At 42.2% G+C, this 72,089-nt stretch overlaps 2 protein-coding genes across 2 annotated transcripts in view; one reads left to right on the top strand and one right to left on the bottom strand.

Annotated features, from left to right (window-relative positions):
• Positions 1 to 15,723: 15,723 nt before the first annotated feature.
• On the top strand, positions 15,724 to 46,638 carry CNMD (chondromodulin). The gene is made up of 7 exons (XM_007118757.4): positions 15,724 to 15,850; positions 16,270 to 16,410; positions 21,644 to 21,784; positions 29,793 to 29,906; positions 34,979 to 35,132; positions 39,463 to 39,632; positions 44,601 to 46,638. Exons 1-7 carry the CDS (start codon positions 15,779 to 15,781, stop codon positions 44,814 to 44,816), a joined length of 1,008 nt encoding a protein of 335 aa, XP_007118819.1. The 5' UTR covers positions 15,724 to 15,778; the 3' UTR covers positions 44,817 to 46,638.
• A 2,417-nt stretch (positions 46,639 to 49,055) lies between these two features.
• SUGT1 (SGT1 homolog, MIS12 kinetochore complex assembly cochaperone) overlaps positions 49,056 to 72,089 on the bottom strand; it is a 70,722-nt gene continuing 47,688 nt past the window's right edge. Inside the window, exons 12-13 of the mRNA XM_024126003.2 lie at positions 70,209 to 70,390; positions 49,056 to 60,666 (exon numbers count right to left, since the gene is read on the bottom strand). Coding sequence (XP_023981771.1) covers positions 60,565 to 60,666; positions 70,209 to 70,390 — 284 coding nt within the window. The 3' untranslated portion in view covers positions 49,056 to 60,564. The remainder of the gene's footprint in view (positions 60,667 to 70,208; positions 70,391 to 72,089) is intronic.

Genomic DNA, 72,089 nt, shown 5'->3' with positions numbered 1-72,089 from the left:
TTCAATTAAATGAGAAGTTAGGAGCCTCTCGATTGCTCACGTTTGTTTTTGGTACAGCTGCTCCCAGGAGAAACGGGATCTTCGCCATCTGTGAATCGGCAGTGACTCCCAACTTTACGTCGCAGCATATGTTAGCAGCAGTTTTCTGTTGCTCGTGCACTTGATATGCTCCTTGAAATCCCTACTTAAAACTCACTTCTCCTGTGCTTCCGTGTGTGTAAGCCCATCAGCTTGCTCCTGGGTCACTATCGTGTGTCTCCATTTAATTTAGCACCTACTACACGCCTGTTCCTCTCCATGCTCTCAACAACCTTCAGGGATAGGTCGTTTTTTAGAATTTATGTTATTGAAGTATAGTTGATTTACAATGTTGTGTTAATTTCTGCTGCACATCAGAGTGATTCAGTTTTACATATATATACATTCTTTTTCATATTCTCTTCCATTATGGTTTATCACAGGATATTTTTTTTCTTTCTTTTAAATTTATTGATTTATTTTTGGCTGCATCGGGTCTTTGTTGCTGCAATGCAGGCTTTCTCTAGTTGTGGCGAGCGGGGACTACTCTTTGTTGCGGTGCGTGGTCTTCTCATTGCGGTGGCTTCTCTTGTTGCGGAGCACAGGCTCTAGGCGTGGGTTTCAGTAGCTGTGGCTCGCGGACTCTAGAGTGCAGGCTCAGTAGCTGCGGCGCACGGTCTTGGTTGTTCCGCAGCATGTGGGATCTTCCCAGACCAGGGCTTGAACCCGTGTCCCCTGCATTGGCAGGCGGATTCTTAACCACTGCGCCACCAGGGAAGCCCCTATCACAGGATATTGAATATAGTTCCCTGTGCTATCCAGTAGGACCTTGTTGTTTATACATCCTATATAGAACAGTTTGCATCTGCTAACCCCAAACTCCCAATGCATCCTTCCCCCACCTCTCCTCACCCTTGGCAACCACAAGTCTTTTCTCTGTGATTCTGTTTCTGTTTCATAGATAGGTTCATTTGTGTCATATTTTAGATTCCACATATAAGTGATATCATATGGCATTTGTCTTTCTCTGTCTGATTTACTTCACTTAGTATGATAATCTCTAGGTCCAACCATGTTGCTGCAAATGGCATTATTTCATTCCTTTTTATGGCTGAGTAATATTCCATTGTATATATATATACCACATCTTCTTTATCTATTCATCTTTTGATGGATATTTAGGTTGCTTCCATGTTTTAGCTATTGTGAATAGTGCTGCTATGAACATAATGGTGCATGTATCTTCTTGAGTTATAGTTTTGTCTGGGTATACGCCCAGGAGTGGGATTGCTGGATCGTATGGCAACTCTATTTTTAGTTTTTTGAAGAACCTCCATACTGTTAACCATAGTGGCTGCACCAATTTACACTCCTTCAGGGATAAGTTTTGATGTCCCAGTTGTACAGATGAACAAAGGGAGGTTCAGAGAGATCAAAGTCATTCAGCCACAGTCACAAAGCTTGTCACTGGGAGAACTGGGATTTGCTCCCAGGGTTACCTGACCGCAGAGCCTGGCCTAGCCATTCCCAGTGTCCTGCTCCTTAGCGATGTACCACGTATGCCTGGAGCAGGAGAAGGCCTGTGAACAACGAAGAGCCTTGGCCACATGTGTATAAACGTCACACGGATGATGGGTGAGGCTCGTAGATTCAGCGAGACTTCCAGATCATCTAGTTCAAACTTTTACCCCAGTCAATAATCCCTCCACAGCAGTCCAGTTTCCCAGCCTGTACTTGAGTTGTTTTTAAATGAAAAAAAAAAAAAAGAAAAGATGGTAAATGGCCATGGCTATGATCACATTTACTTGTAAATATTCTTCCAGTGTTTGCGTTTCTGCAGCAACGTTCTATTTGGGAACAGTTGTGCAAACAGCCACGATCAGGTTGGACCAGTGTATTCCCACCAGCAGAGCCAGGCCCACAGGAGAGACTCCGTAGTAACGTATATTCAGGAATTGCAGTTCTTGTCGCTGTTTATATGCTTTCCTGGGACTGACAGTCTCGAAAGCGGTTCCCCAAAGGGCGGAACAGCATCCTTTTGAAACTGCACAAACAACATGAAAAACAGCACACAAATGCCAAAAGCAGAGGAATCTCTTACAATTCCACGAGCTGAATTAATCATCTGTTTTCATTCTCCTTGCTTCCTGCTACTCCTTGCCACATGTAAACATGATTTTTAGGGTTGTAATGAGGTATACATGCAATTTGCTATTCCACTTTGTGTGCTTAACATTATATCATAAGCATTTTCTGTAGCTACACAGTCTGCCTGATTCTAAGTTTTAGTGACTGCATGATAACCCATCAAATTGACACAATGTAATTTACTTAACAACTCTTCGGTTGTTTCTAGTTGTGTATTATAAATTACTCCACAATGATCATCTTCATTTTTATTGACTTTATTGACTTTTCCTTCTTTTGGATTCGTTCCTTGGAGTCAAAAATCGGTATACTCTTTAAAAGATAAAGCTGGTGCAAGTGGATTCTGTGTTGAATTTTATGACATACAACAGATCCAAGTCTTTAGTAGAATTCACATCAGGTGTGGTTTTTCATCCACATATTACTTAGCATTTAGGTGTCTAATCACTTCGTGTCATAAATTAATAAAACTCTGCTCTCAGTGAGTGTACTTTCCAAAAGAAAGTAAAAAGGCAGGTTTTTTTTTTAAAGAGTTAAGCAATTTTCAACTCTTCCCCCCAAAGAAAGTTTTTAAATTTTTGTTACCTTTCCTTTTTTTTTTTTTTTAAAGAAGACGTTGGGGGTAGGAGTTTATTAATTTATTTATTTATTTTTGCTGTGTTGGGTCTTCTTTTCTGTTGTGAGTCTGTTTCTGTTTTGTAAATAAGTTCATTTGTGTCATAGTTTAGATTCCACATATAAGTGATATCATATGGTGTTTGTCTTTCTCTTTCTGTTTTACTTCAGATAGCATGATAATCTCCAGGTCCATCCGTGTTGCTGCAAATGGCATTATTTCATTCTTTTTTATGGCTGCGTAGTATTCCATTGTGCATATATACCACATCTGCTTTATCCATTCATCTGTCGATGGACATTTAGGTGGTTTCCATGTCTTGGCTATTGTATATAGCGCTGCTATGAACATTGGGGTGCATTTATCTTTTTTTTTTTTTTTTAAAGAAGACGTTGGGGGTAGGAGTTTATTAATTTATTTATTTATTTTTGCTGTGTTGGGTCTTCTTTTCTGTGCGAGGGCTTTCTCTAGTTGTGGCAAGCGGGGGCCACTCTTCATCGCGGTGCGCAGGCCTCTCACTATCGCGGCCTCTCCCGTTGCGGCGCACAGGCTCCAAATGCGCAGGCTCAGTAGCGTGGCTCACGGGCCTCGCGGCATGTGGGATCCTCCCAGCCCAGGGCCCGAACCCGCGTCCCCTGCATTAGCAGGCAGACTCTCAACCACTGCGCCACCAGGGAAGCCCATCTTTCCTTTTTTAAAGTCAGCCACATCTACCTTTTATAGTCTTCAAGCACAGGTTTTTAAGCAGGAGGATGAGGTCACTGGATTTGTTATTCAGGCAGATCACTTTGTCCCCAACATGAGAGGTGGCCTGGACAGGGTAGAGGAGTAGCAGGGGTCCAGTTAGGAGACCCCAGCAAGAGTCCCAGCAGGACAGGGTGAGGCTCTGAAGTATGTAGGGCAGGTGTGATGGGGATGGTCAGAAGGGGCCAACACAGGTGACAGAACGGTCAGAGCTTGGGCTTCCCTGGTGGCGCAGTGGTTAATAATCCACCTGCCAAAGCAGGGGACATGGGTTCGAGCCCTGATCCAGGAAGATCCCACATGCTGCAGAGTAACTAAACTCATGTGCCACAACTACTGAGCCTGCGCTCTAGAGCCCATGAGTCACAGCTACTGAGCCCACATGCTGCAACTACTAAAGTTCGTGTGCCTAGAGCCCATGCTCCACAAGAGATGCCACAGCAATGAGAAGCTCGTGCACCACAACAAAGAGTAGCCTTCGCTCGCTACAACTATAGAAAGCCTGCTCGCAACAACGAAGACCCAACGCAGCCAAAAATAAAAATAAATAAATAAAATTTACAAAAAAAAAAGAATGGTCAGTCAGAGCTTGAAGGTCAATCAGATATGCAGGTTAGGCAAGTGAACTTGTTTGCCAGGTTTTGGGAGATTTTCAGGGGAATGATCCTGCCTCAGGCTTAGGTGTAGGAAAGACAGACACCTGCTAATTCAGAATCCTTTGAGGTACCCCAAATCTGAGCTCACCTGCCCAAAATGCTGCCATAGGAGGGTCATTCGTTTAAGTTGACATCCTCTCCATCAGCCTCCAGTTATGAGGCGACCTCCTCTTGAATGAATGACACATTATGACATCATCCACAATGTGGTACTGGGGAAGGGGCACTGGGCTAGGGAGTCAGAGAACTGAGTCCTAGTCTTTGTTGCATGGCCACAGGGAGTCACTTGATCCTGCTAAGCCTCAGTTTATTTATCTGTAAAATGGGGATAATAATGACTGTGCTGCCTCTTTCACAAGTTGTGTTTGAGTATCATGTGAGCTCACGTATGTGAACTGTCTGTAAACTCTGATGTATGACACAGATGTTGGAGGGGTGAGAGGGCAGGAAGGGGAGGCAGGAAGCTGATCGTGTCACCAACTGTTGCTGAATGGTGGAGAACAGAGCCTTAAATGAGTGGGACACAGGACAGGTAAATGTTGATGAGTGTACCTGAAGGGTTGTCTTAATCTGTTCAGGCTGTCATAACAAAATACCACAGACTGGGTGGCTTAAACAACAGGCACTTATTTCTCGTACTTCTGGAGGCTGGGAAGTCCTAGATCAAGCTGCTGGCAGATTCTGTTCCTGGTGAGGGCCCTCTTACTGCCTTGCAGGTGAATGCCCTCTCACTGTGTCCTCACAAGGTGGAGAGAGTGAGCTCTGATGTCTCTTCCTCTTCTTATAAAGGCACTAATCCCATCACGGGACCCCACCCTCATGACCTCATCCAAACCAAATTACCTGCCAAAGGCCCAGTTCCAAATACCATCCCATGGGGGCCAGAGCTTCAACATATGAATGGCAGAGCACTGGAGAACAGAGCACTAAGAGAAACAGACCTAAAGGAGAGGCTGATGGGACTCTGAGCACCCAGAATAAGGGGATGCTTGAGGACGGTGAGTAAGGTGTGAATCCTGGCTCTGTCACTTTCTAGAGCTGGACAACTTGGATGGGTCACTAACCGCCTCCTCTAAAATGAAGACTTAACTGTTCATCCACCAAATATTTTATTGAGTTGCTACTGTATGCCAGGAATGGTTGTAGGTGCTGGGGATAAAAAGTTACACAAGACAGGCCACGTCCCTGCCATTGTGAAGCATACATCCCCAAGGGATGGTAACAGCGTCCCATGGAGTTGCTCTGAAGAGTCCGTGGTATAAGCTGCACGGCATGGTGATTGTGCAGAATAAGTGCTCTAGAATTGTTAGCTGCTATTATCATCTGTTTCACCATTTCTCCTCAGGTTGGTCCTGTTAAGATGCTATATGAATAGAACAAATGAATAGAAATCAGGGGTATCAACCCAGAGGTCCATTCATACGTCGCATCTGTTTGTATTTGCTGCCCTGGATAGAACTTCCAGGGTCACCTCCACACTGCTCATTTCACTGGGTAGCCAATATCTGTGCCATTTAACCATTCTCTGGGCTCCCTTCTGCAATGAGTCCAGAAGGGCACTGCTTATTTAGGAAATGACATGTTCCGAGTTATTAATACATTCCAAATATTAAAATTTCAGTCGAAGCACTGGGAAAATCATGGCAGGCTCATAATTTAGGGAGGCCAGGTGGCTAATGAATGCTTGGTGCCCAGGAATATCTCGATTCCTCTACCCCTCTCTCCCACTTAACAAAAGCGCTGATGATCTCAGGGCTGTTTCTGGCCAGCTGGGATAAATTAGCCCACTGGCAGCTGCCCAAATGATGTATTTTAAGGGCACAGGCCATGTGGTTCTCTATTGCAAAGCAATTGGGGTCACCGTGTTTGCATATGGATTAACTTGCTGTGCAGGGATCCTACCCACTTACTGCGCCTGCTGTGGGTTGACACGCAGTAGCTATTCATCAAGGATGCAGAAGAGGCAGACCTAATGATCCTTCAGGATGCCCCCATCTTCATTTCTCTCTATTCCCATTTTTATTACTTTCAGCAAAGAGAATTCAATTGGCTTTCCCTATCTATTTTCACAGTCCCTTTGCTTAGAAGGAATTTCCCACAATTGATGGAAAAACATATCTGGATGAGTACGGCTGGAGGATCATAAAGATCCATATGAATGGGACTTGAAATTTACCAGCTTGGCCCATTTTCCTTAGTGATTGCAAGACAAGGTGTGTTGAAGTTATAGTCATTTTAAATAAACTTTTGGGCTTCCCTGGTGGCGAAGTGGTTAGGAGTCACGGGTTTGAGCCCTGGTCTGGGAAGATCCCACATGCCGTGGAGCAACTAAACCTGTGCACCACAACTACTGAGCCCGCGTGCTACAACTACTGAAGCCCGTGCGCCTAGAGCCCGTGCTCCACAACAAGAGAAGCCGCCGCAATGAGAGGACCATGCACCTCAATGAAGAGTGACCCCCACTCGCTGCAGCTAGAGAGGGCCCACCCGCAGCAACAAGGACCCAACACAGCCAAAAGTCAATCAATCAATCAATTTCTAAATAAATAAATAAACTGTTGATTGGATGAGCTGTTCTCTGAGGGAAACCCAGGGCAAATCACGGTGAATGGACTCAGGTGGTAATTGCTCTGTTGTGAAGAGTGTCTAGATGTTCCTGAGTATTCTGTCTCCGTTCCCCTGAGCAATTATGTGCAACACAGAGGAGATGACTGACTTACTCCCTCTTCAACATCAACAAACATCTACCAATGACCTACCATGTTCGACGCACACCACTAAACATTGGAAGGGTCCAAAGTTGTACAAGACGGTCTGCAGTAACACCAGGTCGTACAGTTTAGATGCCAATTGCTCTGCTATCCTTAAGACCTGTGATCATAAGTCCTGGATTTGCTAGACTAGCTTTTTTTTTCTTCCCCCCCCCCAAAACAGGCTAGTTTTAACATTTCATCTTCTATGTCATTATCCCCATAACTCATTGAAGTACTCCAATAATCAGCATCCAAACTGCATTTCTCAGACCACCTCTCCTATCTGGAAGCAAAGCAAAAATCCTGTCAAACCATGAGTTCTGGTTTTTAGCTAAAAATGATGGTCACTGAACACAGGAGTAGCTCCTACCATAAGGCGAGTGACAATTCCTAATTCTACAAAGGCAGTTAACAAGGAGTGTGAGCCTTTCCAGCAAGGTTTCCTAAACTATGACTTGTTTTCGATGGCCCTTGTGCTGCTTCTCTTTTCATTAATTAATTAATTAATTATGCATCTATCCAATGAATGACAGTGAATAAGACACAGTCCCGACCTCCCGGAAACTTACACCACAGTCTGGAGGGGAAAACAGACAAATAACTAGGCAAAGCGGCAACTGGAGAAATGGCTGGAGCCTCGTATGTGCTTTGAAGGAAGATGGACTTGACTCTGGGCACTGAGAGCCACTGTGGGGTCTTAAGCAGAGGTGGGAGGGGATGGGAGTTGCACTTTAGAAAAGTTGATCTCACTACAGTGCAAAAGGGTTGAAGGGGGCAAGCCTGAAGGGAGGCAGGCAGACACAGAGGACGTTCTCATGATATCCCAGGGATTACTGCCACATAAAGCTCCATCAAGGGGGATTTCAGTTCCTGAGAGTGGAAAGGTGAGATGGAGCCAACGAGCCGAGAAATAGCCACCTAGAGGGGTGCAGTGGCAGGCTACAGCTCCAATTATGTATACAGGCTCTGCATCACTACCTTCTGCACGCTTTCTATACACTCTGGCATTTAAATGAGGAGAAGGAGGCAGCTTAGGGATGAGTAGTGAAAAATCATCTGGAAATTAACCTATCTATGTGGACTGACAAAAATTGTAAAGGCTCAAAATTGGCTAAGCTAAAGGGAAGAAATCCTGCTTTGATGACCCCAAAAGGCAGATAATAAACTAACCCCTGGTATGTAGCACTGAAATGCACCTTTTTTTTTTTTTCTGGAGTGTATGTGCCATCAGTGCAATGGCTTTTTATTTTGTCAATATAAAAATGTTCCCTGCGCTAACTCCAAACTGGCTGCACAGCAGGAAGGGGGAAAGGAAAAGCAAACAGAACCCATGAGCTAGCTCATGGGCATGGGGATATATAGGGACTGGAACGATACACCAAGAATTAATTGCCTACGACGGCCGTACATCAACACCCTCTCAGTCCCCCTGGTCGTGGACATCGATGTTGCCACGGGAAAGTTATAGAGAGGTGCCAGCTGCCTGAGTAGAGTAAGTGTGTGTTAGTGACACCATGGAATCCCTTTTTTCCCAGTTTTATTGAGAAATAATTTACATATATCAATGTGTAAGTTTAAGGCGAACAGAATAGTGGTTCGATTTACACATATTGTGAAATGATTACCACGATAGGTTCAGCCAACGTCCATCTTCTGATATGGTTGCAATAAAAAGAAAAGAAGGAAAAGAGTTTTCTCCTTGTGATGAGAATTCTTAGGCTACACTCTCTTAACAACTTTCCTATATATATATATACATAAATATCATATAGCAGTGTTAACTATAGCCATCATATTGTAAATACATTACCTCCCTAGTATTTATTTGTCTTCTAACTGGACGTTTGTACTTTTTGACCACCTTCCTCCAATTGCCCCTCCTCCCACGCCCTGCCTCTAGTAACCACAGATCTGATTTCTTTTTCTGTGAGTTTTCTGATTTCGTTTTGTTTTTCTTTTAGATTCCACATGTAAGTGAGATCATACAGTATTTGTCTTTCTCTCTTGACTTATTTCACTTAGCATGATGCCTCCTTCAAGGTTGATTCACATTGTCAAAAATAGAATTTCCCCCTTTTTTTTTTTTTTTTTTTTTGCGGTACATGGGCCTCTCACTGCTGTGGCCTCTCCCGTTGCGGAGCACAGGCTCCAGACGCGCAGGCTCAGCAGCCATGGCTCACGGGCCCAGCGGCCATGGCTCACGGACCCAGCCGCTCCGTGGCATATGGGATCTTCCCGGACCGGGGCATGAACCCGTGTCCCCTGCATCGGCAGGCGGACTCTCAACCACTGCGCCACGAGGGGACCCCTCCCCATTTTTTATGGCTGAATAATATTCCGTTGTATATACATATCTCATCTTCTTTATCAATTCACCCATTGTTGAACACTTAGGATGTTTCCATATCTTGGTTGTAAATAGTGCTACAGTGAACATGAGAGTGCGGATATCTTTTTGAGTTAATGTTTTCTTTTGGAATCCCCTCTTTTAACCACTTGTCCACCGTTTCCTCACCTAAATGCCAGAGTATACAGGAATCAGTAGTGATAGAAAACCTGTATAAAAGTAGCTACAACAATAGTGCTAATATTGGAGCTCTACGCTGCTCCTCCATCCCTCTCCTGGAAAAGGGAGGTGCTCCATGCATTCCCTGGAGACCAGAAGCTGTTTCATGTTCTCCACAGTCCATTCCAGGACTGGGTCTCACCACCCTCTTGGAACAGAGTTCTTCTTCTGACGTTCATGCATCCAGTCACACCATCTTTTTCTTTTTTTCACACCATATTATTCACTCCCTCACCTCTGGCCAAGGAGTTCCATGCAGAACATTCTCCCTCTTTCCTTAACAATTTCTGCAACTCCCTTATAGTTTTTCTTTCCATCACATCCTTATCACCCCTACTTCAACTTCAAAATCACCCTGACCTCAATATCCTCAACTCCTAGAGGCATCATCTCCAATCCCCTCTGTCCCTAAGCCCACACTTTAGACCACGTTCCTATGCAGAACCAAACCACCTCTAAGATCTCAAATTCTGTGTTCTCCCTCTCTGATTACAACCTCCATAGCGTTTTCCTCTCCCACCCCATCAGTCCACCACCATCACGCCAATCCTTCTCCAAGCTCATCAGCACCTCCCAACTTCAAGGACCTCCCTTTCCAGCCCATACCCTAGAATCACTAGACCCTGACCTTCTGCCCTTCCCAAGACCATCTTCAATACCCAATTGTGATGGTTAATTTTTTCAGCTTTATTGAGGTATAATTGACATATAAAATTGTAAGATATTTAAAGTGTTACATTGTGGTGATTTGATAACATATACATTGTGAAAGAATTTTCCCCATCTAGTTTATTAACATGTTGTGATGGTTATGTGTCAATTTCACTGGACTAAAGAATGCTCAGACGGCTGGTAAAACATTTCAAGGTATCTGTGAGGCATTTCCGGAAAAGACTAGCATTTGAATCAATAGACTCAGTAAAGAAAATCTGCCCTTACAATACAGGTGGGCATCTTCCAGTCTGTTGAGGGTCTGAATAGAACAAAAGGGTGAATTCACTCTCTCTGCTTGAGCTGGGGCACCCATCTCCTGCCCTCAGACATCTGAACTCATTCTCTGGTCTTCAAGACTCTAACTGGGAATTAACAGCACCTGCTTTCCAGGGCCTCCAGTTTTTAGATGGAAGATCATGGGACTTCCCAGACTCCATAATCATGTGAACCAATCCCCTGTAATAAATACCTTTCTATTTACCTATATACACCCTATTGGTTCTGTGTCTCTGGAGAACCCTGACCAATATACCCATCACTCCCAACATCATCCAGCGCCTTCTACCCTGCTCCTAGTTTGTTCCGAGCTGATGGGGTCCTGGTCCCTTTCTGTTCTCCAGCTCCAAATGGTCACAACTTCTGTAAACTCCATATTGTGTTTCTCATACAACTGCTATCAACTTCTCCCACACTTCAGAAGCCCTGCTCGGTCTCCCAGCCTCTTTGTCTCAGCAGATGGCCCTCTCCACCTCTTCCCTGACACTATCAAGTACAAGCTCTCCACCTGAATTTTTATAGCTCTTACACTTAACGTGTCCAAATTTCAGCCAGCGCTCCCTCTATCTACCCAGTTATTTGTGCTCCAAATGTAGGGGTCATCTTGACATCTGCCTCTGCCCCATACTTCACACTCAATCAACCTTCAGAGCTTGTTGATTCTTCCTCCAAAAGAAATCTCCAATCCATTCATTCCTTCCCATATCCATCGTTTGTGATTCTCCTTGTCCTAACCACCACCATCTCTCTCGCTTGGACTGCTAAGGAACCTCCTAAAATATCTACCCCTTTCACTCTTGCCCCTTCCAATTTAGTCATTCTAGCCCACAGAGGTCAAAATGATGTTTCTATTATTTTACATTATTTCATTTCATTTCATTTTTTGCAAGTAGTAATGTTTTATTTCTATGACTATCTGTAAGGAAAAACATAGACTTATAGAAGGTCACAAATTGAGACACCTTTTAGACTTTTCTTTCATCTTAAAGATGAGAAAAAAGAGCACCAAAGAAGTGAAAAACCTTACCCAAGGTCACACAGTAAGTATATGACAAGTTTAGGAAAGAAAAGAGGGTTTTCCATTCCAAGTGTAGCACTGGTCTATAGTCTGGTAAAGTATTTCCCTATAGATAGCCAAAGATCTAGGCTACCGGGAAAAGGTGTCTGAAAAAATATAAAATAATTATAATAGAAAATATTCAGGTAAAAAATTTATCACGAGTTTGTGTGGGTTGTAATAAAAATGATGTCTTTAAAATGCAAACCTGATCATGCCATTCCACTGTTTCAAACCCCTTATGACCTCCCAATCCCAAGAGAAAAAAATTCAAAACACTTAACATGGCTTTGTCTGCTGAGATAACTGCCTCTCGCTGTAACCTCATCTCCTGCCATTCTTTCTCTCTTTTTTCCAGCCTCTTTTTTTCAAATGGCAAATTCTTTACCACCTCAAGGCCTTTGAACCCACTGTCTCTCCACACTTCCCACACCCCTACACCCATCTCCACCTGGAAAATTCTTACTCTTCTTTCAGTCCTCAGCTTAAATGTCACTTCCTCAGGGGCTCCTCTCTCCCCTGCACAATGTAGAGTAGATGTTATGTTATCCTGGGGTACCTGTACTTTTCCCTCTTATTGTTTACCACAAAGGCAGGGACACATTTATTTTGCGATTACCTGGCTAATGACTGTCTTTCCCACTCCACTCTAAGCAACTCAAGAGCAGGGACCATGTCTCATTTGCTCATTGCTGTGTCCCCAGACCTGGCACAGTGCCTGGCACAAGGGCAGAGTCGGGTCCTGACCCCCAGGAAATGAGCCCGTGGATTAGGTACAGCAGGGGGATGAGCAGAGAGGAGCAAGCCTGTGAAATGGGGAATCCCTTCATCCCCTCCACCCCAGACCTCCCACCGTGCTCTTGCCTCTACTATCTTTTCATCACTCTTAACGATCATTGTATAAACGTATAACCTTAAAATTGTTGAAAATATACCACTTTGGGAGAATGTGCTCAGAGGATATAAGTGGTCTCCCTGCCCAACCCTCACCGCCATCCCTCGAGCCCCAGTCAGCTACTTTCTGGGTTGTACCTGAAACAGGCATCATTTGCTGTATGAATGAGGCAGAGTCCTGCATCCGCAGCCCCACTCCTCACCCCCTCCTCCATGTCCCTCTCCTCAGCATCCATATCGCCAAAGCATCCATATCGTCACTTACTCCCCCAGACCCTCTGTCCTTCTGAGAGTTAATCTTCTCGCTTGCTTTGGCTCCAGCCCCTCCTTTCCCATCCCCCTTCAGCCTTCAAACATCTTTCCAGCCTGGGAGGGTTGGGGAGAACTTCCTGGATCCTCCAACTCCCTTTATCTGTCCTCCTTACTTTCTTCTCCCCTTAAAGCCAAAGTTCTCGAAAGAATTGCCTCCATTTGCAGCATTCACTTCCTCCCCACCCACTCACTGCTGTTTATTGTTTTATTCACTCATTTTTTTGAATAATTAATACATGTTCATAGACAGAATTCAGAACGTTCCAAAAGGTACACAGTGAAGCACCTTCCTCCCATTGGTGTCCCCAAGCCCCACGGTTCTCCTCAGAGGCAAACCCTGCTGTCAACATCCTGTGTGTCTTTCCAGAGAGCATATGCATATACATATTCTTGTTTGTATTTTTTTTTTTTTTTGGTCGCACCGCACAGCTTGTGGGATCTTATTTCCCTGACCCGGGATCGAACCCGGGCCCTCGGCAGTGAAAGCGCAGAGTCCTAACCACTGGACCGCCAGGGAATTCCCTTGTTTGTATCTTTTATACAAATGGAGGCATTTATGAACATTTTCTACCCTTTCCTTTTTTCACTTAAAGTATCTTAGGTGATGTTCTTAGATCAGTATATTCAAAGCTTCTTCATCCTTTTAAATGCCTGCCAAGATCCCTCTGTGAGGTTGTACCATAAATTCTCTGCTGTGGACACCGAAAACGTTTCTAGTCCTTTGTTCTAACAAACATGCTACAAGGAGTATCCTTGCATGCAGAGGACTTTTCCAGCCTTGTGAGCGCATCTGCGGGACAAATCCACAGAAATGAAATTATGCTTTGCATTTTGGAATTAAATTTTCTCCATAAAAGTTGTACAAATTCACCCACCCACGGCAACAAGACCTCGTTTCCCCTCATACTCTCTAACAGATTGTTTTAACAAGGGTTTTTATTTTTGCCAGTCTGATAGGTGAAAAAGAATACTTTTCATTTGCATGCCTTTTATAAATGCAGTCAAGCATTTTTCTTTTGTTGAAGAGCCATTTGAATTTCCCCTTCTGTGGAGTCTCTGTTCCTATCCTTTTATCTTTTGGTGGTCTTTTAATGATTCCGAGGAGGTCTCTATTTAAGAAAACGAGCTCCTTGTCTGTGGTATGAGTTGCAAATATTTTTAGTCACTCTATGATGCTTTGCAGCATGTCTTCTGTGCCCAATAAATAAAACAACTGGAACTGCTGTCTCTTTGGTTCCCGTGCCCTCCTAACTGGGAAATCCAATGGCCTTTCTGTGTATTCCTTCCTGCTTCCGTGATTTCAGCATCTGACTCTGCGGACCCATCCTTCCCGAACTCTCCTTTTCTTCCTGCATCACTACTTTATCCTGGATCTTCTCCCAATTTTCTGACTGTGACTACTCTTATTCCTTCTGAAATTCCCATTACAAGTGCCCTTGGGAGAGGAGGTCTTGAACTCTGCAGCAGTGCCCTGGGGCTGAGCCTCTGCAGACTGTAAGGGGGTTTTTCAGCCCCTTACGTCTAGTGGGAGGTGCAGCCAGTGGTGCCTTGTCTGAATCCAAGGCAGGTTTAGGACGTTCCCGGGCTCTTCTTTTCCATTCCCCACAGCAAGCTCAACAAGCCTGCAATTAGTCTTACCATATCCGCTCTCTCACAACTGCTCCTCTCAACTTCCTCATTTCCCTTGGGCTCCCACCACTCTCCCAGTCTCCCTAGGCCTGAAGCCTCAGTCTCCCCAGCCCAGCACCGGCAGAGACCTACAGACTCTTCTGTGCAAGTCTCTTCCATTCCTCCGCTCCTTCCCAGCTCTGCTGTCACCATACTTGTCACCACGTGTTCCCTCTCATCAGCATCCCCTCAAGATCCAGCACTTCCTCCTACCGCAGTACTGTCCACCCAACCTCCCTCTGTTCAGGAAACCGCAGGTCCTCCCCCGCACCGTCCCCTCCCCCGCTTACTCCCCAGCAAAGGACTCTGCACCAAGCTAGAGCCCAGTTAATGAAGCCTGGATCCAAATGAGGTACCACGTAGTCCTAGTACTGGCAGATGGCATTTCCAAAAGTGAAAAAACTCTCTTCTGTTCTGCTTTAAAAATATATACTATATACTACTATATCTATCTGTCTATCTCTCTCTATATATAGTATAAAATACATACTATATATGTACATATATACTTAGCTATTCCTTTGGACATATCAGTGTTTTTGGTGTATGTGTGTTGCCATTGTTGTTTCTGTCTCTTTGTTTAACTTAGTCAATCAACCAGAATGTACTCTTATTCTGATCTCGCCAGCTCCTTCCCTCCAGCCCCTTTGCTTGGCTTTCAGTTTTGCTGCAGCTGTACCCTCCGGCTAAGGCTCCTAGAGAAACCAGTGACAAGGGCCCATCTCTAAGACCCTGATCCACGCTCCTGTGCCAGGGCCATCCAGCAGTGCCAGGCCAGCATAAACCCTGGCAAACTTTGGCCAGTGTCCCCGGTTCCACCTTCAAGGCCCTGCTCTCCTCTGCGTCCTGTTCCCCCAGCACCACTGCCCAACACACACATCCAAGGACACTGCAGGAAATGGGCCTCCAGCCAAGCGTCACGGCAGAGCCCTCTGACATCTTAAGAGATCCTTGGACGGTGGAAAGAGTGCCGGCGATTTAGCATTTCTTGGGGTCACCATCCCTAGACTACTCACTCAGCGCCACCCACCATGACCCACTCAGGTTTCCCAGGATGTTTGGGGCAGAGGGGCGGCGGCGAGGGTGGAGTGGTTGGGGCAGTAGACGGGAGAGAGCGAGAAGAGGGGCATCCGGAAGACAGGATGAGCTCACTGCTGCTCCAGGCGGGAGAAGGAACGGAGGAGAAAGGTGAGGCGCTGGGAGGGGTGGGGAGCGCTGGGCTGGCCCAGGCGGGACGGGGCACGGTGCGCGCGCGCGCGCGTGCGCCGCATTGAAGTGCCCGGCACGTCGGGGCAGCAGGACAGAGCCCAGGGCGCGCGCAGTGCCTCCCAGTGTCCCGCTCCTGTGGCCGCAGCCATGACGGAGAACTCAGACAAAGTGCCCATCGCCCTGGTGGGACCCGACGAGGTTGAGTTTTGTAGCCCCCCGGTGAGTACCGCCTGGGAGCCCCAGACACGCGGGGCCCGTATCCCCTGTCCCGGCTCAGCGATTTGTGTCACCGAATTTGGGAGGTGGGAACAAATGTGGGAGCCCAAATGTGGGCTTGGGGTGGCGCCCCACGCGTGTGCGTGTGCAAGGGACCTGGCAGCCCCAGTCTGGTGTGAAGGGGAGGGTGGATAGGGAGGAAAGAGGGGGCGTCGGGCGGCAGGCGGAGAGAGACCCGCGGGGCGATGGCCCTGCACCGCGAAGTTTGTTGAGCGCACAGCCACTCCCGAGGACCAGGGACCCGCGGACGCAAGCACGGTGAAAGGGGGCGCCCGGAGGAACCCGGGGCGAGCTGTCCGACACCCCCGATGCGCCGGGTCGCTGCGCGCGCACATGACAGTCCCTCTCCCGCCGGCCCGCAGGCGTACGCCACGGTGACCGTGAAGCCTCCCAGCCCCGCGCGGTTGCTCCAGGTCGGAGCCGTGGTCCTCATTTCGGGGGCGGCGCTGCTGCTCTTCGGGGCCATCGGGGCCTTCTACTTCTGGAAGGGGAGCGACAGTCACGTAAGTCCGGAGGGCGGCTGCCGGCTTGCGGGCACGAGGCAGGGTGCGCGAGGCCGGGAGGGGCGCGGGGCCTGGGGGCGCGCGGGATGGCGGGGTCCTCTCTGTCACTCGCGTGTCCTCTCCTAGGTGGCGCCAGAGCGGCCCCCTCGCCCCAGCTGATGCTTTCCCCTCGGGGCCTCCCGGGTACCTTCCCCCTTCTTCCATCCAACTCCACGATGCGCCTTCCCACTCACGGGCAACTTTGCAGAAAAGCCAGTCAGGGCTTTACGGGAAGACGTTAAAGACAGAGTAGCGGGGAAATGCAGTGGACGGTTCCAGGAAAGCTCTTTTTGGCTCGTCCCAGCTTGGCGTCTCCGCTAAGCAGCTGAGTGACCATGGGTAAGGCACATCCCCTCTGGCCTCGCTTTACTCATCCTTAAGAAAGAAATGGAACTAAGCCCTCTCCCAGCTGAGAAAGGCTGCGAATTTAAGAACCTGGGACAAAGACAGTGGAGGGACATTCAGACCCAATAAGGGGACGAATTTGACCTCGCAGTAGCGCTGTCTCTCTCTCTCCCTCCCTCCCTTCCTCCCTCTCCCTTCTTTCTCTCTCTCTCTCTCTCTCTCTCTCTCTCTCTTCCTCCCTCTCTCTCTCTCTCCCTCTCTCTCTCCCCATCTTTTAATGCCCCCTTCTCTCATGCAGTAAGGGGGAAAAAAAAAAAAGATCTAACTTCCTTAAAGATGGCAAATGTCTTGAAAAATCACTTCTGGCCTGGTCACATGTGATTTAATGGTAAATGTTTTACTAACTGCTGTCCTACTTTCTTCGTATGCAACTATTTATTTTAAAGCTCAGTTGGCTCTCAAGGAATATAAAAAGTGTTTCTGACCCAACTAAGCAAAATACCCGTGTTTTTGTAAAATACTCTGAATTTTGTTCACCTATGTAAAGGGAGGCATTTTATCTTGATGACCATTGCCAGGCTTGGTATAAGTATTTCAACTAATGGAAAAGAATTCCATCTCCAGGGTGCACACAAAGGGCTGTTTCTTAATCACTACCCTCAGAGGATCTGTGACTGCTGTTTCCAGTTTCTCTCCCACCATGAAATTCAAAGCATGAATGAATTCCAGTACTTAGAGAAAATGGTGCTGCAAGCAATTCAGCCATTTTACACATCACATCTTCTGCAGTCGCTGCATAATTTGTATTTTTAACTCAAATGCCTAACGTAGATAAGCTTGCCATTTAGCACTGAGTCTGTTTTAGAGACTATATCAAATTTACAAGCATCGATTAGTAAGATCAGAATTGCACAGTATTTTGTGTATATTTGAAAAGTGCCTTAATCTATTTGTATATTTTAAATATAGAAGCTGGGCCAGATGCTCACATTTGAAAGCAGCATATCTGAACATGAGAACGATGTCAGTATCTCCATCTCCATTAACAGCAGGGTTTAGATTGTCATCCCTTGGGAAATTGTACCATCTTCGAATGTAAATGCTGTCTTTTTTTTTTTGCGGTACGCGGGCCTCTCACTGCTGTGGCCTCTCCCGTTGCGGAGCGCAGGCTCCGGACGCGCAGGCTCAGCGGCCACGGCTCACGGGCCCAGCCGCTCCACGGCACGTGGGATCCTCCCGGACCGGGGCACGAACCCGTGTCCCCTGCATCGGCAGGCGGATTCTCAACCACTGCGCCACCAGGGAAGCCCAATGCTGTCTTTTAGATGACAAAACTTCAATGGTATAGGTCCTTTGTGTACAAGAATACCTTTGCTTTTTTGGGGGGGTGGGGGTAAAGGTTTTGGTCCTGATATGTATTAAAATGAACACCATCTGGCATTTAATTATTCAAGGCAAACACAGCTAACTGACAAGCTTCTAGAAAGAGAGATTGAAAGATCACCCTGAATGAGCAGGGCCTTCTTTTATCACAACTTGTACTTTACTGCAAGATGGTTGGTTGTCTGGCTCAAGAGAGCAGTATTAAATTCTAAAAATCCAGAGGAATAGTGAATCACATTTTATTGCCAACAATCAAAATTATCCCTGTCTCTTATAGAGGCAGGAAAATGAAGAAAATCGTGGTAAGTTTGTTTTTTTTTTTTAACTCCCAAAATATTCCAGGCTGATCCATATTACTTAAGTCTGAAAAACAAATCACTAAATACTAAATAGAGTAAATTTGGCACCATCTGTGCATAGCACAGGCACGGGTCTGCTTTCCCTGAGTACAAATGTAAATGGCCCAAACAAAACATAATCAAGTCTCTGTCAAACAGAAAGACATCTCCAACCAAAGGGACTGCCCACTGTTTGGGGATTATCCATGCCTCTGCCCCTCTATATTGGTTTATAGAGAAGAACCAGCAGTAATTTACCTCCTATGCCTTTCATATGGGTAAATCCCCTTAGGACAGGTTTACTGGAAATAAGCTAGAGAACTCTGAAGCATTGCAGTGCTGATAATCAGGGGACAAGTGACTGGGCTCAAATATTGAGGCCATGCTTCATCCACATGATTGTAAATGGAACAAGGCATTGAAATATGGGAAACTCCCACCAATATGAGATAACTGACAACCCTACCCCGTGAGATGAGGGGATGAGATCATTGCTCGGGGCCTTTATTCTTAGGCTGATTTTTCAAGACATTGTCCAAAACAGGATGTAATTATCTTATGAACCCAGGCTTTATTAGAAACTCATTAGCAAATCTCCTGTTTGTAAAAGGCACCATATTGAGCAGACTATTGGCACATAATAAACTTTCTTTGTGCTTGGATGGAAGTAGCCTCAGGTGCTAACAGCTCCATCAGTTTAGAGCAGATAATGTGTTTACTGCTCCACCAACCAAGCCACTTTCTGAGCTCAGGGCCCAGTACTTTGGAAATAACTTCCGACTTTTTACCACCCCCCAACCCAAGGCACTTCAGGAGGGCACAAACCTCCATTGTGGCCCCATGCAGACCGTGTACTGCTTCTGAAAGCCAGGCTGCAGCTACATTACAAAGGATATGCCTCATTAGGGAGCTTTTGCTGGTGGGGAGGTGGCGAAGGGTGGTAGAGGAAAGTGAAATCAGGATAAAAGCCACAGTTCTAGTGTTGCGATCTTGTCTCCTTAAGACCCGCTAAGAATTTGGAAACAGTTACTTAAATTTAGGATTGCTTGAGTAGTACAAAGCTTATGTGCGATGCTTAAAAAAAAAAAAAAAAAAAAGCCTCTTGTCTCATGAGTGAAGGAAGGACACTCGTGCCAGCAGAAACTCACATGCGCGTTGTCTGCCATGTGCCCTTTGACAGGCAAAATTAGTTCAAGTGAATAGTGGCTGCTCAGAGAGCGCAGGGGCAGAACAGAGCCCGCTTTCTGAGCTTTACCTGCAGAAAGCCCTGGCTCAGCCAAAGAAAACAGGTTTCCCCAAATTGGCTGATGGTGAGGACCACCTGAGGTGCAAAGTGAAAACAGATTGGTGGGCTCTGTTCCCGCTCCCCTAACTCAGAACCCCTAGAAGTGGTTCTTAGGATCAGGTGAGCTGTGGAGACGGTGTCCTGCAGGAATCGAAGTTCATCAGAAGGAGGGAAGGAGGGGCATTGAGAACGTGGGTGAACTGCATGCCGGCATTTTCTCTTCCACTGACCGAGGGCTGTTACCTAAAAGGGTACACGCTAGCAAAGCCGTTTCTACGTCTCTGCTGAGAAAATAAAATAGCACTCTGTGGGTCTTGCAATAATGAGTTTTCTACAAGTAATGATCCAATAACAACAGATACTTTTCCCAGGGTTTGTCCATGCTGCGGTCAGCCATTCGCCATAATGAGGGAGAAAATCAGACTTGAATTGAATCTGAGCTCTTTGCAGTTCTGACCTACTGACCTGACACTAAGTAGCAAGTGTCTTTCATCAGTTCCCATTCCTTCCCCTTTGAAGATTTTATAGCTTATATATCATATAAGAGATATATTATATATCATATATAAGATATAGATATATACATATATATACCTTGAAGAAAAAGGAAGAAAAGAGAAGAAAAGAAACCCACCTACTACCCCATGACACAGAGAATGTTCTAGAGCAGCGGCATACTAAGCAGGAGCAGCGTGTGAATTACTTTTTAAACTATTGTCCTTACCAGATGTCTAAGCTAAGAGAGCCCTTTGGATCATCTAATTTAGTGGTACACTGTAAACAAAATGTCTAATGGTGGAATTTTAAACAAGACGTTACCCAGAAATCCAACACATAAAACAGATCAGAAGCAGAGCTGCTCTGGTGAAACTGCGTAGGGCTGGGGCTTGGGGCGGATAAAGGAGCCTCACGGTCCCACCTGCTCCGCTCCCCTCACCTCTGGACCACCTCCGTGAAGCTCCAGAACTCTAAGGACATAAATGAAAATCACCTCTGAGGTCCCACTTCGTCGTTTTACACTCAAGGCAACTCCCAAGACCAAGGGATAAGGGGTGTGGCCACCTGTTTTTCTGATTCCTGGGCCAGTGCTCTTGGACAATGCCAAGGCTCCCTCCCTTCTCCCCACACGTCTCATAACATAATGTCTTAGGATGCCATGTCTGTCCCACAGAGTCATTAAAATGAGTACCTCTTATTTTGAGCTGAAACACATGTGCACATTGACCTTGCTCTCTGTAAATGCTACTCTATCTCAGGTACATCCTAGTCCTGTCCGCAGTTCTTACTGTATACCACACTCCACACCAAATCTTGACTGAAGGACTTGAAAAAAATACCTTCAAAGTGAGGTGCCACTGCAGATTTGTTCAGGTAACAGCCCAGTTAACCCTCTGCCTCCTCAATTTCCATTTATCCGTCAGCGGGTCTTAACTCTGGCTGCATAGTAGAATTGACCTTTAGAAAAAGAAAGATCTGTGCTCACACCCTATCCCCACAGGCTCTGATTTGATCAGTCCAGTGGGGGGAACCTAAGCATGGTAGCTGGAGATTCTACTAAGATGCTTCTACATGCAGCCAGGATTGCAAATCACTGAGCTATTTGATTTAGTATCAGAGACTATCAAAAGCTTTACTTTTAAGATATTTTTTAAGAAATCATGTATTAAGTGATTGGTCCATGAATAAGGTCCTCACAGATAACTAAGATAATCATCCTTACTATTAAGGATGATTCAGTGTATCTCTGAGAAATAGGAAAGCTACTTTATATACTGCAGATCTAAAGATAAGCCCCGAATTGCTCTAAAAGGGAGGCATCACTAACTCTGATGTTCTCTTCCAGATTTACAATGTCCATTATACCATGAGTATCAATGGGAAATTACAAGATGGGTCAATGGAAATAGATGCTGGGAACAACTTGGAGACCTTTAAAATGGGAAGTGGAGCTGAAGAAGCGATTGAAGTTAATGATTTCCAGAATGTAAGTATATTTCATGCATTTAGGGAGTTTAACCAGGCAAGCCTGGGAGACTTCTCATTCAGGGAGAAGGAGCACCTCTCACACACATCCACATGGGAACTGTTCTTTTTGGCAGCCATGGTACCGCTAACCCACCTGCACCGTGCAGCATATTCTCTCTGAGAAAGGACCACTCTGTGTCCTTTACATTTTCAAAATGAAAAAGCAACACCTTAGCATTGAAAAAAAAACAAGTTCTTAGAACTATACAAAGTCTTGGCAGAGGAACTTCCCTGGTGGCGCAGTGGTTAAGAATGCGCCTGCCAATGCAGGGGACACGGGTTCGAGCCCTGGTCTGGGAAGATTCCCACATGCCGTGGAGCAACTAAGCCTGTGCACCACAGCTACTGAGCCTGCACACCTAGAGCCCATGCTCCGCAACAAGAGAGGCCACCGCAGTGAGAAGCCACCGCAGTGAGAAGCCACCACAATGAGAAGCCCACGCAGCACAACAAAAAGTAGCCCCCGCTCGCCGCAGCTAGAGAAAGCCTGTGCGCAGCAACGAAGACCCAACGCAGCCAAAATTTAATTAATTAATTTAAAAACTTTTTAAAAAAGTTTTGGGAGAAAGACTTGCGAGAGCTATTTCTTTCCAAGCAGCTTTTTTTAACACAGTGAATAAAATGCTCAAGCTCCTCTAGAACATTGCAAGGTCTGAAAGTGGCACTTGTCAAGAGGAGGGAAACTTTAATGACCTAATAATCTCATCAACAACAGGTGGAGTCTATTTATACATGTTTCTCAATTCTTCAGAGTTCCCGTTTAATCCAGGAAAGGAGCATGGAGAAATTCCCCTAGTGTATCATCTGCTTTCTGACTATGGCCTATTACAGATGAAACCTTCGAGTCTCCTTTGAAAAGGGCACACATGTTTGTTTTCCAAAATTCAATTTACAGGCAGTTGGAGACATTAAGCCATGCACTGATGCTTCAGTGGACATCTGCGAACCAAAGTGTCACTGCAGGCCTCCTCTCTGGATGGCCACCGTAAATATCTTACTCTCTTTCATGTTCTGAGATGAGAAAGAGGCATCACTGTTTGTGCTCTCCTGTTAAATCTGTAGATGGAGTCGGTGAGACTTCATGAAAAAAGCCTCTTGAAAATAATGTCTCTTCTGATAGTTTATTGGCCTGCAAACATCTCATCGACCTGTTTTCCTCTGACTGATGAGAAAAACTAGAGATGCTTTTCATTCAAATGAAAGAACTCCCGTTGTTGATACCCAAACACACTTCACAAGCCCTTTTGAATAACAAACAGATGCCAACCTCAGAGTCCGGCTGATGTTACACATTATTTGCTGATGACAAGGACTGGCTGTGTTCAGCGTGGGCTCTGCCCCGGGACCAAGCTCTGCAGCCCCATGTGTGCGTCGCTGCATTTCGCTTAGTCATAGCTTTGCAGATGGTTCTGGTCAAGGCACAGGGATAATTTCTCTGGACCTATTAAAGGCTTTTACTGCAAGACCCAGGACAAGGTAAAAGGCATTTTTTTCTTTGCACTGCTCAATATAAAATTATAAAATGTGGGGCTTCCCTGGTGGCGCAGTGGTTGCGCATCCGCCTGCCGATGCAGGGGAACCGGGTTCGCGCCCCGGTCTGGGAGGATCCCACGTGCCGCGGAGCGGCTGGGCCCGTGAGCCATGGCCGCCGAGCCTGCGCGTCCGGAGCCTGTGCTCCGCAACGGGAGAGGCCACAGCAGAGGGAGGCCCGCATACCACCAAAAAAAAAAAAAAAAAAAAAAAAAAAAAAATTATAAAATGTGACTCCCACACATGCTTTATTCATCCAACCCAGAAAAAAATTGAATACCTAGGATGTGCCATAATATCAAGATATGCAAAGGTAGCTATGCAGTTAAATAAGAAAAGATCCATCTCTCTCAAGATGTGCATGTATCAGGAATATCCTTTTAAAATAGTTAATCCTGGGCTTCCCTGGTGGCGCAGTGGTTAAGAATCCGCCTGCCAATGCAGGGGACACGGGTTCAAGCCCTGGTCTGAGAAGATCCCACATGCCACGGAGCAGCTAAGCCTGAGAGCCACAACTACTGAGCCCATGAGTCACAACTACTGAAGCCCGCACGCCTGGAGCCCATGCTCCGCAACAAGTCGCCGCAATGAGAAGCCTGCGCACCGCAACAAAGAGTAGCCCCCGCTCGCCACAACTAGAGAAAGCCCACCCGCAGCAAGGAAGATGCAACGCAACCAAAAATAAATAAATTTATAAAAAAAAAATTTAATCCCAAACCTATATTTCTGTTTTATAATCCTCTGGTTCTAATAATGGTATTGATTGTGTTTTGTTCTCAGAGGCCAGTGGGGCCACACATATTTTATAAACTGATCAATTCTCTTTGATAGCTTCCACAATTCTGTAAGTCAGAACTGGTGAGTAGAACATTTTTTTGATGGATAGAACCTGTTATGGGTTTAAATAAGCCCGGACTTTTGAAAACCCATGAATCAGCCACTATGGTACCTGCAGTATTACTTTCTCCTGTATTACAAACTGTCAGTCAAATTCAGGAAACGTTATTGGAGCCCACTGTGTGCAAGGGATGGTGCGAAGCATGGAGGATGCAAAGATGACTGACACTTGTCCCCTCCCTCAAGGACCTTACAGTCCGGGTCCAGGAGGCGGACATCCACACAGAAGTGGCTTCAGGTCAGGCTGGGAAACACGCTGCCATGGAGCTATGAACAGAAACGTGGAGCCATCGAGGAGGAGGAGGCCATCGCTGTCAGTTAGGGGATGGAGCAGGTTTTACAGAGGTGGCAGTGAAGCCAAATCCAGTCTCTGAATCCCAACACTGAATTAATTTTTGGAGACAGAGTTTTGGGTGAAGTAGAAAAGAGTAGCTTTATTGCTTTGCCAGGCAAAGGGAGCCACAGTGGGCTAATGCCCTCAAAACTGTGTGTCCCAACCTGGAGAGGGAGTGAGGAGTTTTATAGTAATGGTTCAAAGAGGGTGTGATCAGCTCGTGGACGTTCTTCTGATGGGTTGGTGGTGAGGTAAGTGAGAATCAGTACATCAACCTTCCGGTTCCAACTGGTCTGGGGTCTACAGGCTTGTGGGCAGCACACAGTTAACTTCTCCCACCTGGAGGGGGTTTCAGTATCTGCAAAACAGCTCAAAGATATTGTTGTTTGTATCCCTTGATGGGGAACCAGGACCCTGCCCCAAGGCTGCACTATTGTTTCTTGACTGTTCCTCCCTGGTCTCTGCATCCCTTCCCTTCCTTAATTAGCAACTGTTTGAACCTGCCCATTGGAACTCAGGGAAGATCCTGGAGGCTGAATGATGCCTATTTCCTGTAACCAAAGAAATAGGGGACACAGAAAGGCTTTTGTGCCCAGGAGCCCTACAGGGTCCTGCTTATTACCAGCAACAGTTGAATCAGGTCTGGAAGAATGGAAGAAGAATTTTGACCGGCAGAGAAGCTGGGGCAGGGCTTTCCAGGCCCAGGGAAGACTATGCAATACCCGTGCTCAGGTCTGCTCCCAAGTTCTAAGTAGCCCGGGAGGTGGCGAAGACGAGAAAATGGAGTTGCAGGTGGGGCCAGAGTAGGAAAGTTTCTGAATTGTAAGTGAACAGCCTTCCCCTCTAACCCCACCAAGACTGTAGTGGAGCCAATGGAAAAAAAGAGCCCCCTGAGAGGGAATTAGCACTGAACAAAGGGCTCCAGGCTCTACACTGTTAGAGAAAAAGTTGTTCAGGACACTTGTTAAAGAAGGTGAGGCGACCTTCATTCAAGGCAGGCTACTACAGTGGGGTTTTGTAGTAGGAGAGAGAGAGTGGGCTCAGCCCCGAATACAATAAGGAAAAGTGGGGATTTATAGCCAAGGAGCAGGGTGGAGGTGTTGGTGGATGGAAAATTACTAAGAGGTTCTTTGCTAAACTGACCTAACAGGATTTTTGCTGCAGGCAGGTCAAGGAGATCAGATATCCAGGTTGATCAGACCAAGGCTGACTCAGCAGGATTCTTGCTAAAACTGGAATAAACGGGCCAAGACAGAGCCCAAGGTTGGGGCTTAGTAAACAGAGGACTCAGAGGAGCCGGACTAGAGTTAAGTCAGGAGAGTCTTTGTCAATACCCTGTGGAACACAGAAGCTAGGTTTTTTTTTTGTTTTTTTTTAAACATCTTTATTGGAGTATAATTGCTTTACAATGGTGTGTTAGTTTCTGCTTTACAACAAAGTGAATCAGTTATACATATACATATGTTCCCATATCTCTTCCCTCTTGCGTCTCCCTCCCTCCCACCCTCCCTATCCCACCCCTCTAGGTGGTCACAAAGCACCAAGCTGATCTCCCTGTGCTAAGAAGCTAGGTTTGTTGATAATGTATGAGTTACTTTCTGGAAAGTTATACCCTCAATAGCATGAGTGATGTTGGTTTAAGCTAGCCCTCTCAGACCTAATGACGCATTTATATAACAAAAATCCTGGTTAGAAATTAAGATAGAATAAACTGATATATACAGACTTTCACTATACAATTCTTTTGACTTTGTGTATATTTGAAATTTTTAATTTAAAAAGCTGGGAAAAGGGAAAAAAGTCGGGGGGTGGGAAAGGATAGCACAGCCTACCTGGTAGGTAAGTAGGTTATTGGTTTCAAGAATCAGTATGGCCCCCAACTATAACATAAAGAAAAAATAAATTGAAAGTAATTTATAATAAAATTTGGACTTGAGCCTGATGTACCAGAAAACGTCATAAAAGTCATATGCTTGGGTCACTGTCTGTGCCACAGCCTAAAATGCAGATTGACCTAAGTGTGTGTTGACAAATTAAATGCCAGGTAATTTTCTCAAACAGTAATCGAAAGTACCATTTTCTCTCCATTTGCACAATAATTCCAGTCCTAGGAAATTGGTTGTACATTAAGACTATACCCAAAATCACTCTTTTATATGTAAAACGGTGTTATGTTCTAGGCACAGATGCTTACAATCAGGTTTTTCACCCAGGGCCCTGGGTGGTTCGTTCTTCAGGGCCCCCCCACCGAGCTGGTTGGGATCCGACACCCCTGGGCCCCACCCAACAAAAGCCCAGAGAGCCCCCAGTTTTTGTGACAATAAAAAACTCCCTCAAAAGTTTCTAAATGGCCCCCTGGGGAAAGGACCCCTTGCCCTCCTTGGAAACTTCTGGTTTAAGCCATAGAAATAAACGAGATCCCCTAGAAAGAAAAAAATTGTGCAGCTAACTTGAGAGTAGCCGAGTCGATAAAAGGATGTTAGATCACTGGGATCCTCACTCATTACCTTTTTAGCAAACTTCTTCATTATCACCAGCTTCTAAGGTCTTGTTTGTTTGCAAAAACAGGATATTTTCTTGACTTTCCCTTCCCTCTGTTTAATCTCTTAACGTGTCTGGCTGCTTGATATGGATTTGTAGCTAGACAGGGTGGTTAATAAGTGTGAACTCCTTCCCACAGGGCCCATCGCTATGGGGTTTCGGTTTTCTGTGCAGCCTGTAGACTGTCAGAACTAACTCAATACATACTAGACTCACATTCAGGGCTGTGAATCCTTCCAGAGCATCAGTTCTCTCCCTGGGGATATGGTAATAGCTCTATGGTGTTTTCCCCCTGGCATCTCAGATTCAGAGGCTATGAGAGTTTGAAGTTAAAAGAACATATCACATAGTGGGGCAGTAATCCCCCTCCCCTGCCTTCTGTTTTTCAAACCATGTGCCCTAGATTTACAAGTAGAATAAGAACAGCAGACCTTCCAGAGATAGCATGGTGGAGAGCAGTGGTTCACCAAGTGTGTTTGTTAGGCCACCAGCAGCAGGAGCACCTGAGTGCTTGTTAGAAATACAGTTTAGCCCCCACTCCAGACCTCCTGAATCAGAAACTCTCGGGGAGGGGACCAACACGGTATTTTATTTAACAAGTCCTCCAGGTGATTGGAATACAAGGGAAAGTTTGTGAGCCACTAGTACAGAAGAAACTTGGGTCCAGAGGCTGTGTCTTAGTCCCTTGAGGCTGCTATAACAAATTGCCATAGACTGAGTGACTCTTAAACAACAGAAATTTGTTTCTCATAGTTCTGGAGGCTGGAAAGTCCAAGCTTAAGGTGCCAGCAGGTTGCATGTCTAATGAGGGTCTTGCTTTCTGGCTCACAGACAGCTGTCTTCTCACTGTGTCCTCATATCACAGAAGGGGGAAGGAGCTCTCTGGGAAAAGGGCACTAATCCCATTCATGAGGGCTCCACCCTCATGACCTCATCACTTCCCAAAGGCCCACTTCTGGGTACCATCACATGGGGGGTTAGGTTTCAACATAGGAATGTGGGAGGACCCAGACATTCAGTGCATAGCAGGCTGTTTCAATTATTTTAAAACTTTGTTACCCTGAACAAGTTTCTTTCTCCCTAAACTGGTGGTCCTCAGCTCCAGCTGTACATTACAAATACATGGGGAGCTTTTAAGCATGCCAGTGTCTGGGCACGGCCCCAGGCCAATTAAATGGGAATCTCTGAGGAGGGGCCTAGGCCTCTGTGTTTTTAATATCTCTCCAGGTGATTTTGGTGCAGAGTCGAGACCCTCTGCAGTAAGCCTGGAGTCCGTCCTCTGTGAAGGGGGGTCGGGGGGCTCATGCTGCCACCTCTCTCTGGGTGGGAGGTGACACTGGGAGGAATAAGTGAAATGTGTTACGTGTGTATGTGGCCAATCAGGCCGCAAGGCGGATAACGAGAAGCTTCAGGAAGAAGGAGCCTTTCCTTCTCTTCTCCAGTCTGTCACCTACCCCGTTTTGCAGGGCTCCTGGCTCTGGGATTCCATATGGTGTAACCGTCCGTGAATATCCTCAAGCATGGATGACGTTTGACTTCGTTCCTCATTTAAGAGGGCTGACTCCTGAGCCAGGCCCCTAGGTTTATAAAGGCTTTTCTTCCCGCTCCTTGGTGTTGACGTTAGAACAAATTCTGTATCTTCCTGACATTCGTCTCAGTTCAACCGAAGATTGATCAGTTGAGATGTTCAGATTTGTGTTGGTATCTACATTATTATGGCATAAAATTTGTAGGTCTTTAATACCGCTTTTGGCCACTCACTAGTCGTGAAATTAACCAGCAGAGTGAAAGTAAACACTCTTGGATCAGAACATACCATTATGCCTGATGCGCTCCGCGGGCGGAGTCAGTGCCCAGCTGTCAGCCAAGACTGGAGCCTTGCGGCTGAGGTTTCCCTTGAGGCTGTTCCCTAGGCAGAGGAGGAGACACTGTTTATATCTCACAGGGGACAAAAACAAAACATCCAAGTCCTTGGATAAGGTCTAGGAGCAAAATTCAGTTCCCAGTGTTATAGAAAGCTACTATTTACTCTGGGCTCAGCAACTTAGGAAAAATCCAAACTGATGAAATTAATTAATTGGACCAACATCTTTTGAGAACCTTTGTGGGAGCGCCAAACAAACAAAGACAAAAAAGAAAACATTCAGATCAATCTCAAGCTTAGAGCTGAGTAGGGAGGTGACATTCACAAGGAGCAAGGGCCCTGAGAACTAAGTGCCAAATGAGGGGTGAAGATGGGAGGGCTTTCAGGGAGTCAGAGAGAGGGAAGCCCACTTAGCGTGGGATGGTCAGAGAAAGCTGCATAGGAAAGATGGCATTTCATCTGAGCTTGGGGGGATGGATGGAGCAATTAACAGCTCTGTCTCAGTTTGAAGGCAGTCCCTGGCAGGGGCCTCCCCATCACACGGTCCAAGGCACCATCCCCTGTCACTCCTATCTCTGCACTCTGCTTTATTTTTCTCCATAGCACTTAACGCCACCTGACTTTATCTCTGTTTTTTTTTTTTTATTTTTGGTAAATAACACTAAAAGATAAGCTCCATGGGGGCAGAGACTCCATCCGTTTTGTTCATCCCTGTACCCAGGACCTGGAATGGTGCCTAGCTCGCAGTAGACACTCAATACACTGAATAAATGAACGGATGGATAAACTTTTGTTTCCTAGGGCATCACAGGAATCCGTTTTGCTGGAGGGGAGAAGTGCTACATCAAAGCACAGGTGAAGGCTCGAGTTCCTGAGGTGGACACCATGACCAAGCAGAGCATCTCCTCTGAACTGGTGGGTACCAGCCTGCTCCACACAGCAAGGGCTTTGGGCAGACATTGAAGGTACAACCCTTTCTGTCTCTAGTTCCTGGATAGGTTCATGACCAGAACATAAGCTCTCTTTCTTCTCTGCCAAAGGAACTTAATTATTTTGGTCCTACTCATTGGTTCCAAGTGATCATTCTTACATGATGTAGTATAATTGGAGGTTTTGGAAAACCAGATTTTAAAGTACATAAAGGGGATTGGTCATGACATGGCCCTTATTTGCCTGATGTTAGGGAATTATCTGATCAGTGATTAAGACAACCTAAAGGGGACTTCCCTGGTGGTGCAGCGGTTTAGAATCTGCCTTCCAATGCAGGGGACGCAGGTTTGATCCCTGGTCGGGGAACTAGATCATGCATTCCGCAACTAAGAGTTCACATGCCACAACTAAGCAGCCCACCTGCTGCAACTAAGACCCAGCGCAACCAAAAAAATTTTTTTTAAAAATGACAACTTAAAGGACTTCATGGGCTTCCCTGGTGGCTCAGTGGTTGGGAATCCGACTGCCAATGCAGGGGACACGGGTTTGAGCCCGGGTCAGGGAGGGTCCCACGTGCCGCGGAGCAACTAAGTCCGTGAGCCACAGCTGCTGAGTCTGCGCTCTGGAGCCCGCGAGCCACAACTACTGAGCCCACGTGCTGCAACTGCTGAGGCCCGTGCTCCAAGAGCCCGTGCTCCGCAACAAGAGAAGCCACTGCAATGAGAAGCCTGCACACCGCAACGAAGAGTAGCCCCCGCTTGCCACAACTAGAGAAAGCCCATGCGCAGCAACGAAGACCCAATGCAGGCAAAAATAAATAAATAAATATTTTAAAAAATAATAAAGGACTTCACGTGTTAGGATCTTTTCATTAAAGGGGCTTCAGGAGCCTCAAGCCTCACTCCAGCCTCAGCGCCACTCGGCAGGGGCATTTCCTCCTGAAAATTCACCACAGCTGATCCCTGAGCCTCTGCTGGAAAGCAGCAACAGGGCACTCCTTCCCTGTGTGTCAGGCAACTTCATGGGAGGTAGTGCTAATTGTTTTGCCCTACGTTGAGCTGAGTGACTCCCTCTGCAATTTCTTCCCACTGGTTCAAGTTCAGCCCAAGGAGGCTACTCAACATATATCGAATTCCCTTCCTATGTGTCAGGCTTGTGAGGTGCTTTAAACATAGTTCATCCATTTATTATTAATAGCTTGCCTTTGAGCTTGGTTTTATAAAAATTTACATTAAGAATTGCACACAGAGTTCTAAAGATACATTTAACAATAATACCTTACACTTATTTGGTGCTTTAGGGCTTCCGAAGTAGCCGCATTCGTTCTCATCTTCCATTTGAGTTGTGGCAGGGTAGGGTGGAAAAAAAATGGACTTTGGAAAAAGTGGGTTCAAATCCCAGCTCTGACACTTGCTATGGATGTGGCTTCAACTCTTTGAGCCTCAGACTTGTCACCTACAAACTACAGTGTGCACCCTGTCCCCATGGCCCTGAACTCGACAGATAATGAATAGACGGCTGCTGCTTTAATTCTTAATTTTATTATGATCACCTTTGATCGTTCCAGTATCTCCGAGAGGGAGATATATCAGGCATCAGCTCCCTCAGGGCAGCTGAGGAAAAATAAGAATAAGCAAAAATGCCTGGAAACTGCCCAACTGTTTGCTCTCCTAGGAGCAGCCCCAGGTGTCTCAAAACAAGAGCTAAAACCAACCCGTGAGTTTTTAAAGTTGGCTCTCATGTCCTCAGTATCTCCTCTACTTCCAGTTTCCCCACCATTCATCCTGTGAGATGGGTTCCAGCCCTTCATCACTCTCGTGATTCTCCTCTGATCATGATCTGGTTTGTTCCCCATGAGCTGCGCCCTTCAGAACACAAGTGTGGACCCACTAGTACAGAGTCTAAAAATGAGACGGAGACCGCCTGTGTTCTGACCTTGAACATCCCTTACTGCATTACCTTTTTTTTAATGGTCCTATCACTCAGTTTCTGTTATGAAGCCTTTAGTGAACTAATAACTCTTGACGTTTCCCCCATGAGTGGATATAAAGAACCAACTTCTCAACCATAGCCGACCGAGATCTTAGCATAAGTTTGCAGTTCATTTTCTGATTTTTTTAAAAACAAGGTGGTTTTTTTTTTTTTTGGCTGCGTTGGGTCTTCGTTGCTGCGCGCAGGCTTTCTCTAGTTACGGCGAGCAGGGGCTACTCTTCGTTATGGTGCATGGGCTTCTCATTGCGGTGGCTTCTCGTTGCGGAGCATGGGTTCTAGGTGCACAGTCTTCAGTAGTTGTGGCTCATGTGCTCAGTAGTTGTGGCACACGGGCTTAGTTGCTCCGCGGCATGTGGAATCTTTCCGGACCAGGGATCGAACCCTTGTCCCCTGCATTGGCAGGCAGATTCTTAACCATTTTGCCACTAGGGAAGTCCCTTTTTCTGATTTTTAAAAACAGTACTTTGTCATTGTAGAAATTTGGGAAATACATAAAAGAATAGAGAAGAAAATCACCCACAATTGCATAATCCACAGATAGCTAATGTTAATGTTTTGGTGGATTTTCTCTATGTGCAAATGTGTGTGATTTTCTTTTCATAATTGAAGTTATACTGCTGTACATTCTTATTATTTGCACTTAACTTTAGGTCTTCTAAAATGTAGATTATAATGGATGTCATTATATGTATGTCATCATATGATTATAATTTTAAAAGTCTTTTGTTCTTGAATACAGGTATCTTCGATTTTCCATTTTTCAAATAATAATAATAATTCAAAATAATTTTTGAATACAGATATAATTCACTGTGGTGAATAGTTTTGTATTTAAATCTTTGCCTCTGATTCTTTTCTTAGGCCATAGAGGTGGATGCTTTTTCTTGTGTTTTGGTTGTTTATAGGGTGTGTGGTGGATTCTCTGGTGGACAAAACCAAATTCAGGCAACGTGTTTGTGGGAATTAGGAATGTGTTTGGCTGTCAGTAGCAGGACATTACACTTAGAGTGACTTAGACAAATGAGGATTTTTCTCCACAGTAAGTAATGTGGAAGTACGCAGCCCCAGACATGGGCTCCGTGGCCAGCATCTCTGATTTTTTCGTCCTCTTCTTCCAGCTCTAAACATCAACCACGCAGTCAAGTAAAGAAGGCAGGAAGACGCTGAATATTGCCACCCATGGTTTCCCTTAACTCGGGAAAAGCCAGACGCCTTCTCAGCCCCTCAACACACTTTAGCATGGATCGCATTGTCTAGAGCTGGTCACAAGGGCACCCCTAGCTGCCGGGGAGTCTGAGAAAGCAGGTGTCTCCCCTGGGGCCAGCACATTGCTGCCACCAACAAAAGCAGGATTGTGTTGCAAGGAAAGGGAGGGAGGGAGGAAGGAGATGGGGTCGGCAGCTGAAAGTATGTGCCATACACTTTTTATTTAACGTCCCTAGCTTGTAGGTTGCGCACACATGCATTCTTCCTATCACCCCATTCTGTGCCCACACACTTTAGATTGTGATGGGGTAGATTTATGCACCACTAGCTCTCATATATTTTTCATCAGTTTTGTATAACTTTTATTTATTTTTTTAAAAATTTATTTATTTTATTTATTTTTGGCTACGTTGGGTCTTCGTCGCTGCACTCGGGCTTTCTCTAGTTGCGGCGAGCGGGGGCTACTCTTTATGGCGGTGCACGGGCTTCTCATTGCGGTGGCTTCTCTTGTTGCGGAGCACGGGCTCTAGGCGCGCGGGCTTCAGTAGTTGTGGCTCGCGGGCTCTAGAGCGCAGGCTCAGTAGTTGTGGCGCACGGACTTAGCTGCTCCGTGGTATGTGGGATCTTCCCGGACCAGGGCTCGAACCCGTGCCCCCTGCATTGGCAGGAGGATTCGTTAACAACTGCACCACCAGGGAAGCCCAGTTTTGTATAACTTTTAAAAGCTCCTATACCCAAAGAACATTCATTTCCTGGATGGAGCCATTTAATTTAAGGTAAATAATTGGATTACCTGAGTGTTAGCTACCTCCAATAACTTTAACTTGTTTTAAGGCAGCCAGAAGCCTGAGGGAGAAAGCATAAATGAAGTGCTGCTTTTAGCTAAAAAATAAGAAAACATTTTAATTTCTCCAGCCTATTGCAAACTAATAAATACATGAAAGGAGCAAGCTGGCAAAATAAACTTGTCTCCTAGGTTATCAAACTATTCTCAGCATCTCTCTGTAGAAGAAAACTCAGCGTTTAGCTTTGAAATCTCAGTGGTGTGCTTGATGCAAAGAACATCTGAAATATGTTTTGTTATAGCTGGGAAATGTAGAAATGGTTTATGTTAAATACTACTTTGAACTGAAGACAGTAAAGAACCAATTGCTGGCTTTTTCCATTGTGGTTTGGAAGTGGCAGAACAAGCCCCCAAAGGACTTTCACTTCACACGAAGGGCTCCTCTATCCTTTATCAGATTCCAGAGTCCATTCAGTTGCTTTTCCTCTCAAACATCTTTGATCAAAAACATCAGATTAACCTAAATCTCAAAGATGACATCAAGTAATTTTCACTTCCACTCAGGACGCTCATATTCACACATTCGAGTTATCCAAAGACAGGATGGCACGAGGGGTGTGGAATATTGTGAAAAAAGCTACAGAGAGAAGAGATGAGAACTTCAGAGCGTGTGTGTGTGTATGTGTGCGCGCGCACGTGTGCGAACGAGAATGCGCACACATATACACAGAGAATTCTCATTAAGTTTTCTTTTAAATTTTATTGAAGTATAGTTGATTTACAATGTTTTGTTAACTTCTGCTGTACAGCAAAGTGACTTAGTTGTACAGATATATATTCTTTTTCGTATTTTTTTCCATTATGGTTTATCACAGGATATTGACTATAGCTCCCTGTGCTATACAGTAGGACCCTGTTGTTTATCCATCCTATGTATACTAGTTTGCATCTGCGAATCCCAAACTCATGAAGTTTTTATAGGGCGAAATAATCTTTTACCAACACATGAATCTTAATATGCAGCATGTTCCACTGCCCTCTTTGTTCAGTGCATTTCATGTTCACTTACTTACAGGAAGGCAAGATCATGCCTGTTAAATATGAAGAAAATTCTCTCATCTGGGTAGCTGTAGACCAGCCCGTGAAGGACAACAGCTTCTTGAGTTCTAAAATCTTAGAACTCTGTGGCGACCTTCCTATTTTCTGGCTTAAACCAACCTATGCAAAAGGTAACATTTTAAATTCTTTTGACGCTGCTTGGAATTCTCCCTGCCCTGGTGAGGTTCCTGTGAGCCCCTGAACAGGCCCAAGCACGTGACAAGGAAGATGAATCCGGGTGCACATCGCAGTGTCACAGTAACTGGCACGAGAGATCAAAGGGAAGGGAACGGACAGCCGTGAATGTCACAGGGCAGGGCCAGAGCAGCGGTGTAACAGGAAGCAGGTGGGCCCAGAACACTTCTGCCTTACCTGCGGAGTTTACTTATGACACTCCCAGGGCTTCCGCTCTGCCCCTAATCTCTGTTGTTTGCACTTGGCAATTTTACATTTCTTTATTCCTAAAGCAGAGAATCAGGGGTCTAAGAAGCTGTTATACTGCCGAATCCTTATTATGGTCAAACCTTGAATTATGGGGTAGCCAAAAGCAGCTGTGGGCATAGGCTGAGATTCCTTAAGTTCAAGGCTCGAGGGTCCACTTCCAAGTCCGGGGAAAATAAATGAAGGGCCCCTGGGGTTCAGAGCTAGGTTGGAGCACCCTGTGGGCTGTTTCCTGGTGGAGAAGGGCAGCTGATGAGCTCTGCAGGCCAGGCTCTTTTCCCGGATTTTGTCTGTCTCCAGGGCTGCTCTCTTGATTTCCATCCCAGTCACCCCACTGGCCTCCCAAAGTCCTACTTTGTAGCTCTGGCCCAAGCGGGGGGAAAAGGCCCCTCTCCTAGCACAGTCTAGATAGGCTATGTTCTCAGAAAGATTATGTTGAACTCAAAAGAGAGAGCAGCATGGAAATAAAGAAAACACAGGAATTAAAACCACCAGACTTAGGAGAGGGGAACGAGCAGTTACTGTTTAACGGGTGCAGGTTTCAGTTTTGCAAGATGAAAAATGTTCGGGAGATAGATGTTGATGATGTTTGCAGAGCCATGTGACTGTACTTAATGCCACTTAACTGTACACTTAAAAATGGTGAGAATGGTAAGTTTTATATATATTTTACCACAATTGGAAAAAACAGGGACTTCCCTGGCCGTCCAGTGCTTAAGACTCTGCGCTTCCAATGCAGGGAGCGTGGGTTCGATCCCTGGTCGGGGAACTGAGATCCCACATGCCGCGCAGCGTGCAGCCAAAAATTTAAAACACACTAATAAATCATTCGAAGCTCCACACATCACTCTAAATGGTTGCTACAAATTGCTCTGCAGACCCATCAAAAACAGCCTACAAGGAGCTTTTCTAACTACTGACATCCTAGAGACGTGAAACTCTGACACACACACACACACACACACACACACACACACACACACACACACACTCCAGGCTTCTGATTCTGCCATGGCTAACTTATTCCTACAGTTCACAAATCTTATTCAGTTCCAAAGCTTGGATAAGACGGTTACTTTTTAGCCCAGGCAAAGCAAATAGGATGCAATTTATAAGCTGCTGGCAGTGGCTGACTGGAAGAGCGGGTTGAGAATTCCAAGGCTACACGCAGGCTCAGTGAGAAGGAATCCTCTGAGCGGTGTCTGCCACAACCCTAGGGGCTGCCAAATGGACCATCGCTTTTGCCATCCTAGGTCTTGCCCCAGCGGGTGGTCGCAACTCAATTCTCTGGCCATGTACAAGTTCTGGCTTTCAGTTCCTCACTTGCCTCCACGTGGAATGGGCCTTCTTGCCTTCCACCATCCAGGAACTCCTTCTCCAATACCTTGTCACCTTTTCCAGTCAAGGACAAAAGTCTCCGACTCTGCTACATGTAGACCTCTCTCTGATCACTTTCTGTTTGAGGACATGCTTCTTACCCAGAGAGTTCATTCATGTATTCATTCATTCATTCAACAAACATTTATTGACACGCTTATTATGTGCCATTTACTTGTTCTAGGCACCTGGAATGCGCTGATGAACAGAAGAGACAAGAATCCATGCCCCCCAGGAGTTTTACGTTGTAGCTACAGGGAGACAGTACATAAACACTAAACTAAAATAAGGAAATCGTATGGTATGACCCAAGGTGCTATGGAAAAAGAGCAGGGCAAGAGGTCCGGGGGTGGGGTTGGGAAGACAGTGCTCTTGGCGGTGCTGGGATGACTGATAAAATGAGAACCTTCACCCTCTGGGAAGGAGCTTGTTTCCTACATCCAAGATGTGACTTGGTCCCTCACAGCTAACAGCATGACCAAATCTTTTTTTTTTTTTTTTTTTTTTTTTGCTGCCTTGGTCCCTCACAGCTAACAGCATGACCAAATCTTTTTTTTTTTTTTTTTTTTTTTTGCTGCACTGTGCAGCATGCGGGATCTTAGTTCCCCAACCAGGGATCAAACCTGTGCCCCCTGCATTGGGAGCACAGAGTCTTAACTACTTGGATTGCCAGGGAAATCCCATGAGCCCATCTTAAGTATTCAATTATGTATCATTAAGTATTAATTACACATCTTAAGTATTTAGTCATCACACCATCCATCCAAGAATTACACACATTACATACAACACCAGAAAAGTAGAAACCACCTAAATGCCCCCAGATTTGAAAAGGATTAAATAAGTGTTGGTGTAGTCATAGGATGGAATATCATAGACATTAAAAGTGAGGGAATTTTTTTTCCAGTCTCATAAATGCAGTCATATTTTACAATAAAGTCAACAAAATGAAACCCTCCCTGAGGATGCCTGGCTCCCCGCCACCTAATTCTAATAAAAGCCTCCCAGCTCCAGGGTCCAGCAACCCCTGCCCTTGGATCTTTACGCTGGCAGGTCATCAGTGTCATGTAGCTGTATCATCAGAGACCCTGGGAATGATGCTGTACAAAGTCAGAGGAAAGCGGGGAGGGGGATGGGAGCTGAGGTCTGCTGAGCTCGGGCTGTGTACCAGGCACCGTACCGTGCTAGAGCTTTACATCTTGTCCTCATTTAATCTTTGCCAACAACTGTCCAGCTAACTAGGAATATTCCCATTTTACACATGAATAAACTAAGGTTCAGAGATTGAATCACTCTCCTGAGGTCATTGCTAGTTAAAACAAGTGGAGTTGCTAAAAAAAAAAAAAGGAGTGAAGTTGAGGTTTGAATCCAGGTTTCCCTGATGCCTCTCCAGCCCTGCCACAGAAACCAAGAAGCTATCCGGGGAAGCTATCCACGGCTGGACGCACATGCATGCCCTCACAGATAACACAGCATCATATCATCATCATCACCTAACGTTTGAGGGCTTATTATATGCCAAACACTATGCTAAAACCCTTAGAAACAAATTCTCATGAACTCTATTACTATCCTCTGAATTCGATGCTATTATTATCCCCATTTTACTGAAGAAGAAACTGAGGCTCAGATGCCAAAGCCACCCTGTGTGGTCCTCTCTCCATTCTTGTTACTCGGCAGCCATCAGTCCCGCTGCAGGACCCATGAGGCATTGTGGAGAATGACGGCAGTGGGCTGGAAGCCAGAGAAGTTCATGTTCGACCCTCTTCTCTGCCACCCCTTCCGTGATCTCGGCCAAGTCACTTGGTCTTTACGAGCCTTGTTGCCCTTTTGTATAAAAGTATCTGCTTATTCTATCCCAAATGATTTTTTTAAAGAATCAACCAAGATAATGGTAAAGCCCCTGAAAACTGTAAAGCTTTATACATATATAGTAAATTCATGAGGAATGTGTAGGGCTGCAAGTAACAGAATAGCAGACCAACAGTGGTTTCAACAAATACGGGTTGACTTTTTTCATACAGCCAGAAGTCTCGAGGTAGGTTTTTGGCACTATCGTCAACTCTCTTTCTAGCTTGCCATCTGCTATCTGAGGCATGCTGGCTTGTCCTATTCTTGTGCCTATCACTTCTGGTCACATAACCCAGATGTCACATCTACATTCAAGGAAGGCAGACGAGATGGAGGAAGCTGTATCTGTCCCCTTTTACCAAGAAAGCAAAAGCTTTCCCAGAAACTGCACTAGCATATTCTGCTTATGTGTCATCTGGCCATTCCTAATTGCAAGGGAGGCTAGGGAAATAAGTGCTATTTTACTTTCTCAGCCCCTAAGTAGAGGCAAGCAAAGAAAAAGGGAACAGAGAATGGATTTTTGTCAGCTATCTTACAACACCTGCCTCAGTTAGTATTATAAACCAAATTCTGATTATCTGATGTTTAACTACTAACCCAAGACTGTGAAACATGCTTTATTCTTATGAAAATCGTTAATACAAATTTAAATAGGATCTGGTCATTTGTGTTTTAATATTCTTTTCTTATGTTTTTCACCCTGATAAACACAGAATTTCCTTAATTATTCAAATAAAGGAATTAACTTACAGCAAGTTTTTTTATTGTTTTTTTTTTTTTTCTTTTTGGCAGAAATCCAGAGAGAAAGAAGAGAATTGGTAAGAAAAATTGTTACAACGATGACCACAAGAATATTACGCAGTGGTCCACGGGGCAACCCACGGCCTGGAAGACCAAATAACGAAACCAGACCCAGTGTTCAAGAGGATTCAGAGCCCTTCAATCCAGACAACCCTTACCACGTGTGTACTGGTGTTTGTATGACAGGTTCAGATGACTGCACTAAACCCAGCACTCAAGCGGTGATATTTCTGCTTGAGATTTCAAATAAGCATCTAGTATTCAACTGAGACTTTTACTCAATTATTTTAAAAAATACATCTTAATTTTTTTGTTGCAGGGTTTATAAATGAGGGTAACTCTTCAGCATTGCTTCTGTAGTGTAAAATCCTAATTGGTTGTACTCCTTGTTCAAAGTTGTTTTCTGTGCTCTCCTTTTTTGAGTCACAGGCAAATTTATAAAGACAAATTCATATCAGGAATTTGATTATTTAAAAATATTTCCAAGAGTGTGCCCTGCAGGCAACACACAGGACGAAAGTATTCTCTTTCCCCCTTTATATCCACTTTATTCATCCACTCAACAGACATTCGTTGAGAACCTGCTCTTTTCCAGGCCCTGTGCACACAGACAGGAGTAACTTCTGCCCTTGAGGGCACTCAGTCCATTCGGGAGACAGACTCACATATGGGGATCAAACACTTTAGACAGAAACCTCGAGAACTGGTGTTTGTAAGGATGACACCAACATGCTAAAAACTTCTCAAATCCTCAATGAAATGTAGTTTTACCATTACTGTACTTTGCAGGGAGAAAAATAAGTACTTATGTGTAACTAGTGTTTTAATTGAAAAAATAATATATGCATGTATTTTTATTTAAACAGTATAAAAATGTATACAATGAAAAGTGAGTTTCCCTTCTACCACAGACACCCTCCCCTGAGCAACCTGTTAACAATGGCTATTTGCCCAGTTCCTTTGTATAAGTGTACACACACACACACACACACACACATTTTTAACACAAAAAAGCATACACAACTTCCACTTTGCTGTCTTTTCAGTTACAATACAGTATTTTGGATATTTTTTTGTATCTCCTATATGGATCCACCTCATTCATTTTAATGGCACCATTATATTCCATTGTGTGGATAAATGTACAGAAATTGAACTAGTTCTGCTTTGGTGGACATGTGAATTATTTTCCTCGAATACCGTTTTTCTTTTAACTTTTTAAAAATTTCTCTGCTTTGGGTCTTCATTGCTGCATGGGGGCTTTCTCTAGTTGTGGTGAGCAGGGGCTACTCTTTGTTGTGGTGCATGAGCTTCTCACTGTGGTGGCTTCTCTTGTTGCAGAGCATGGGCTCTAGGCATGCAGGCTTCAGTAGCTGTGGCACGCAGGCTCAGTAGTTGTGGCGCACAGGCTTAGTTGTATTCATCCACTCAACAGACATTCGTTGAGAACCTGCTCTTTTCCAGGCCCTGTGCACACAGACAGGAGTAACTTCTGCCCTTGAGGGCACTCAGTCCATTCGGGAGACAGACTCACATATGGGGATCAAACACTTTAGACAGAAACCTCGAGAACTGGTGTTTGTAAGGATGACACCAACATGCTAAAAACTTCTCAAATCCTCAATGAAATGTAGTTTTACCATTACTGTACTTTGCAGGGAGAAAAATAAGTACTTATGTGTAACTAGTGTTTTAATTGAAAAAATAATATATGCATGTATTTTTATTTAAACAGTATAAAAATGTATACAATGAAAAGTGAGTTTCCCTTCTACCACAGACACCCTCCCCTGAGCAACCTGTTAACAATGGCTATTTGCCCAGTTCCTTTGTATAAGTGTACACACACACACACACACACACACATTTTTAACACAAAAAAGCATACACAACTTCCACTTTGCTGTCTTTTCAGTTACAATACAGTATTTTGGATATTTTTTTGTATCTCCTATATGGATCCACCTCATTCATTTTAATGGCACCATTATATTCCATTGTGTGGATAAATGTACAGAAATTGAACTAGTTCTGCTTTGGTGGACATGTGAATTATTTTCCTCGAATACCGTTTTTCTTTTAACTTTTTAAAAATTTCTCTGCTTTGGGTCTTCATTGCTGCATGGGGGCTTTCTCTAGTTGTGGTGAGCAGGGGCTACTCTTTGTTGTGGTGCATGAGCTTCTCACTGTGGTGGCTTCTCTTGTTGCAGAGCATGGGCTCTAGGCATGCAGGCTTCAGTAGCTGTGGCACGCAGGCTCAGTAGTTGTGGCGCACAGGCTTAGTTGCTCCGTGGCATGTGGGATCTTCCCGCACCAGGGCTCAAACCCATGTCCCCTGCATTGGCAGGCGGATTCTTAACCAATGCGCCACCAGAGAAGTCCCTCCTCAAATACTGTTAATAAGATACACCTTGTACATGCTTCATAGGGTATGGGAAGGAGTAAATGAGGTAATGCAGGTGAAGCTCTTAGCACAGTGCTGGGCACATAGTAAGCACTACCTTACTCCATGTTAGCTATTAGTCTATACCTCTTGTACACTGTAGGGGTGTATCTTTAGCACAAATACTGACACATGGGACTGCTGGGTCAAAGAATTTTACACTTTAACGGAGGACACTAAATTGTCTTCCGGGGAATTACAGCAGCTACATGTCTTCAAATGGTAATGAAAGGCCTAATTTATTATCAAACTTTTAAAAAGTCTTAGGTGTAAAATTGTATCTCCTGGTTATCTTTATCTTGCCAGTCTTTAATTATGTGTACGATTGAGCATCTTTTCATATACAGAGAAGTCATTTGTACATTTTCTTTCCTCTTGCTTCATGTGTTGCAAATATATTTCCTAGTTTACCATTTTAGACTAATATATTTTAGAAAGATTTAGAGCAAAATATTTTTTTTAAGTAACCCAAGGCTTACTAGAAAATTCAGGACACCACAGTACTTCGTTCCCTAGAGCTCAAAGAATAATAAAGAAATAAAATCTGGGACTTCCCTGGCGGCGCAGTGGTTAAGAATTCCGCTGCCAATGCAGGGGCCACGGGTTCGAGCCCTGGTCCAGGAAGATCCCACATGCCATGCAGCAATTAAGCCCGTGTGCCACAACTACTGAGCTTGCACTCTAGAGCCCTCAAGCCGCAACTACTGAGCCTGCGTGCTGCAACTACTGAGGCCCGTGTGCCTAGAGCCCATGCTCCGCAACAAGAGAAGCCACTGCAATGAGAAGCCCGTGCACCGCAACGAAGAGGGGCCCCCGCCCACCCCAACTAGAGAAAGCCCGTGTGCAACAACGAAGACCCAACGCAGACAAAAAAAAAAAAAAAAAAAAAAAAAAAAAAAACTGAATAGGCAAACAGAAAACAATATAATTTATTCTCCAGGTAGCTGGCCTAGCCACATCTGGTTCTAGGGATGAAGGCATCAGCCCCTCCACAGAAGGGCAGGATGTGACTTTGCCCTGCTTTCAGGTTTAAGTGATCCATATTCTTGAAAAAATTCCACTGATAAGTTTTTTCCTTTATTACGTGTTGAGCTTTAAGCAGGAACACCTTCCCCGTGATCTCCGTCCTTCACATATCCCTTTAAGGAAATATCTCAGGGCAAGAACCTGAAATTTCTGCCAACTTTTTAATCCTAACAAACTTTTGTTGAACCCTCAGGTGAGGAAATGCTTCAACCAACAGGCTTTTTGACTACCCCTGCCCTGGAAGAGTCAGCGACAAGTAATTCATGAGGCAGTTTTTAATTTTGCTGTTCCAGATGAACCTATTTCAAGAGATAAAGGGGAAAAAAATGTCTAAAGGGGACATTCTAAAGGGGAGAGTCTGAAGAATTTTTTTTTTAATGGTGTTGAGTAAGACAAATACTTTGACGACAAAATCTGAACATAGGCTGTGTCAGATGGTGTTAATGAATTGTTTTGTGAGGTGTGATAATGGCAGTGTGGTGCAGGAAAATACTATCTTACTTTGGAAGGACGTTCTAATGTATTTATGGGTGAAAGGTCACAATGCCCTCAAGTCTCTTTAAATTTACTTCAGAATTTAAAATACTTAAAAAAAATCAAATTTGACAAAAGGTTGGCAATTGTCAAATCTAGATGTTCGGTACACAATTTTCTCCACTTTCCAATACGCTGGAAATTTCTCAAAATAGAAAGCACCCCCTCACACACACACAGCAAAAAAAAGTTGAATAAAGACTTTTTAAAAAGTATACCAGAAAGGTGAGAGGGTTGCTTAAGTTCACTTACCTCAAGCCTCACCTATGTTGGTGCTGCATCTCCCCAAGTTATTCTTCCAGGAAAGAGGCTTCAATTGAACAAAGAATTTACATGAATGATAAGGGCTTTTTGCCAGTGTAATTCAATGCCATATTAAAGAAGATACAGACTCTTGACCCCTAGAAATCCATGAAAAGGAAAACCAGATATTACATAACTTGGCAGGGGCACGTTTCTTCCAGTTCTGTGATCTCTCCAGCAGTGAAAACAGGGTTCTGTAGGTGACTTTTACTTCGATACGAGTTTGTACTTATGTAACTGTAATGATGGCACATAGAAACTAGAAGTCTAAGGTCTTGAATCTTTACACACTGTATGGTGCCTTTTTCTGAGTGTTACAGACCCTTATGTTGACATGAAGGCAGAAGCTAAAGGACTTGGCAGTGTTCTCAGCCAGAATAGCAATCTGTTGTTAGCCTGGATCAATGAGTTTCAAAATGTGCTCCCCAGAGCCCTGGAAGCCATTACTACAGGAAGGCACCAGGGTGCCACAGCAGTGGCAGAAATGCTACTTTTGAATCTCGCTCCCTGTTTTCCTATTTAAAACAAATTGAGTCACTAGTGAGTGGTAACCATGGCTCATTTAAGGCATGGAGAAACTTCACCATAACATTCAAAAGACAAAAAAAACTAAACCTTCCTGCCAGTGACAGATTAGGTAGGATGGAAGTTCCCCGATGTTAGAAGGATTTCTGAATTATAAGGTTTAAAGATGGAAAACTCCTTACAGAAAATAATGCCGATTTCTGGTAGCAGTGAGACATTCAGGACCTTATTTTAAAATAACGTGGATGCTATAAACTCATTATGAAGGAAACACAAATAATTCTCTTTTATTTCACAGCAGCAGGAAGGAGAAGGCATGACATTCGACCCTAGATTGGATCATGAAGGAATCTGCTGTATAGAATGCAGGCGGAGCTACACCCACTGCCAGAAGATCTGTGAACCACTGGGGGGCTATTATCCATGGCCTTATAATTACCAGGGTTGCCGTTCAGCCTGTAGAGTTGTCATGCCATGTAGCTGGTGGGTGGCCCGCATCTTGGGCATGGTGTGAAATCACTTCATATACCAGGTGCTGTAAAGAATTAACTGCAGAAACAACCAAGGTTTGAGGCATCTTGATGCTGAAGGGACCACAAAGTATTTTATATTCCATGTGAGCAATGTTATTCGAAACACTTAACAGAATATTTTTGAACTGCTTTACAGAACTGCAAATGTACTGAAAGGGTAGTTTAAGTCTAAAATATCATCATAATCCTTTTATTACTTGCTATTTTTTGCTTTTCTTTGCCAGTAAGGCCTGCTTTTAAGACTTCCTTACCAAGCTCTTTTGAAATAATCATGAAAAATTATTTACAATTTGTCAAAGATCTCAACTGTACACTTGAGTTCCTTTTAAATCGTCACTGACTAAAACAATTAAGTTGTCTTCTGTTGTTATTTGTACATAATTCCTCAGTTGTTCTTAACCTTTATTTTTCTTTCCCAGTCTTGCAAATGTGCCCCCAGAGTTCCTAGATAAAAACATAGACAGAAAAGGGAAAACAAGACATATAATGGCATCTGAGAGTGAACATTATAAGGCAGCTCATAGGAAATTCTTTATCTATACTATGTGCTGGCATGTGATTAACAGGTGGCTGCCCTGTTAAGAGTCACCCCCAAGAAAAGAGAATTAGCAAGCATTAGGATAAAGAAGGAAAATGTAGTCGAAGGTAAATCAGACTTGTGGGGAAGGACTTTCACTGACATTCTGAAAACCAGGTCTTCACACCCTTTCAGTCTGCTTTCAGTAAGTGGTCATAGGGCATGAAGCAGCATAATGATTTCTACCTTTGCAGTACAAATCAGGCTGCTGATGTAGTCCAATTACCAATAAGTTACTCTCCTAGTAACAGGGCTGGCAGTGCGGCTTGACAGACACAGCTGAGGAGGAATGGCTTATTTATCTATAATGACATAAAGAATCTCAGGAACAAGGACTGTCTTTAAAAACTGAAATATCAGATCAGGAAGATGAGCAGGTATTTCATGTTGACATTTTAGTTTTGACTCTCATAGTTTAAGAGATTAAGAACTTTCTTAAGGAAAATAAAAGTTTTCCAAAACAACACAAAGATTCAGAGATGAAAGGTCTTGATACCATGACAGTCCCATAGTCTATATACACCATACTACTGTATATCTAGTGTTGCCAATTTAAATCTGTAAAGTCATACAGAATTTTTAAAACTTGGTTATCAGATGAACATTCATATACCTGCATTTCATGGAACGTACAGCAAGCTAGTCTTTGGAGAAAAAAGGGATGAAGGAAAGATACACATTGAATTATATGTAATGATCACACTGTTCAGGCAGCAGCAACTTCCTACAGTTACGAATTTTACACATTCAGTTTTCAAAATGGTTGCCACTCTATTAACTAAGCAAATAAGTGCCAATGGTTCTGCACACCATCTCCCACCTCACCACCCAGCAAACTGTATGTACTTGGTTCTGGAAAAAAAACAGAGTGAGTCAGTGTTCCTACCCCACAAGAGCTTGTGGTCTAATGAGAGAACAGAGAATTGGGATTCGGTACACCAAAGGCCTTGATAAAGATGGGAGCATTGGGCTTCTTGGAGAAAGAATGCCTTCAATGGGTACTCAAGGATGAGCAGGAGTTACCTGGTGGTGAAAGGAAGGGCATTCTAGGCAGACGGAATAGGTCAAGTAGAGGTGAGGTTGTATGGTACAAGCAGTGAAACAGAGCATTCAGGCTGAGGTAGGCAATATCAAGATGGAAATGTAGGACTTCCCTGGTGGTCCTGTGGCTAAGAATCCTCGCTTCCACTGCAGGGGCATAGGTTCGATTCCTGGTTGGGAAGATCCCACATGCCACAAGGTGTGGCCAAAAAAAAAAAAAAAATGATGAAAATGTAGGCGGAGGCTGTATCTTACTCATATTGGTGGCTAAGAATCCTCGCTTCCACTGCAGGGGCATAGGTTCGATTCCTGGTTGGGAAGATCCCACATGCCACAAGGTGTGGCCAAAAAAAAAAAAAAAAAAAAAAAGATGGAAATGTAGGCAGGAGCTGTATCTTACTCATATTGCATGTTAATTGAATTTATTTGGGGATAAGGAATAGGAAACCAATGAAAGGTTTCGGGCAAAGAGGAGGCTGGTTAAGTTTCCATTTTAGCTGGATCCCCTCGGTAGCTTTCCAGGTGAGAACTGAAGAGGTGCCAGACTTAGCAAGGAGGAGAGCATGTCATAGGGAAGGAAGGCTGCCTCTTGAAAAGGTGTTTCCTTTTCAAAGCACCACAATTAAATGAAATACAGGAGGTGTATTTAATTTACTTAACAGAGAATGGAATTTATGCTGTGTTATGAAAAGTCACTCACTCAGTACCCAAGGAAGTCAACTTAACATGAAAGGAAATGGATGTTTTAAGGGCAGAGGGGAAACTCAAGGTTGGATTAAGCATAGGAATGACAAAAGGGACTCAAATTGTGTTCAATGAAGAAAACTAAAGGTCTACTTTGAAAGAGAGGAATCAAGTGTACAAAGGAAAAATGTACTTTACGGAAGAGAGGACACTGCTGAATACAAACTTTGCAAATTGGTACCAATCCCTAAATAACCTCTAACCAGGCCAGTCCAAAAGCTGCAAATGCTGCCCAGTGTGCTGTGCTGAATCTTGACTTGTCCTTTAATTAATTCTCAGTGGTGATATAAACCAATCCCAATGGACATCACAGGTTCATTTTCAAGGTCCTAAGGTCCTAGTTTGACTCAGTAGTCTTGAATGTGATAGATGCTGCTGTGTCAGCACAGAGAAAATGAAGAAATGGTATTGCTGGGCTTCAATAAGTGTTCTATATTACATTAACATATCTCATGGAACAAACTTCCACTGCAACGTTAAAAACTTGTTTAACTTCACCCTCATACCTCCTTCCCACCAAAACCTCAAATAACTGTTGACACTAAAAAAGTAAATATATTCAGAATAATCACGTAACCCACTCAACAGTTGTTCTTACACCAGATTTTATTACACTCCAAAATACAAGCTACATTTTTACAAAGTAGAAATTCCTTGTGTGAGTGGAATCGTTTTTATTTCTGTATAAGCTGAATATGCTAATTTGCTTTATGAACATTTATTCTATAGAAGTGTCACTTTTTTTTAAGTTAACGGATTTATTGAGGGGGAAGGAGGGAGCTGACAAAAATCTACATGCACAGATAGTCCTAGTAGCGTATGCAGACAGAAAGGTGCAAATTTGAGAGTCAGTGATGCAAACTTTAGCAAAAACATTTTACAGGCAGAGTGAGTTTTGGTGTTTATAAAAGAAAGCTGAATTCCTTTTAAGGGCTTTGGTACATATATGCATGCTCATATTTTATATGCATATACAGGTTTCACTTTGAAAAGCCCAGTATGTTAGAATCAAATTTACAAAACTAAGTTAGTGTTGACTGACCTTTAACAATAAAGGGACTCAACCACAGGTTTTATTTAAACTGCTTACACTCAAAAGTAATCAATTTACATACAATTTTTGGGTACTTACTGTATAAAGGTAAGTACACCTATATATATACATTTATGCGTGTATAACCTAACCTAGCAAATATTTGCTAAGGTGTTTGGTTTACTAAACCTTTACCATGTCTTAATAGTTTTCAAATCAAATACACAGGCATCAGTCTTTATTAGGGTCTATGTTATCACCATAGAGTGATAAAGATAAGTAATGGGACTGGAAACAGTATACCTACAAAGCTGTAAATAAATCACTAAGTTAAAACACCAAATTATTAAAAACCATTTTAAGTTCCTTTAAACAAATGAGCTTACTAATAACTTTACAGATTATGTCATATTCCTGTTCTCTTTGTGCCCGTTCCTTTACAAATATTCTCTTCCTATCAAATTTCTGTAATTGAATCAATCTTTTTCTCATCTGTAACATGGCTACAAAAATTTTAATAGCAATGAGATAGTTTCGAAGAAATAACCTCTACACACTTTTTCTTAAAACTAGCATTGTATTTACAAATTTACTTGCAATACATTTTTTTTAAAAAACACGATTTCTTTAGCTTCCTGTTCTTCAGCCTTTCAAAGGTGTGGATTATTTAGTTGCTAAAAATTTTCTTTTCAACTGCCTATATTCCATTAACCTAGACTATTATCCATCTTTTTATAATGAATTTACTTTATACTGACATCGTCAAAGACCTGGAATAAACTTACAAGCATAAATTTTCTCTTAGCAGGACACTATGCTTTTATGTTGTTTTTTTTTTTAACATCTTTATTGGAGTATAATTGCTTTACAAGGGTGTGTTAGTTTCTGCTTTAACAAAGTGAATCAGCTATACCGTATACATACATCCCCATATCTCCTCCCTCTTGTGTCTTCTCCCTCCCACCCTCCCTGTCCCACCCCTCCAGGTGGTCACAAAGCACTGAGCTGTTCTCCATGTGCTATGTGGCTGCTTCCCACTAGCTATTTTACGTTTGGTAGTGTTTATATGTCCACGCCACTCTCTCACTTCATCCCAGCTTACCCTTCCCCCTCCCCACGTCCTCAAGTCCATTCTCTACGTCTGCATCTTTATTCCTGTCCTGCCCTCTAGGTTTTTCAGAACCTTTTTTTTTTTAAGATTCCATATATATGTGTTAGCATATGGTATTTGTTTTTCTTTTTCTGACCTACTTGACTCTGTATGACAGACTCCCAGTCCATCCACCTCACTACAAACAATTCAATTTCGTTTCTTTTTATGGCTGAATAATATTCCATTGTATATATGTGCCACATCTTCTTTATCCATTCATCTAGGACATTATGCTTTTAAAGGCAAGTGGTTTCTTTTCAATTAAAACCATATTCCTGCCTATTAGTTACTAAGGTAACTATACGACTACATAGTGAAAAAGATCTCCACTCCAGAAAGATCTCCCTAACATATTCTACTCTACTTAATCCACCAGCACCACCATAATTTTTAATTCACTGAGCACCTTGGTGTAATCAGGCAACATCTGAGAATATTCCAGTTGCTAAAGAAACAGTGCCTTATTATCAATCAGTACTATCATATTCCATATATACTCCATGAATATTGACTATTCTAATATTCTCTGCTCAGTTTTAGCAATATCTCAGCAATGACCAACTTGCATCTTGTCCAAATAGTCTCAATTTGTTTCACTTTCACTGAAAAAGACTTTCTTTCACCATGTGGTGTATCATTGTGGTTATATGGATTCAATGACTTGTATCATAATGACCCTAAGGTTCTGATGACAGAGGAACAAAAATAATCATTAAGCATCTCACCTCTGCCTTTACATCTATGTAAGAGGAAAACAAATTCTTCAAAAGAACAAGATCTCAAGTAGCTTTTTATTTTTTTCTAAAATTTTTCAGAAATAAGACATCAGGGATGATTAGCGCTAATAACCTCACTTTTTAATTCTCTCTCACCTTTACTCCGTGAAATCATTTTTTTTAAGGGCAAGGTCCCAGGTCACATACTTCAAAGTCACCAGGTCATGATAAACACAGCTTTACTGGGCCCTATCACAAACCTACTGATTCAAAATCTCAGGAAGGAAACAGAGAAAGCCTACATTTTAAAAAAAACAAGCTTCCCAGGTGAGGGTCACTCACCCTCAAGCTTGAGAACCACTACCTTATACAGAATATCTTCCCAATGCTGGAATTTTTAGTTGCCTGATATTTGGGACAACTGTCAGAAGATCAGTACACTATTGGGGTAAATAATTTAAGTTTTATCCAAGTTAAATTCTGATTCTATCACCAACTAACTATCTGTGTGAGTTAAAGAACTCCTATGAAGAAAAAAGTGTATGAGAGTGCTCTGGAAAAAAATGCATTTGTAAAACCAGACAGTACTTAAGATTCATTCCAGCTCTAAAATTCTCATTTTATTTTTCTTTGTTTTGTCTCACGTTGACAAGGAATGGAATGCAAATACATGTTTCAGGGAGTACAGGTACCAAAACGACTTGTAGTCTTGGCAGACGGCCCATAAAAACATGCCTGCTGATCTGATTTTGACAATTCTATTAAACATAAAATCCTATGCCACACTCATTAAGTCCCTGTTCACAACCAATCATTCTCCTTAATCCAATTTTGTCTCAGCATCTAGTACGCTATAACCATACTTATATTCCAGAACAGGAAACAGCTTTGCTAAACACAGATTACACTAAAATGTGACATTATCTGTAATTTAATGTGTTAAAAGAACAGAAATAAATATTTCAGTGAAGTACTGAACCTGAGGCCTTCGCATATACCCACTGAGTCATATACCGTAACTCAAATTCATTCACGTCAATACCATCAGGTGTTCAGAGCAAAACTCCACTGCAATCCCCGCTAGATCTATACACTAAATTTGATTCGACTGTATGTACACTTGATAAAAATCAGAACATTTTTAAAAAGAACGATAACCAGTAAAATTTTGCAGCACCGAGGACAACAGGATCCCAAATTAAGCTGGGGCAAGCCCTGGCACTGGCTACCATCACGTCGCCTCCACCACCTGCAAGGCCTTAGTAACTGAGGCCCCCGTGGCCTCCACTCACTCATCCATATCCTCAGCAGCTCGGCCCAGCCCCACAGCCTCCCTCGCGTCCCGCACGCACCGAGGCCTGCACATCTGCTGCTCCTTCTCGGAAGTCTCCACCACCCCCTCTGCTTCCTTCGAGTCTGCACTGAGTTCAGGTCGGCTCCCTGAGTTCTCAATTGGTCTCCTATCTCAAATTTCAACCGCCTACGGGCCTCTTCGCACGTGCAGTTTTCTCCCTTAGCACTTAACATCATTTAACATACATTCTGCTTATCTCCCCTGTAAGTTAGGCTTCATAAGTGCAGGGAATCTGTTCACCAGTGTATCCCTAGCGTCCAGAACAGTGTCTGGCACATACCTTGCACTCAACGTTGATGAATGAATGAATGGGTATGATACCATGAACATGTATTTGTCACTTATCTATATTATTCTATATATTATTCTATGACCAATATTAAAGTGAAAACCCAATCCAAGAAAAAAAGTATATGGCTTTTGAAAGAAGGCAAAGGTATTAATACTGTTAAAAAAATAAAGTACGTAACACTCACCGAAGAGGTTCATGTAGTATTCAGTAGCTCAAAATTTCTTTGGGGGTTTTCCAGAAGAAAACTGTACTAGTAGGCAGTCTAAATTTTTGCCTCCAGAAGTTGGTATGCTTATAAATGAAGCTACTCGACTCACTCTTAGTTTCCAGACCTGTGCATATGTCCAAACCAATTCCGGGGTTTGTAAAACTCTGGCCTCCTTTACCCAAGTTCCCTGGGCTCAGAATTTCTTCTCAAAGCATGACTAACCTAATTAGAAAGTAAACTTCAGTCCTTTCCTTAAGGAAACACATATATTTTGGTTTTAAAACAATCAGGGGGGAATAAAAGGAATCTGAAAATTAAATGGCAACACAAAAAACTACGTATCACATGGCTTTTGATTAGTTATATAATTGCTATTCCCTCTAGTGATGTAGATAACTGAAGAACAAATTAGATTTAGCTCTCATGACCAGGGGTTAAATATCTATTTTAAAGTTACTATTCTATCTATATTGATGAATAAATAATTTCAAGGGCACATATTATAAACAAAGTACAGTTTTTAAAACTATTTCTTTGGGTTAGTGTGCAACAACAGTTTCAATACTTGAATATCTACTACGTGAAAGGCACTGTGCTCGGCATCAAAGATCCAAAAATAAGTAAATAACAACGTAATGAAGTGGGACACACAGGGTAAAAAAGACACCATGCAACTAACCCTAAAATCCGTGAAACTCTGAGCGGTGCCTTAACAGACGCATCAGCAAGGCACCTCCACCACAACACGGCGGAGGGGATGGAAGGGGGGATTTAACAAGAGTATTCTAACTGAGGACACTTACCAGAATGAAGAGAAGAAAATAAGGGCATTCCTCTGTGCAGCGTTAAGACCATCTACCAAATTCTGAAAGCTTATTCTCTATGCACCAGGTACTGCAGGTACAAAGTTCAAAGCCAGCCCCCTCGACCCTCCCCAAAGCAACTCAGTCACAAGGGAAGAAATGAGTCAACTGTAGTGACTTGATAATGAACAGATCAAACTCTCAAGCGTGCTCACAGGACACTGTGATTTTTGGTTTGATTCTATCGAAGGATCTAATGGGTGCCTCAACCATAAGCAAATAACCCAACCCAACTGCTACAAAGCCAGTCATTGACAGAGTAGCACAAGATTAAACAGCTTTCCTGGAGGTGGCATATGAACTTAGTTTTGACACATCAATAGGAAACTGAAGCTTTCCAGGTCGGATGGAAGAAGGAATAAAAATACATGGGATATTCAGACAGAGCAGAGGTCTGCAAACTAAAAAGAAGAACATGCAACAGAGTCTTTATGTGCCACACAAAGCCTAAAATATTCATTATATGGCCCTTTACATAAAAAGTATGCAAACCCCTAGACTGTTCCTGTGTGCCTGGAGCTTAAGTACACAGTGAAGCAGTGACAGATACAGCTAAAAAAACGGCTGAGGCTGCCCTTGAATAGCAGCTAAGTCAGATTTGTTACCTTCCTTTTAGGAATTCTACTACTCAACAGCACTGAGAAAAAAAATCAAGGACTTTATATATACTTAAGTGACAATTATTGGTCACATACTTTTGAGTCAGGACTTAGTTAAGTCCTCACAATCCTGACAGGTAATCATCATCTAGTGTTAGAGATGAGAAAAATAGTTCAGAAGGGTTAAGTCACTTGTCCTCAAAACACACCATTATTAACATACCAAAACTGGGATTTTAAGATTCCAAATTCACGTGTTAGTGTCCTTTCTGCTATGAGACCATTACCTCTGTGGTAGTCGAAGTAAACTGATCATTTTGCAACTAATAAATAGCAAAGTAGTAAGTAGTAATTCCAAGGAAATACATTCAATTTCTTAGCATATTTCGCAGGCACTAAGTTAAGCTAGCTTAGGAAAGTGTTCATTTGTAGTCAATTAGGTCACAGAAAAGGTCAATGTTAGAGTACAAATGAGTGACAAAAAGTGGCAGTTGGGAGAGAAGACCCCCAAACTTGAGTCTATAGTACTAGTGTCTATATACAAAGGACTACACATACTTTTTGCTCCCCACTGATTGTCTGAGGGGCAGGGAACAGGGTAGAGAGGGAATAGACTGATGAACTAACTCTTGTAAAAAAACAACTATCGGGGCTTCCCTGGTGGCGCAGTGGTTGCGCGTCCGCCTGCCGATGCAGGGGAACTGGGTTCGCGCCCCGGTCTGGGAGGATCCCACGTGCCGCGGAGCGGCTGGGCCCGTGGGCCATGGCCGCTGGGCTTGTGCGTCCGGAGCCTGTGCTCCGCAACGGGAGAGGCCACAACGGAGGGAGGCCTGCATACCACAAAAAAGAAAAAAAAAAAAAAAAAAAAAAAAAACAACTATCAGTTTCACTACACTGATGGAAGTAACAGGACAGAATCTGTGGTTTACAAGTGGCATGATTTTGCAACTTGTTTTTATAAGCCCTAATAGTTTTACTGTCTTGAATTTAAATTAAAATGGAATTAAAATCAAAGAACTTCTGAAAGGAAGTCCCTTAACATTCTACATATAGTTTGTGTGTTCTGGCACCACTATACTTGATGATTCCTTTTTTTAAAATTAATTAACTTATTTTATGCCTGCATTAGGTCTTCGTTGCTGCTTGCGGGCTTTCTCTAGCTGCAGCGAGTGGGGGCTACTCTTCGTTGCTGTGCACGGGCTTCAGTAGTTGTGGCACATGGGCTCTAGAGCACGGGCTCAGTAGTTGTGGTGCACGGGCTTAGTTGCTCCGTGGCATATGGGATCTTCCCGGACCAGGGCTCGAACCCGTGTCCCCTGCATCGGCAGGTGGATTCTTAACCACTGTGCCACCAAGGAAGTTCCTACTTTATGATTCTTTCTAAAGTACTGCTGACAATACTTGCATATTTAAGCTCTGCTGAAGTAAATTAAAATAACTACTCATTCAAAATAAAAGCTTTTCTGCGAACTTTTATGCTCTCACTATAATTTTTTTAAAATGATACTAATGATTGTTAAGCAGCTGATATACTTTCCTCAGACGGAATCCTGAATCTTGAAGGACTGAACTTAGAACAAAAAGGCTTACTACAGTATTTAAACCTTGCAGCTTAAATGCATATACATTAATCACTGCTCTCTGCACTTTACATATACAGGTACATGTAACTCTATTCAAAAACTCTGGAGCCAGATGCGTTTCTGAATTCAGGATTTTGAATTTTAGAATGCAGTACAGATATATTATTGATTTTTTAACAACCTCAGCAGGATCTGTGGTAGCACTGTTATTAAACAAATTAATATTTCTGCAGCAAAATATATGACTATTCAAATTGCAAGTTTAGGACAGGTTTTTGTTTTTTTTAACCACTGAATCACACATACACACACAATCTAGTTTTTAGAGCCCTCTGGATTAGGATAAATAATTGTAGAACTGTATTAACACATTCAACTCATATATGTCCATGAGGTGGGTATATTAGCCCAATTTAGATAGGAAAGTTGAGGCACAGAGACATTAACTACCTGCCCACTGTCACACAGCTAGTAAGCAGTGTAGCCAGGACGGATCTCAAGCAGGCTGTCTTCGGAGTCCAGCGTTTAACTACTATGCGATATTGCCTTTTAATGCACTTAAAAAGAGCATCAAGCACACAGTATGTATAACAGTTTACTATTATTTAGAGCTTTTGTAGTTGCACTGTAGAGCATGGTTTTTAAAAGCTCGTATACAAGCAATGAAGATGATCCTCCTTACTCCTTTTTGATAAGTAAAAATTGCTTTTGGGCCAACAGTACTGTTTTTGAAACATCTTTTGTATAACTGAATCCTATAAGAGAAAATAAAGTCAACAAGATATGTATGAGAAGTCTCAATGCAAAAGAATTAAAAAATCAAATTTGAAGGCACAGCAAAGGTAACATTTAGAAGACTCCAGACAAGGCAAAATTCAGAATATATATAAAATGCTAACATGATCGGAACAAAGGGACTAAACCTGAATCATTCCAATTTTATTGAAGAAATCAGTGATACACTGATCCTAATACACATATCTAGATAGGAAAAAACAAACCTTGAAACAATTTTAGCATTTTAACAAGGAAAACTAGTGTGAGAGCTCCCAAGTTTAAAGAACAAGAACTTGATCAGGATGGTGTGCCAGTATTCTTTCACCTGTAACAGTTCTAAGCGTATCTTGTTTCTCTGTAATTATCTGCATTTGAGAAAAACAAAACCTTCAACACAAGTCAAGACTACTTGCTTGTATTATCTCTACAAGAGGCAAGAGATTTGGACTCCTAATAAGCTTTCCTACTTATGAAACTGATGATAATATTCTGATCTTTAAGAAATGTACTTCCCAGCTCACGTACAAGAATTAAAAAATTCAACTTGCACATCCTCTGCTTCACTGTGAGACAGCTGATTAATAAAAATCACTCGTCCACCCAATTCATTCAGTTGTTAAAAGCATGGGAACTGAATTCTGACAGGCCTCTGTTCAAATCCCAGGTCCATCACTTATCAGTGGACTGAACTAGGCAAAGAACTTAACTTGGGCCTCATTTTTCTGATCTGAAATGACAGGATGCTATCATTACCTCACAAGGCTGTTATAAACGAGGTAGTACATATATATAAAGCACACCTGGCCCATAAAAAGCACTAGTACAGAATAGTTATCACTGTTATTGCCCGCATGGGCTAGCAATGTGTATGATTTTAGCTGATTTGGGGGATAAGTTTACTGAGGTAGGAAGAGAGGCTAAGAGTTAAATTAATTTCAGAAGCAAATCACAAATGTGGCACCAAACAGTAACACTTTTGAGTAAAGCAGTATCTCCAATTTACCCACAAGTACCCAATGTTTCCAAAATAAAATCTCTTGATATGTGTAAAATGGTTTTACAATAGCATATGCATGGTTGGAGACAAAAGAAACCAGATCAATGTTGACGATCCCCCTTATTTAAAACTACACATGACCCTTCCTGGCACAGAAATCATTATTTTGTCCTTTTAGCTTCTATTATTTCCTCTCCTTGGTTCCTCCAAGGCAGAGATAAAAGATATCCATATTCTTTTATGGATGCTAAAATATGGAGCTAAAATAGCAGGTAAGAGTGTAAAGGTAAACTTCTTTACAGCTAGCTGGTTACAAAAAAAAAAAGTGGCTCTAGTAACAAACACCACAAAACACCCAGGGAAGTTCTACCTATTTCTGGAAATATAAGTAATAGCTACAAGTCAGAGAGACATGCACACTAACCTGGACAAGGAAGATGGCAGTAAAATTAAAGTGCACTAAGCAGATCAGATGGTCAATTAATAGGCAATACTGCTCTGGGTCAGTGATGTATTTCTCAGATCAATGACCTAATCTGATATGTAGATAATTGGGGAAGGAGAAAAGGAAGGTAAAATGGGAAAGGATAGCCAAAACACATTTCAGTAGTGAACTAAAATGTCTATCTAAACTATTCATAATAGCATAGTGACATAGCTTCATTTTATTTTTAATTAATTAATTAATTAATTAATTTTTGGCTGCACTGGGACTTTGTTGCTGCGTGCAGGCTTTCTCTATTTGTGGTGAGCAGGGGCTACTCTTCATTGCGGTGCGCAGGCTTCTCATTGTGGTGGCTTCTCTTGTTGCAGAGCATGGGCTCTAGGCGTGCGGGATTCAGCAGTTGTGGCTCCCGGGCTCTAGAGCACAGGCTCAGTAGTTGTGGTGCAAGGGCTTAGTTGCTCTGAGGCATGTGGGATCTTCCCGGACCAGGGCTCAAACCCGTGTCCCCTGCATTGGCAGGCGGATTCTTAACCACTGCGCCACGAGGGAAGCCCATAGCCTCATTTTAAATGTTTATTTGAAATTTATCTAAAAAATTTATCTAGGACAGGTCAATTATTTTCTCCCTGTCCTATATAGTTAGCCTGCTAAGAAAATAAAAGTTTTTCCAGACTCAAGGAGACAATAACAATTCAATGTTCTGCATTTAGTGAATATCTCAGATCAAAGGAATGGAAATGCTGGGGGTGGGGACGGGGTGCGGGACAACTGTAGTTATTAGTGCAAACCATCCTTTTCTTCCATAAAGATAGAAAAAAATATATTCCAAGACTGAACCTCAAGAAGGAAAATAAATACTAAGAGAAAAATGTACATTCTAAAGAAACAAAAGGGTAACTAGAGCACAAAGAGAATCAAGATTTGAGAACTGAAAATGGGAGTCTAGGGAGTTCCCTGGTGGCCTAGCACTTAGGATTCTGGGCTTTCACTGCCATGACCCGGGTTCAATCCTTGGTGGGGGAACTGAGATCCTGAAAGCCATGTGGGGGAAGAGGGCAAGGAAGGCGGGAGGGAGGGAGGGAGGGAGGAAGGAAGGAAATGGGAGTCTAGAAAGAAAGTGGGACCAATTAATAGCCAAGCTGAGATAACAGAGAATAAAGATAAAGGCTCAAAATGAAGTTTTTTAACTTTCTGGAGTCTTACAATTTTTCACTGTCTAGAATGGTGAAAGAGAAGCAGTACTTTAGAGTGGTACTTTAGGGCAAGCAGTCTAACCTACTTCTCAAAATTCCCTCCTTTACCCATAAACCTATTGTATTTAGACAAGGTAACATTGTAATATAACATAGTCATGTATATTAGGAACTCCATTTGGCTCGGCAAAATCCTGAATCCGACATCCTTAAGCAAATCTAGCCAACAGATAAACACACTTTAGACAGTGTATCCTTTAAAATAAAAGCAAAACTAGTACTAGAACCTTTTAAAAAAAACTCAACTTCTATTATAATAGTGTCATTCCTAAGAAAGAACAAAGTTGCTTTTAAGAGGCAAAAATGCTTCCTTATTTAGAATCATGGACTTTGAATTACACTTTAAGACCCTATGGATTTGCAGATAAAGGAACTAATAAAACATAGGAAGGCTGTAAACCTGTTAAAGATTTTAAAGCTAGTGGGTGGCAGAGACTTGCTAGAGCCAGGAGTCTTGTCTCTGGGGTACGCCCCTGATTTACCATCTCTGTAGCAAGAGCCTCCCTACCCCCGGGGACTAATGGTACTGAGAAAACTTAACATAATCACTATCTTGTTTCCTAAGGAGAAAATTATAGAAATTCATACATGCGAGAACTTAATTTTGCCTTTTCCTTCAGTGTTCAAGATAAAAAAAAGCAGCCTGTAACTCTAAGCGGGCAGAAGGGCAAGTGAAGACCCCTACATGCATAAACAAGCAGTAACAGCAGGTCTGGGCACGGTCTGGTATCACCCCACCACTTTTTCCTTATGGACTCCCCTACACATGTCAAATGACTAGAAGGAAGAGGCTGAATTCCCACTCTTTTTGGAGATGGCGGCTAATTTGCCCCCCATTTACCCTATCCTCAGCTATGAGCGTATAAGAGTACTTCCTTGCCACAAAATGTTAGTGAGACCTAATAGACACCACCCTCTATGGCTCCAAAATTACAATGAGAAAAGGAATCAGACCTACAGGTCATCCATGGCCTTTGCTTTATAACAGCTTAGACTGTCAGTAGTTTTAATCACAGAACATTTAATCACAGATAGGTATTTTTTCTATCTCAAAACTGTATTTGTAATAAGTTCACCATTCAACCATTCATAATTCCTTCCTGAATGTTAATTTTCTCTCTCTGCTAGATTATAAAGTCTTTCAAGTCAACGATCATGTCTTTTAGTTTTTGTATTCCCATGGTTTCTATTTATTCTATAAACAGAATAGATACTAAATGTATACATATTACTCTCTCAGTAGCTGCCCTAAACCACCAAAAGCAAAGTAATCATGAGGCTATAAGAAGAGAGATTTTCTAATAAAGAAAAAAAGAAGAAAAAAAACCAAACCAAACCACCAGTCTTGTAATTTCAGGAATCCTTCTGTGGCAAAAGCAGCAAGAAGTGGAGTTGGGCTCTCCTAAATTACTGTTTGACCCTGCTTCACAGATTAGCCTTCAGTACAGTTAAATTTGCAGCATGATAAACTCAGGTGTCAATGTTTTATACAGGAATTTGAAGGGTAAGGACCAAAATTCTCAGTGCAATTACAAATACTTCCCATAAAAATAATCAAATGGGAATCCCCTGTGATAAATAATTTCTCAAAGTTTTCATTAAAAACTTAAGAAAAAGGTAAATAAACCAAACTTCTTCATAGAAAAATTGTATTTACAACTCCATTCAAAAGCAGTTTTTAAAAGCAAACAATATAACACTGAAATTGAGAAATCTATGCTCACCCAAAGTTGCCACGTCTAATAAATTATTAACAGAATACTGCATCAAACATAAGGCAATAACCCAAGATATCCCATTAACAATTTCTCCACTCCCCCAACTAGGTAGAATTAATCTAACTAGTAGCAAATGATACTTCATTCCGTTTCAGCATATCTGAAGTCCTTAAGGATAAAAGTGATAAAACATGACTTTCATTCTTCATTAGACTCTTAGAACACTTGAAGGAAAATAATTTCTAAAGCACAAAGAGGTAAAGAGGTATAATCCTTTAAAAAGATGTACTCAGTGTTCAAAATTCAAGAATGCAGTATTAGTACACAATGGGCGTTAGCTGAATATACGCAATACAGTGATAGCAAATTAATTTATTCAGTACTTTTTCCATTCCATATCATCAGGAGGATTGATTTCAACTTTCCTTTTACCTACATCAGACCAGTTGGTACTCAAAACTGTACCACCAGACTCCATCTGCAATAAAAAAAAAAAATAGATTAATTATTGGCCCATATAATCAAAACAGAATATTTTTCTAAAAACATTCCAAGCATAGAGTTCCAAATATAAGCTGTTTGGCTCAACATACACAAGACAATATTCTGGTTTAACCTTAGGATTTCCAGATAAGTTACCATATCGTGTAAAAATCTGAAAAGGAGGGGCTTCCCTGGTGGTGCAGTGGTTGAGAGTCTGCCTGCCGATGCAGGGGACACGGGTTCGTGCCCCAGTCCGGGAAGATCCCACATGCCGTGGAGCGGCTAGGCCCGTGAGCCATGGCCGCTGAGCCTGTGCGTCCGGAGCCTGTGCTCCACGACGGGAGAGGCCACAACAGTGAGAGGCCCGCGTACCGCAAAAAAAAAAAAAAATCTGAAAAGGAAACTCTAGTTAGGTAGGAGGACCATGTCTACATACACTGCCATATAAAGCACCACGTCTCCCTGCTAATCAGCACAGAGGTATATGTGGAAAAACTGCCTTCAGATGAAAATATTGGGTTGGCCAAAAAGTCCCTTCAGTTTTAAAGTAAAAATGAAAGACACATTTTTCATTTTCACCAAGAACTTTATTGAACAACGTATTCACCATTTCGTTCCCCTACCTTCTGTCATTTTTCAGGCAACCTCGTAATTCCATCTTCCCAAAACTTATCTTTTTTGAGCAAAGAACTGTTCCAGGTGCTTTTTGCAGTCTTCCAGGGAATTGAAAATTTTCCATCAAGAGAATTTTGCAAAGACCGAAATACATGGAAATCCAAAGGTACAATAACCTGGTGAATACAGTGGATGAATGAGAACTTCTCAGCCAAGCTGTAACAGTTTTTGCCTGGTCATCAAAGAAACATGTGGTCTGGTGTTATCCTGATGGAAGATTATGCGTTTTCTGTTGACTAATTCTGAATGCTTTTCATTAAGTGCTGCTTTCAGTTGGTCTAATTGGGAGCAGTACTTGTTGGAATTAATTGTTTGCTTTTCCAAAAGTAGCTCATAGTAGAGGACTCCCTTCCAATCCCACCATATACACAACATCACTTTCTTTGGATGAAGACTGGCCTTTGGTGTGGTTGATGCGGTTCATTTCGCTTGCCCCGTGATCCCTTCTGTTCCACATTATTGTACAGCATCCACTTTTCATCGCCCATCACAATTTGTTTTGTAAAAACGGAACGTTTTCATTTTGTTTAAGTAGAGAATCACATGCGGAAATCCAGTCAAGAAGGTTTTTTTCACTTAACTTATGTGGAACCCAAACATCAAAGTGATTAACATAACCAAGCTGGTGCAAATGATTTTCAACGCTTGATTTGGATATTTTGAGTATGTCGGCTATCTCCCGCGTGGTATAACATTGATTGTTCTCAGTTAATGTCTCGATTTGACCGCTATCAACTTCAACTGGTCTACCCAACCGTGGAGCATCGTCCAGTGAGAAATCTCCAGTACGAAACTTCACAAACCACTTTTGATCAGTCACAGCACCTTCTCCATACAGTGCACAAATCTATTTTTGCATTTCAGTTGCATTTTTACCTTTCTTGAAATAATAAAGCATAATATGCAGAAAATGTTGCTTTTTTCCTTCCGTCTTCAATATTAAAATGGCTACACAAAAATTCACTAATTTGATAAGTTTTAAAAAAATGCACCCTGATATGACAGCTGTCACAATACAATCTAATAAATTACTTCGAATGAAGTTAAAGAAAACTAAGCACGACTAGAGCCATCTTACTGGGAAAACCGAACGAACTTTTTGGCCAACCCAATGAAATTGGCTCCCAGAGAAAACGATAATCTCTTTTGCTGAGCACAGTAAAGACTTTGCAAAGTAAACTCTTTCTGGTTGGACAGAACTTTAAGAGCCCCTTCTTAATGTTCTCTCTATGTCAAATATACACAAGTGTATGCTGGAATTATTTTTAAATCAAGGTACATACACACACAGACACATAAAGTTAGTGTCTCAGTAAAGCACTGGTCATCTATTTACTACCCACTGAATATAACAGCTACCAACAAACCCAGCATATTCATAAATACATTTAAAAAATAAAGCTCTGTGTAACTGTTAAATGCAATAAAAAGTCATTGATTTGGATCACAGCAAAGAAGAGAAAATTGTTAAAATCTAAACATTTAAAAATAATCAGCTATGTTACTGGTGAATGTATAGTTACATATGCTGCCATTACACTGGAGCCTCAAAATAATCCCAGTGCCCCACACTCTCCACCAAGCTCCTTTCCATGGGTTCCTTTGCATGGGATGCTCTTCTCTGTCCTGGTTCTTTTTATGTCTTTAGTTATCCTCCAAACATGACATGTCACCATCTCTCTGTGGCCTTCTTTGACCCTAGTCAGGACTCTAGCTACTCTTGTAGGACTTGTCTATGACACTGCACTGAAAAAATTGTACGAATCTGCCTTCTCATACCTGCTTCCCACCCGTGGCTCCAAACTAAAGCTGAGAGTTTCTAAAAGGAAAGAAACCTATTTTACCAATACTTATATCCTAGATCTAAGTGCAGTGGCCTGGCACACAGGAGGCTGCAAATAAAATACTGAATAAAATGGGAAAATTTATATAATAACTACTCCTAAGAGAACTAAAGGAAGCAGATTTAATTTATAATCTGATCATATTTGCTGATGACATTTATTTTCCCCTTTCTTCTTATGGACTGCAGTGCAACTGAGCACTTCCCTGATTATTCTGTATATGTTGGTCTTTTTGCCCAATTAGACAGAGAGATCAGAGATAAGATAGAGTCTGTTTCTTTGTACAGGCAGACCTCATTTTATTGTGCTTCACTTTACTGCACTTTGCAGATACTGCATTTTTTACAAATTGAAGATTTGTAGCAACCCTGCATCAAGTGAATCTATTGACGTCATTCTTCCAACAGCATGTGCTCACTTCATGTCTCTGTCACATTTTGATAACTCTCTTACATTTCAAACTTTTTCACTGTTATTATCTTTGTTATGGGTATGTGTGATCAGTGATCTTTGATGTTACTACTGCAAAAAAACTATGACTTGCTGAAGACTCAGATTATAAAGTTAGCATATTTTAGCAATAAAGAATTTTTAAATTAAGGTACATGCATTATTTTTTAGACATAATGTTATTACACACTCAGTAGACCACGGCATAATGTAAACATAACTTTCATATGTACTGAGAAACCAAAAAAGTGTGACTCACTTTATTGCAAAATTTGCTTTATGATGGTGGTCTAGAACTGAACCCTCAGTTCTCCAAGGTATGCCTGTATTCCCCCACAAAGACATAAGCAAGCCCTTGGTATGTTCCAGGTCAATGCTGCCAAACAGATGGCTTATTTTATGCATACGTATGGTTCAGTTACACTTAGCAAAGTTTCTGTATGAAAATGGATACAGATTCTATAATATAACTTTGAAATCTCACACACTATTTTGTCCAGCAAGTTCTTAAAAGTCAACACTGAAACTGACTTCAGGGAATTCCCTGGCGGTCCAGTGGTTAGGACTCCACGTATCCACTGCAGGGGGCACACATTCAATCCCTGGTGGGGGAACTAAGAGCCTGCAAGCTGCACAGCGTGGCAAAACAAACTAACAAAACCCTGATTTCTCCTTTTGGAGGCATTAAGTGAATGTACTTTTTCCTAGTCTTCCCACTAAGTACACCTAAAAACCTTGTATGTTATATAAATAACAAATATAAGACAACTCTAAAAGGTGAAAAGGAGACAAATCAGCTAGGGACCTTGGGACCCAAGGAACAACACGGTGGTGAGTTCTTTGGGGTTTTTTTTTGCCTTATGTTTTCTCTCTTTTTTCTTATTTTTCAGCTGGAACTGAAGAAGCTGGAAATGCCAAAGGGTGCAAACAAAAAAAGCCCCAACAAAAGCCTGGTTTCTCTAGCCAATGGACAAAGACAAACAGAAAAACAGAAAACTTTTAGACAATAATCACTCTAGCTAAACACCACAGTAAAAAACTGTGGTCCCATCGCCACCCAGGCCAATGAAGGCTAAATGAAGAGCCTAGAGTTCCACCCATGCTATGCTATCACAAACCGGCCTCCTCTGTTGCCTGTGGTGTCAGTGGAAACCACGTGGGGAGCTGGAACTCCTACCTATTCCCAGCAGTAACAAGGAGATGCCCTGGGGTGTCAATGGAGGTAGCGTGGGGTACCTGGATTTCTACCTCCACCTGGCAATAGTGAGGTAGTGACTTCCCTTCCTTTGCCAGAGGGGTTGTCAGAGAAAGCCATCTAAGACAGATGGTTTAAATAAGATCCAGAGTCTCGTAACATGAAAATGTCCAGATTTCAACTGAATATCACTTGGCACTGGTGAAAAACACCAAGAACCAGGAAGATTTCAGATATATATGTTTAAAAAGAGAAGACAATCAATAGATGCTAACACAGAAATGAAAGAGATGTTTAAATTATCTGACACTTTTAAAGGAGTCAGGGTAAAAATGCTTCAACAAGAATTATGAACTAGCTTGAAACAAATGAAAAAAATAGAAAACCTCAGTAAAGAAACAGAAGACATAAAGAAGAACCAAATGAAAGTTTTATAATTGAAAAACACACTTGAAATAAAAAGGTCAGTGAATGGGCTCAAGAGCAGAATAGAGAGAATAGGGCAAAGAATCAGTGAACTGGAAAACAAAACAATATAAATCACCCAATCTGAATGACAGAGACAAAACAGAGACAAAATGAACGGTCTCAGGAATGTATAGTACTATAACAAAATATCCAATACCTGTGTCATCAGGTTCCAGGAAGAAGAAAACAAAGAAGGTAGGTCTGAAAAAGTACTCAATGATATAATGAATGAAAAGATCCCAAATTTGGCAAAAAACATAAAGCTACAGATACAAGAAACTGAGCAAATCCCAACCAGTATAAACCCAAAGAAATCCTTGTCAATAGAGAGAATGTGTTATGGACAGATCTACCCTGAAAGAATGCCCAAAGGAAGTTCTCCAAACAGAAGGAGGGACTTCCCTGGTGGTCCAGTGGTTAAGAATCCGCCTTCCAGTGCAGGGAACATGGGTTCAATCCCTGGTCAGGGAACTAAGCCCGTGTGCCACAACTACTGAGCATGTGGGGTACAACTAGAGAGCCAGCATGCCTCAAGTACAGAGTCCACACGCCACAACTACTGAGCCTGAGCACCACAACTAGAGAGAAGCCCACGTGCCACAATGAGGAGCTCACAAGTCACAGCGGAGGATCCCGCATGCTGCAACTAAGACCTGATGCAGCCAAAAGTAAAATGAATAAATAAATACATATTTTTTAAAATGACAGGAGACAATGTGTTCAGGAGTTTAAAAAGAAAAAAAAAAAGAAACAAAACATGGAAACCTGTAAGTCAGAAAGGAAGAAAGAAAGGTCACAATATAGGTAAATGCAACAGAGTTTGTTTTTCCTCTTAAGTTTTCTAAATTATTACACTGTATGATGTGGTTTCTAAACATATATAGAAGAAATATTTAAATTATAAATGAGAAAAAGTAAAAGGACATAAAGGGAGGTAAGGTTTCTATATGTCATTCAGTGTCAAAAAAAAAAAAATGACACCAGTAGACTATGATAAACTAAGTATAATATAACTAATATAGAGCAACCAAAGATACACTACAAAACACTACAGATAAATCAAGATGAAATTCTAAAAAATGTTCAAGTACCCATAGGAAGGCAGGAAAAACAAAAACAAAATACAGAACAAACAGAAAACTTACATGGTAGACATAAGTAAGTCCTAATGTACCAATAATTACATTAAATGTTAAGTAGTCCAAATACATCAATTAAAAGAGATTGGCAGAATAAATTAAAAAAAACATGACCCAACATGCTGTCTAAAAGAAATTCACTTTAAATATGACTTAGAAATCTGAAAAAGAATGAATATATATATATGTATAATTGAATCACTTTGCTGTACACCTGAAACTAACACAACACTGTAAATCAACTATACTCCAATAAAATTTTTAAAATAAAATAAAGTTATTTAAAAAAACAACTTAGGCAGGTTGAAAGTAAAAGGATGGAACAAGATATATCATGCAAAAATTAACCAAAAGACATAAGAATCAGCTATATATTATCATCAAAGCAAAGAAAATTACCAGAGCTAGAGAATTACATTATATAATGATAAAAAGGTCAATCCACCATGAAAATATAGCAATCCTAAATGCATATGAACCAAACAACAGAGCTGCAAAATATGTGAAGCAAAAATTGACGGAACTTAAAGGTGAAATCAATAAATCCACAATTATAGCTGAAGACCCTCTCTCAATCAGTAAAACAGTAAGACAGAAAATCAACCAGGAATATAAAAAAACTCAACAAGAGTATCAATCAATAGGATCTAAGTGACATTTATAGAACACTCCATTCAACAAGAGCAGAATATACATGCTTTTCAGGTAGAATATATACTTAGGATAAGAAGTCTCAAGTGAAATCAAAATATATACTGAACTGAATAAAAATGAAAAAGTAACATAAAAATTTGTGGGAGACAGCTAAATTCTTCTGAGAGGGAAATTTATAGCATAAACACATATAATAGAAAAAAGAAAAAGGGTCAAATCAATAATCTAAGCTCACATCCAAAGAACCTATTAAAAAAAGAATAGCGGGCTTCCCTGGTGGCGCAGTGGGTGAGAGTCTGCCTGCTGATGCAGGGGACACAGGTTCGTGCCCCGGTCCGGGAAGATCCCCCATGCCGCGGAGCTGCTGGGCCCATGAGCCATGGCCGCTGAGCCTGCGCGTCCGGAGCCTGTGCTCCGCAACAGGTGAGGCCACAGCAGTGAGAGGCCCGTGTAACACACACACACACACAAAAAAAAAGAATAGCAAAATAAACCCAAAGCAAGCATAAGGAAGAAAATAATTAAAAGCAGAAATAAACGAAATTTAGAACAAAAAAAAATAGGAGGAAAAATTTAAGATCAACAAAAAGCTGATTCTTTGGGGGAAGAAAAGTAAATAAAATGGACAAACCCTAGCAAGACAAAGGAAAAAAAGAGAAAAGACAGAAATTACCATTATAGGAATGAAATGGGTTATCACTACAGACCCTGCAGTCATCAAAAGACCCTGCAGTTCCCTTCAAAGTTGAAGGGAACCCTACCAACACTAACAACTTAAATGCACCAGTTCCTCAAAAACAAACTACCACAAGTCACTCAATATGAAATAGACAAACTGAAGAGTCCTATAAGCTATTAGGATAATGAAATTCGTAATTTAAAACCTCCTAAAAAAAGAAGTATCAAGGCCTAGATGGCTTCATTGGTTTAAAGAATCTTTAAAGACAACACTAATTCTACAAATACCCTCCCCCCAAAAAAGAAGAGGATGGAGCACTTCCCAATCCATTCTATGACGTATTACCCTGATACCAAAACCAGAAAAAGCACCAAAAAAGAATACTGTAGACCAACATGCCTCATAAATATACACAAAAATGCTTAAAGTATTTAAAAATAGAATTGAGTAATATATAAAGAGAATTATACACTATGACCAAGTGGGGTTTATCCCAGGGATGCAAAGCTGGTTCAACAGCAGAACAGTAAAAACCAATCATATTAATCATATAAAATCACCACTTTGACAAATTAAAGGAAAAAAATCACCTAATCGTATTGACCACATGAAGAAATACTGCAGAAAAAGTATTTGACAAGTCAACAGCCATTCATGATAAAAATCTCAGAAAAAAAGAAATAGAGCAAAGCTTTAACTTGATAAGCATCTACAAAAACCTACAGCTAACATTATACTTAATGGTGAAAGACTGAATGGTTTTTCTCTTAAGATGGAGAACAAGGCATCAGTGTCTACTCTCACCAATCTTATTCAACACAGTGCTGGAAGTTCTAGCCAATAAAAGGAAATAAAGGGCACACATATTGGAAAGGAAGAAATTAAACTGTCCCTATTTGAAATACCTCCTTAGGTAGGTTTATTCCTAGCTATTTTATTCTTTTTGTTGCAATGGTGAATGGGAGTGTTTCCGTAATTTCTCTTTCTGATATTTTGTTGTTAGTGTACATGAATTGCAAAAGATTAAATTGTCCCTATTTGAAGATATGATTGTCTACATAGAAAATCACAAGGAATCTACCCAAAAAAATCTCCTAGAACCAGTAAGTGAGTTCAACAAGGTAAATACAAGATAAATACAAGATAAACATTAAAAACAAAACAAAAAAACCCCTGTATTTCTAGATACTAACAACAAACACATGGATGCCAAAATTAAACATATAATACATTTATAATCACTCAAAAAAAAAAAAAGAACCAAATACTTAGGTATACCTAGTAAAACACACAACTACTGAAGCCCACGCACCTAGAGCCCGTGCTCCGCAACAAGAGAAGCCACTGCAATGAGAAGCCTGCGCACCTCAACGAAGAGTAGCCCCCGCTAGCCGCAACTAGAGAAAACCCGCACGCAGCAACGAAGACCCAGCGCAGCCATAAATAAATAAATAAATAAATAAATAAATAAATAAATAAGAAATGTTCTCTATTTTAACTTGTCAATATCATGGTTGTAATATTATAATTCTGCAAGATGTTCCTACTGAGGAAAACTGTAAAGGATATAAGGGATCTCTATTACTTCTTCCAACTGCATGTGAGTCTACAATTATCTCGAAATAAAAAGTTTAATTAAAAACAATTTTTTTAAGGCAATAGTGAAAAGCACAATCATTATCAGTTACCACTTGGTAACTTACATGGAATATCTGAGCCACAAACACTTATTACCTATATATTAATTTTAATTATTAAATATTAATTTTAACTTTCTACTGTAAATATAAATGCCTTAAAAGAAGACAGTGACATTTCCAGAGCTACGGGTAAAAGTCAAATGATTACAGCTTCAAGCAAAATCTACATGGTTCTACAGTGATGACTAGTCATTAAAATCTCAGAACTTGAGGCCTAATTCAGGTGGTATTCATGCCCTGGCAAAAAACCTGAATTTTCTTAATCAATACAGAAATTATTAACAAACCAATGAATAATTAATGTGCACCTTCTACTTGGCAAACACTGTTTTGGAAGTTTCCCTTCTATATTCTTCATCTGACACTGAGATTATACATGATACCAGAAGGTAAACACCGGAAGCTCACTCAGCTATTGTGATAAATCCAACTGGAATAACTCTATATCACCCACTAACTATAACCTTGGTATTTCTTAAGACTTCCAAGTTCTAACTCCCTCATGAAAAAATTTATTTGGAATATACCATTTGTTTCTCACCTCCTCCACAAGTTCCCAACTTCCTCAATAATTACTCTAAGTTTAGAGCAAGAACAAATGTTCAGACAAAGTCCATTCAAAATGGTCTCCCAACTATAGAACATGCAATCTGATCTCAAATTACATACTTATTTTTTTTTAATTTGTGAAATTTACTACTACAATAGATTTTCTTAAAGTTTATGTTCTTACAAATGATTTGTTCATGGCACGTTTCACTTCATCAGAACCATCTGAATAGATCTGCTGAAATAATTTGTTTAAAGCTGCATCTCCCTCCAACTTCTCATTCTTTTCTTCTTCTTTGATCTCACCAACCAATTTATCCCAATTTCTTGTATAATGAGATGATGATGGATACAGGTTCTTTACATCTATGGAGTAAAAAAAGACAAAAGAGATTAATCAACATGTGATTATGTCAAGCATATGTAACTTTCTGACCATGGTGTATATAACATCTTAGCAAATAGTTTTAAGTCACTGAATTTCATGTTTGTAATAAATGTCTCTCTGATATATAAATCAATAATTAACATTTACACTTCTAAAAACTGAATCAGTTAGCATAATGTAAAATCTGGGAATTTCTTTTGCGCAAAATAACTCAAAGTGTAAACTTTTGGGGCTTCCCTGGTGGCGCAGTGGTTGAGAGTCCGCATGCCGATGCAGGGGACACGGGTTCGTGCCCCCGTCCGGGAAGATCCCACATGCCGCGGAGCGGCTGGGCCCGTGAGCCATGGCCGCTGAGCCTGCGTGTCTGGAGCCTGTGCTCCGCAACGGGAGAGGCCACAACAGTGAGAGGCCCGCGTACCGCAGCAAAAAAAAAAAAAGTGTAAACTTTTGGTACATTATGCAAAATTAGATTAAAAAATGGATCCTTCACGTTAATAATAGGAGAAACTGGATGAGAAGCATACAGGAACTTTTATGTTCACAAAAACGGTGCAAAGATAGTACAAACAATTCTAAAAATAGTAATTTTTTAAAAAGATGCTTCATTAACAAATTTCTCTAAACAGTTTTAATAAATGTTAAAAATGTGGCTTCTCCTGAGGTACTTATATCTTTCAGAGTAGAAATAAGCTGAAAGTAATGAATTGCCAGGCCATCTGCCAGTGAGTTAAGACTCCATCCTCTTCCCACATTAAAAATATTAGATTACTTCAGTAGGAGAAAACAATAAAGAATTCCTGAATGCCGAAAAATACTACATGTGATGATCTAGAGTTCAGCGCCCACATCATGCACACATAGAAAATAATAACATTTGCAGCGCACATTGGGATAAACAGAGGCTGCTTGCAGCCAGAGAGGCAACGAACCCAGGGACTCAGGCACTGCCAAGGCTGCCCCAAAGACCAAGGGAATCAAGATCTTCGCACACGGATAATTAAAAAGTAAACAGGTTACCTAAGAGCTGTTAAGAACAGTTCTGTCCACTATACAATGGAAATACAATGTAAGCCACAAATGCGACTCACATACATAATTTAAAAATTTCTTGTAGTCACGTTACTAAAAAGAATCAGGTGAAATGTATCCTAATAATATGTTTTATTTAGCCTAATACATGCAAAATAATATCAGGTCAACATGAAATCAATATAAAAATATTAAGATACTTTATATTCTTTTTTTCATACTAAGTCTTCAAAATCTGGTATGTATTTTACATTTAGAGCACATCTCAATCTAGACTAGTCATATTCCAAGTGGTCAACAGGTACAGGTGGCTTGCAGCTACTACCCTGGACATCACAGCTATAGAGCTTTAAAAAAAAACCTGATTCAAAATTTCCCTATGAGTATATTAGGACACATGAATGCTAGTCTAAATGTCCCTCTTGCGCTGCTGCCTAGAGTTCTATATATGCCCTTTCTCAAAATAGTTGAGAAACTACTAATTGTTCATTCTGCTTTTCCATCCTTTCTCTTCACCTATAAACCAACTCCCTCCCTGCTCATCTCACCACCACCCCACAACAAAACAAAACCCCAGCACACCACAGTTTTATTCAGGGCAAGCATACTGTTTTCTAAATTTTATCTACCCTTCCTCTACAAGTAATC

Source organism: Physeter macrocephalus, chromosome 13 (genome assembly GCF_002837175.3).
Source record: "Physeter macrocephalus isolate SW-GA chromosome 13, ASM283717v5, whole genome shotgun sequence".
Taxonomy (NCBI): domain Eukaryota; kingdom Metazoa; phylum Chordata; class Mammalia; order Artiodactyla; family Physeteridae; genus Physeter; species Physeter macrocephalus.
The sequence above is the reverse complement of the archived record's forward strand: the minus strand, read 5'-3'. Positions and strand labels throughout refer to the sequence as shown.

What these genes read in the sequence shown, in the direction of transcription:
- CNMD (XM_007118757.4), top strand. Translation starts at nt 15,779, where the DNA reads ATGACGGAGAACTCAGACAAAGTGCCCATCGCCCTGGTGGGACCCGAC. An exon ending in GGAAGGGGAGCGACAGTCAC is followed by an intron (nt 16,411 to 21,643) that starts GTAAGTCCGGAG and finishes GTTCTCTTCCAG; the next exon opens with ATTTACAATGTCCATTATAC. An exon ending in TAAACCAACCTATGCAAAAG is followed by an intron (nt 35,133 to 39,462) that starts GTAACATTTTAA and finishes TCTTTTTGGCAG; the next exon opens with AAATCCAGAGAGAAAGAAGA.